We start from the raw sequence: 64,672 nt of genomic DNA, 5'->3' as shown, positions 1-64,672 counted from the left end.
GGACATGGAAAACAACAGCCCGGCCATAAGTATTAACTATTAAAATCAACAAACCAGATGTAAGAAAAACATGAACATCAACAAATCAGCCGTAATACAAAAACATTAAAACCATAAACTAAGCCGTAATACAAAAATATGAAAATCCCTTTAACACTTGCTTACATCGGACAAGTTTTCGCATTATGATCTAAGAAAAATAGGTTGAAATCTGCTTTAGAAGTTGCACTATCAACTTCTAAAGCAGATTTCATCCTGTTTCATATTATTAATTCAAAATAACTCAGCCGTTAAAAAGGTAACTCAGCCTTAGTAAACAATAACTCAGCCCAGGTTAAAATAACTCAGCCGTTACGCATATTAGAGTCGTAGATATGCTTTCCAAAGGACATGAAAAACAACATCCCCGCCATAAGTGTTAACTATTAAAATCAACAACCCAGTCGTAAGAAAAACATGAAAATCAACAAATCAGCCGTAATACAAAAACATTAAAACCATAAACTAAGCCGTAATACAAAAACATGAAAATCCCTACAACACTTGCCTACATCGGACAAGTTTTCGCATTATGACCACTCTGTCTACATCGAGAACATGCGTGCTCTTTCCTAGGACGTTTGTTTGATAGTGCAACTTCTAAAGCATATTTCATCCTATTTTTCTTCGGTCTGCCTGGTGGTTGACGTACAGTCGAGGGCAAGCAGGGTTTGTTAGCCACGATTTCTGGAACAGGTTGCGCTGAATCAACCGGCATGACCGATTCAGCGTATGCGCTAACCAAATAATTGCTGGTATAGTAAGGACTGCACAGGGATATACGAGAAACATTCCTGTACTCCGCCGCTGCGATTGCGTGTACGCATGGTAATTTCTCGAGTTCGAAATGACGACATATGCAATTTCGCTCTACCAAATTAACAACATGCAAAGACTCGCCGGAAGATCCATATTTAACTTCAGTGTGATGATCATCAATCCTCTGTACCGTCAAATCTCTGGTGGCAGTTACACGACCCTATTAAAAAATATATAATTAATGTGAAACGACTAACTTAGTACATATAAAGGGCTGACTTAAGATCTGTAAAGACTGACTTATGAATTTAAAGGCTGACTAATTCTTTTAAAGGCTTACTTACATGTAGTAGTTTCTCCACACCACGCGTAAGCGTGGTTCGCTGCGATCTGGCATCCTCTCTCCGTTCAGCAAACCATCTGGTCATCATAACCCGTATCGATTCTAATATTCGAATAATGTTAAGACCTCTAGCATTCGACAATGCTCTGCTCATTGATTTCGCTATGTTCGTAGTCATCAAATTGTACCTCTCGCCCGGGAAATGAACACGCATCCACAGTCGGACATCAGCCCTTTGGAAGTAGCCGTGGAGTGCTGGATTAATCGCTTCAATCTCCTCGAAAATCTGAGTAAACTCAGACATCCTAAAACATCTCGCCGCTTTCTTCACCAGACGAAATGCATCTTTTCCTTTGTACCGTCCCAGTATATTCTTATATAGATGGTACGTGCAAATTCCACGAAAAGCAAGCAGATACACATTTGTAATTGCTTTCCCAATCGAGTTATGCCTATCCGAGATTATCGCAAGACCCTCGTCGTCAGGAATCAAAAGTTTTAGTTGCGTAAAAAACCAATGCCAGGAATCATCATTTTCAGTGTCAACCACTGTGAAGGCTATTGGAAAAATCTGAAAGTTACCATCCTGAGCCAGTGCCGTGAGAAGCGTCCTTTTGTATCTACCATTAAGAAACGTACCGTCGACAACCACAACTTTGCGCATGAAATGAAACCCATTTACGCTCGCACCAAATGCAAGAAACACATACATGAATTTTCCATTCTCATCGATTTGAAGACGCGCAACTGTACTCGGATTTTCCCTTATTAGGATGTTTAAGTAAGAAGGCAAGCGTTCAAACCACTCTCAGGTGTTCTCTGATCGATTTCCCTTGCAAATTTCAGCGTCCGGTAGGATTTCCAATACTCCATCTGTTCACATGAAAAACGATACACATAACTCAGCCACATCATACAATTAAGTCAGTCACAACGTAAAACTAATTCAACACTATTTTAATATAACTCGGCCGCGTTGTGTAAATATATCATCCGCTACGAAACACATATTACTCAGCTGTTTCGTAAACATAACTCAGTTACACCAAAGTAATTACCTTTACACCAAACTGCTTAGTGATAGCTATTCCAACACTCGTAGGGTGAACGGCCGGACCAACGTCGCCGAGAAAGCTCTTGTACAACTCTCCTAGAATATTTGGTGTTGCATGTCGACATCGATTATAATGCTCAGTTGTAGAGCATGTATGTTTCTACTCGTAAATACAAACATAGAACGCCAAGGATTCCCTTTTGGTAGAAGCACGAACCCTCCAGATACATCCATCAATCCAACACTTAACAATGAATAATGTTCGGGTTGATATGTCTACATCATAATCAAATTGATCCTTCACTGTAAGAAGTTTCAGTCGTCTCTCCAAATCGTCTTTACTATCGTATCGTTGCCCTACCGCAAGATTTAGCGACGACATCTCCAACCTTAGAAGAACCTCCTCACTCTCTTTAAACCCGCTCATCGAGAATTTATGATATATCTTCTTGGGAGGTAGCGTTGGTGACTCTTGGTCTTCTGAAGGAGACTCACCGTATGAGCTGAAGTTATCATCTTCAGATGACGCACCGTCCGAGTCGTCGAACATATCAAATCGACTATCAAATTCATCATCTTCTTTGTTTTCTTTGCCTGTTTCATCTTCTCCACCTACATTCTGATTTTCTCCTTCCACAATACCTAGAGCAATCAATCTCATTGTCCTCTTCTTCCTTCTCCGAACTGCAACCATCGTAACTCCCACTGTAATTATCGTCTCTGGACTCAACTTCTGACGCTTCTACTTCTCAGCTAAAACTGAAGTTTGTTTTAGTCTTCTCTCTTGCTCTATCATCCTTGTTCTCCGTAATCTCAACACAAAGACGTAGTTGTTCGGTTTTTTTTAAGGTTACAAAACCCTTCAACTGGCGAGTATTGGACACGTACACTGGTGGAGTGTCGTGCGCCATTGTTTTCAATGATTTATTCGAGAACATGTAGCTTAGCTGAATATGATCACTCATTTCCAATCTGTAATCATCGAGAACAGACTTTGCAAAAACTTCATATGTAGAGTCCTCATCTAAATGGAGAACTCTACACCCTCTACTATCAGCATTGAATACATATTTGTTTTTCTTATCCCAGTTACCGGAAACAATAATAACCAGATCCATAACCAACTGAGAGAGATGAAGAAGATAAATAACGGGTATGAAAGGGGAGGAATATGAACAGGCTGATTAAAACCTGGTTTTGAAGTTCTTTCGTTACTGATGACATGGCAAATCCGAATTGATGACATGGCAGCTGACATGGAAAATTGGTTTTTCAGCCACTAAAAGAATATATAACTCAAACACCCTAAGTCAGTCCTCATGTACTGAGTAAGTCTGCCGAAACGTTGATACTAGTTCAGTAATTAATCTTTTTCGATAACCCAGCTGTAAATAGGATGAAATACAATAAGCCAACCGTATCGTTTAACAATTCAGCCGTAAAACAATGTTATTCTAGTAATTAATCTTTCGCTAATAACTCAGCCGTAATAAAACTGAGTTTCCTGTTAAACCATCCAGTTTCGGCTGATTTATATAACTCAGCCGTCAAATATCCCATAACCCAGCCATTCGGTGTTCATTAACTCATCTGTGTCTTTACTACGATTCAACCAAATTTTCCAGAAATCAACCTATCGATGTTTAAGTCAGCCATAACTTCTGTACGTAAGTCAGCCGTCGTCCAATAACTCAACCAGATTCATATAACTCAACCCTTACGCATGGTTTACTTATCGTCTTAAATCAACCTTTTTTACTAAGTCAACCATTTTCTATAATTCAGCCGTAACTTATACGTATACCAGCCGTAACGGAAGACGTATTCTTTTACGACTGACTTAATGAAAACACAGACGCGTATTCCTACGTGTCGCCGGATTTTTGCTTACGTGACGTTAAAAAGTAATAGCATTCTCGTAAATACGTTTTTTCTCATAACGTGGAGAAAGGGCACGCTTGGCATTTAAAAAATGCTAGTAATAAAAAAAAATTGTATGGTTCTGGTCATAAATCCTAAAATATATAATATCTGAGCAAACTTTCCTTCTTCAAACTATATGAAAAAAAAAAGAAGCTCATGTTTCTGTTTTCGTTTTTGTATGCCTATGCAAACAATTGATTGATAAATATAAAGAACACATCTAAAAAGAATTACATCTTGTTAGTTCAAACGGTTCTAGTACGAAGAAAAAAAATAGCAACTACAAAGTATACATGAGATGAGAATAACGATTCATTATCCTAGTCTATTAAGGAAATAAATTGTTAAGGAAATAAAACATAAAAACTTTTGAGCTATTCAACTAGGAATTTAAAATGATTTGTATTAAAATGACAAATCTACTATTATTCAAATGTAGATTTTAAAAAATATTTTTAAATCCAGTGTTATTGAATTTGTCATTTCATAAAACACTCTGAAATCTACTGTTATTGAACAAAAGTTAGAAATTTAAGAGTACTTTAATTATTTTAAAAATGTTTAAGGGGAATTCCTTAGTTATAAAAATAAAAATTTAAATTCCACTGTTTTATATGAGATTCTAAATTGTTTTAACAAAAATTACACCAAATACTCAAATTTTCCTGCAATCATTACAAACTCATTAAAAATCAAATCACATCAAATTTCAGATTGAATACACCCTCTTATACTGTTTTCTATTTTCTTAATTGAAGATTCCAAAATTAGTTTTTAACGCTTACAGATAGGAATCAGGGTTCCATGCAACGTAGGAAAGTGACAAAAAGGTCAAAAGAATTTTGACGTTCGTTTGAAGCCAATGCGCAAAATTTACATAACAAAGCATGTTTTTACCACCAATTACAGTGACACCTTTTCATTTCTTACGTAGGTCTATTTTTTTATTTTATTTTTACTTTTTAAGAGAAATCATGTTCTTTAAATGACTAAAAACTTCTGCAGCTATTCTTCCAGCTTCTGCAGCTATTTACCACCAATTACAGTGACACATTTTCATCCAATTTCTTCTCAGATTCAAGCTCTGGAATCCTGAACATAGCTTTTATTCATGAAAGATGCGTAATGTTCTGAAATGGGTTTAATATATAGTGCAAACAGAACCGTTACAGGTAAGTTCGTAAAGTAGACAACAGTACAATAATAATAAATCAGTTTAAGAAACAAAAACAATGTTCCTCTCGAAGGATATATGATGCATGCCCCCATGCATTCCAAAGAGATTAATGTCTATACATATAGCTTAAAATCATGAAATGAATTATCAAAAATGATATGATAATATGGGATATATCATGCTAGGGACTGATCATGACCGGCAAATCTTGCTTCAGTACTTTCCTGGAAAGTTTCAGAAAACAAATGGTGTTGTAATTGTATCAAACGCAAGTTTCCTTCCTTGGGTTAGTGAAAGTCATTGTTCATAATGATTAAAAAAGGAAAAAAAAAACATTACCGTGGTGAAGGTTGTGCTTTATGATACTGCAAAGTCGCCTCCAACATGGACTCTGCCATTACTGCCCTCTCCTCCATCTCACCAAGCCCAGCAACAGCTTCCTCATATTTTTCCTAAACACCATTGTTTTCGTTACCAGACTGACTTGAGCCCAAAAAAAAAAAAATGGAATAGTAGTAGTAGTCAAAGCAAACCGTTCATTTTACCTGAAGCACTTCGGCAGCACGTCTCTGCGCTGCTGCATCCTGCTCAGCCGCTCTCCGTGCATCTTCCGTTACCTTATGTTCTTGCTCCATCCGCATCAAGACCTTTCATAAACTCTGAAATGATCTGAATTTGCGCTAGAAAGAGAGCCAACATATTAAAATCTGAAATGCCAACCTGTATCATAGCAGCTTCTTGATCCTTCTTATCAGACACAAGCTTTCGAAGCTCTGTCACCCCTTGCTCTAACTGCTCAATCTACCCCCCAAAACAAAACAAAAAATATATATTCATGTTTGTCAAGTAGCATAGGACCAAGCATTGTCCTTATACACCTAATTAGGAAGCATAGTTTTAAAAAAAAAAATATATATATATATATATAAAGAAAATTAATACCTTAGCATTCAGGTGACGCCGATTGTCTTGTTTGACCATCTCCATGAGAGCAACCTCCAGCTCTTCAGCTCTACAATTACATATGAAGTGATCAGAGGAGATAATATAAAAAGTTCAGGCATGATTTTGAATCTCCAAAGTCATTATACTAATTAGCTAAGAGATTAACCTTAGTAAAGCAGATCGTTTCTCCTCAACCAAATTGCAGAGTTCACCCTTCAACCGAAGAACCTGGAGAAGTTGTTGAAACTCTTTTTTTTTTTTTAAGTGAAGAAAACATTATCATTATAAGTTTAACACATAAAAAGAATGACACAAAGTTACCTGTCCTTGAAGGTCTTGACAACAATCTATCTCTCCACCATCCCCATTCAGAGTCAGACTAATCAAGACATCGTCTGCGTTACTGGATCCTGACTCAGAACGAGGCAAGCTCCCATTCGACGACAGCGAGGCTTTGCTGAAATTTAACAGAACTGATTTTGGGTCTTTTGAGTCCCTCCAAGCTTGAAGCCCTTTTAGTCTTTCCTCAAGTGCAGCCATTACAGCTGGCCTGTGCTTGCTTCTTAGCTCCTGCAGTCTACTCTCGTTTACATCTTGGTAACCCATGCAAGCAGTGAAAACCAGCTGGCTGCTATCGAACGTTGAACCAGTCATTGACTGTAGCAAAGTGATCGCATCTCCAGCGTCCTTGGTTGTAATTAGTGTAGGACCTGACCATGGTAAGTGTTAATGAGAGTATATTATCATATGGACACAACACTTGGGTTTTTTAACAGAGTAGTACCATAAAACTCCATCAATGCAAGCGCTGTTCTGAAAAGCATTACACGGTTTCCTTCAAACAGAAGCACATCCCACACTCTGAGAACTGTTAGTTATATAACAAACAAATATCTCTTTCAGAATAATAATATTTATAAAAAAAAAAACAGTTTTGGAACCTGACCACTTTCCCATGGAAGCATATTGATGAAGATTGAAAGAAACCATGGCGCTGTAACACAAGCCACATGCACTCCAAGATAATCTAGATGTTGAACTGCAATAAATCAATCACAAAGAGCTTTTAGCAACCAACCTGCGACGATTCTTTTGGTAAAAGATGAAAGAAACTAAACCCAATTTAGGAAATCTCTCTCGAACCAACTCCTCCAGAACTCGTTGGTCAACCTAAAAAATAAGAATCCATGAACAATGAGAAAAATAAAAAAACATTCAGCTAGTATTTCTTACCTGGGACTCGATCATCTCTTCAGAGTAATAATCATTGAAGTAGTCATCAATGATTCCTATCAGCGACCTCAAAAAATCAAACGTAAATGCTTAGTTTAGCTTACACTTCACACATGAGTAGTTTCTGAAACATATACCAAAAAGCATTCTCTTCTGGCATCAGAAGTAATAAAAGTCCAGCGAAGAAATTCATAGCCTGCACATGTTTTAATAGGTAGATGATCATTTGTTAAGCATATGTCACCAAACTTTAGAATAAACAGCAGGAAGTACCTGACAGTATCCAACAGAGGGATTATGCCTAGCATAAGCAGTTAGCAATCGCCTCAGAGCGTTTCTGCCATCATCATCTAAGGCAGGATGACCTGGAAACGTCCGGGGTAAATCCTGGACTTGAAACAAGCAAACGACTTGAGTATTAAAGAACCAAAAACACCACAGAGCACTGGCAACAAGAGGATAATAATCTAATTAGTTGCTGACCTTCTCTATCTGTCCTTTCCATTTTTCCACAGCAGCGAGTGGGTCTCCACTTAGACCTTTCTCATCTGCAGGCTGCATCTCTGTGTCCTTTCCTAGACCATCAGCAGCTAGCAGATTTTGGTAATAATTCTCCACCCGGCGTTTCTTAACCCCCGCAAATGCTTGCCAGAGCTGAAGATTAAATGATTATTAACGAGAAAACTAAACAACATGACAAGAATGCACAAGGCAAAAGGTTGTATTACCTCACCCCTCAGAGCCATAGGTGCACCACCTCGAACAAGCACTTCAAGTTCTTCTTTCCAAGGGCATGCAGACATGCATGTACCATCTGAAGATTCATCATCCTGAACTGGATTCGATCTCTCCACATCGTAGAACTCGTCTTCAGAATCATTCTCACATCCTCCTCTCTTGGAAGATTCCAGTTTCACACGAGCACTCATCAAGTCCTCGATTGCTCGAAGAGATGGTCTGATCTCAGTCCATATCTGATGAAATCTGAGCACTTTCTTTTCTTCAGATGATCCATTCACAGGAGACGCGGCAGAGTGTGCATGATCTTCAAGGAAACTGTTCCACCTGTCCGACCTCTCCCCTTCCTCCTCCTGCGTTTTATCAGAAAGGAGCAGACCGTCATAGATTTAAGGTGAAACAACATCAAGGGAAGCTAATGACAAACAACTGCTTCCAGCATTTGAAAACCAACAACGACATTATATAATGAGCCTTTGGATATATATCTAAAGCTTAAAAATATCTCAATTTACTCCACTTCTGATATCTTACACAACTTGTAATATGAAAATCACCACCAAAATTTAAGACAAGGCAAAGCCTTCTGTCTGAACTAAAAACATGTGTAATAAGATATCCAGAGTAGGGAAAAAAAAAAAAAGACCTGGTAGATTTTAACATATTCTCGGTATCTTTGCACATGATGAGGCCTCACAGAAAATCCATAAGCATCCCTGTTAACAACCATCAAATCAAACTACATCAGTCACTGAAAAATATTCAAATATCATCCATAAAAAAAATCAGACAAGATCTCCCAAGTGTTTTTTTTGTAGATTATTATTATTATTAACAACAATCCATTGAGACAAAAAAAAAAAATCTGTCTCTCTCTCTGACAAGCTAAAAAGTTGATGACTTTACAAGACCCTCTTCACTAATAATAAGGATTTTACATCACATAGATTGCAAATAATCAACGACAATCGTGTTCGTTCCAGTAACTAATCAAAGATCAATATATACCATCAATGTTCCGGGATAGGCAATGTAGTAGTGGCTAGCTTACGAAGAAGAAGATAGGAAAGGCGATACCTTTTGTGGTCGGATGCGAAGAGAGGGCTGGAGGAAACGGCGTCGGTGATCATCGTTAGTTACTGAGGTCGAAACGACGAGATCTCTCTCCGATGAGAGTTGGAAAAAAAAAACAGGCGGTAAGATCCGGTGGAGTAGTGACCTAGGAGGCTACTAATTACTTTTGATCATCGTCATTACGCGATTGAAAAAAGTTTTGAGGATCAAAGATACAGTGTGAAGAAGACTCAAAGAGAGAGAGAGAGAGAGAGGCGAGATTTTTTAATTGTTTTAAAATTCAGTTAAAAATAAATAATAAAATTAGTTGTGTCTTTTTTTTTTTTTTTGAAACACTTCTTTTTTTTCAAAACAAACTTAATTCCATATCCCTCATTGTATAAAAATCCATTTTTATTTATCAATAAATAATGGTTAATTATATATTTTTTCTAAATTATATATTTTATTGATTTAAAATTGCAAAGAAAATAGTCACAGAAAAATTATAGATTTATAATTGAAGTTTAAAACTCCCTGTGTTCCATATTATTTGATATTTTACTTCAATGCACAAATATTAAAAAAAAATTATTAAATATATTACTAAATTATAATTTAAAACTAATTTATTTTATTATAAATATAAATATTTAAAAATTTAGTTGGTTTCATAGATTTAGATAAAATTAAAGTTACACATCTGTGCAAATATCATCATCTATTATGAAACAATAAAAAAATTTAAAATTTCATATATGTTAAAACGGAGGAATTATATTTTTTTAATATGTGTGAAATTCTTTTTCCAACGACATTTTGAAAGAATATTTTATTTAAATGAGATTTTATCGATTTTAAACTTTATTTCAACTTCCAGTCTTCCTTCGATTTAAACCCCTTTCCAGAATTCTTCAACCAATTTCCAAATCAAATTAAAAAAAAAAAAAAAAGACTCCTTCATTCATCAGCCATGCTCAGATCCACCTTTGCTTCCTTAATCGTCGACGTCAATTTGCGGCGCACGTTACGTCTCTCTTACCCTGCGGCGCATCTTAGCCGTTCCTCACGCTTCACAGCCACTTCCCCTTGCTCCTCCTCCCATAAAGCTCCAACCTTTGTGATACCCACCACCTTCTCTTCCTCTTATTCCTCTTCGTCGGAGAAACACCCACCATCATCGCCGCCCCTTACCCGATCAGCAGCCCTCGTGGGACAAGACGACGCACCCATCAGCCACGACAACTCTTCTTCCAAAGTTCTTACATTGCCCACCATCTTAACCCTTGGTCGCGTCGCTGCCGTTCCCCTTCTCGTCTCCAGTACGCTTTTCTCATTTAAGTTCTAAAGTTGTTGTCTTTCTTTGAGATTGTGTGTTTTAACATGTTGAAAGTCTTCACCTTTTGCTTCTCTTTAGTTCTAAGCTCTTTTTTGGGATTGTGTTTTTTTTTTGTTCATGTTAAAGTGTTCACCTTATTGTTGTTGTTATTGCTTGTAAGCCTTCTACGTTGATGGATGGTGGGGAACAACTGCGACCACAAGCATCTTCGTTGCAGCTGCTGTTACAGACTGGCTTGACGGCTATCTTGCACGCAAGGTACTTTCTTTCTTTTTTTCTTTTTCTCATCAGTCTCTGTGTTTAAAGTTGCAATCTTGACTTGACGGTGAGAGATCATGTACGTTTACAGATGAAGTTAGGTTCTGCGTTTGGAGCGTTTTTAGATCCGGTTGCAGATAAGGTTTTGTGCCAGATTTTTTGTCTTTTTTTTTTCTAATCTTAAGCTTTCTATGTGTTTCTTAATTTTTTATGTCTTGTGTCTTCAGCTTATGGTCGCAGCTACATTGATCTTACTCTGTACAAAGCCTATCGACGTTGCTGTGTTAGGACCTGTTCCGTGGTTACTAACGGTACCGTCTATTGCAATCATTGGTAGAGAGGTAAGATCTGTAGAAAGATTGATTGTATACTCCTTAGTTTCCTTTACTTGTAGAGTAAGTGACGTGTCCTTAACTGTATGATGCATTTGTCTTTATGTAGATTACCATGTCTGCGGTTAGAGAATGGGCTGCATCTCAAAATGGAAAGCTATTAGAGGTAAGTTAGTTAGTTAGATCACCGAACATCTACCTTTCTCCTGGTATTGTAGTGTGTAAGAGCTTTTGTTGTTTTGTTTTCTGCTCACAGGCTGTCGCGGTAAACAACTTGGGCAAGTGGAAAACCGCCACGCAGATGACAGCACTAACCATACTTCTCGCGAGCCGGGACAGCAGTGTCGGATGGCTCGCAGCGTCTGGCGCTGGATTGCTTTATGTGTCTGCAGGACTATCGGTTTGGTCTTTAGCCGTTTATATGAGGAAGATTTGGAAAGTACTGCTGAAGTAGGTGGTAGTTTTTTTATCTATATCAGATTTGTTTTGCTTTTAACATCCATTTTGGATATGGAGTGTGTCTCGGTCATCGCCTGTACAGGGAGCACAAAACTATGTAGATGGTTTTGCTTTGTTCTGCTCTGCTCTGTTTCTTTATTTGTTGTCCTAACACAATTTAAAGGATAGGAATGGTCTGGCTTAAAAGCCTAATCATGGTGTGTATGAAAGGAACAATCATAACAGAAAATAAAGATAATACATACCAATATCTTATAAAAAAAAATTATTCATAAAAATAAAAACAGATACCAATCTCTTATTATTATTTTTTGCTAAAATTTGGTACCAATCTCTTATTGAAAGTCTTTTTATATTCATAAAGGATAACAGACGCAGACACACCAATCTCTTATTGAAATTTTTTGATTCAGAGCAAGTTTTTTGTCTACTAGATGCGCCTGGACATGGGGCTGATATCGTAAATAACCTCGGTAGCTCGTCCAGAGAAGCCTGTGATCTTGTGGTCTTTCTCCTCAAACGAGTACTTCTCACCAGAATCCAATCCATACATAGGTGTCTCCCTTTTGTTTGTCTTGAACTTAATAGACACAATCTTTCCAAATGGTGCACCGGGTATAGGTCTATAGTAGCCTTCTATGCCTTTTAGATATTCACCATCCTCAAGAACAATCTGCAAAGGCTCAAATATAAACAAAGATAAGTAAAAATGTTAAAAGTATGGTTTTAGAAAAAAAATTACCTCTTCAGCTCCGAGTGAAGTTATCTTCCCATGGTCATCACCAGTTACTAGGCCATTGCCTTTAATGTACACAAATTTGAGAAAGGCTACACCTTCTTCGTATAGTCCTATTGTTATCTTCTTGACACCATCGTAGATACCGTAATCACCCCATGGATCTCCTATCACTGGAGTGGGAGTGGGAACAGGAGTGTGTTCAAAATAAGCTCCAAGAGCATCAATAGCTTCACCTTCTTTTCCATGGAATCCGAGAAGCCTACCCTCATTTTGCCCCAGCACAAACTTCTTACCCACTTCGTATCCAAAGACTGATGTTCTGCCCTTTGATGTTTCAAACTTAAGTGAAGTTATGACGGTATTGCGGAAAAACTTTGGATTATCATAGGTTGCTTCCATCGATGTGATGTGTTCATTCATAAAATTAACCACAAACTGCAACAAGAAGTAAAATTCAAAAAAAAAATTATAGTAAAAAAATCCAAACACACAGGTCTAACTATAATATATTCCAACATTTTAAAAAAAATAATCAATGCTAGTTTTTATACTTATTAATAAAATATATTAAATTTTGATTGAAATTATATTATTTTTTATGATTAACTATTTCTTACGAATTTTAGTCAACTGAAATTTAATAGACAACTTATTTTTCAAAATTTACAAGCTATCACTATAATTTGATATAAAAATACATTGTAAACTAAAAATGTTTATCTTTTTGAAATTTTTTATTGATAAGTGAATTATCCCAATAATAGAAATGGCTTTTGAGGTATGAGGGAGATACTTCATACTCACTAATAATATTATATCAATCATCATTTCCAAAACTAACAACCATGTGAATTTTCAGAACTACTAGATCACCAACTATTTGGTACTAAACTTTTGGTTGGTTAACTTGTTATACTATTTCACATATAAACCAAATTTACATCTAACATGACCTATATATTCTTCTTCTTTTGAAAATTATTAGGCCAATCATGTATATAAGACCTAGTAGAAAATACCTCAGATTGGGTTTCTCCTTTCACCCCATGGTGTCGTGTCTCAAACCTCGCACCTTTCACGTACTCAAACTCCAAATAAGTGATACGACAATCATCTTGACCAACACGCACCGTCCTAACACCGTCGAAACAACCATCGTCCCAAACACTCCCCTCTTTACCACCTTGGGCTTCTAGCTTGTAAATAGGGAAAGGCGTGGTCAGAGATTCCAGTTCAAGATAAACTCCAAGAGCGTCGACAGCTTTATCCGACCGTCCATGGAAACCTACGATCTTCTTTCCCTGGTCCTCGAACTTGAACTTTGTACCATTGACAACTCCGAACAAGTTTGGACCAAACGTTGGAGACGTTCTACCCTTTGATGTCTTGAAAACGAGGGACGTGATCACTTCCGTGGCTATCAGAGCCACTTTGTTGTGGCTTCCCTCCACCGCTGTGATGTGTTCATCAGGATATTCAATTACAAACTGCACTTGAAAATGTTATTTGTTCACTCAAGAAATTAAAATACACTAATAAAAAACTAAAAATGTGAAAAAATGGAGAGTAAATGCAGAGGAGAAGTGGAGAACCTCTCTAGGGTCTTGAGTTATTGTCCCATATTCACGTGTTACAATTTCGCCGTCTTCCTTCACGTATTCGAATTTGATGTAAGTGATACGTGAGAGATCTTGCCCAACATACACTTTCTTTACACCCTCGTATACACCGTCGTCCCATTCACTCCCACCTTCACCACCGCAAAGTGCCAGCTTCTGGTACATCCTCGCCATTTCGAATCTTTAAATCCTGTAACAAAATGAGGAATATAGATTATTATATTGATTTAATGTTTTATAAATATGTTAATTTTGATTTAAATAATAATCCAAAATTCATTTAAAAACCCTCTACTAATGCTACCAATTTAAACATACACAAATGAAATCATACATACTGAGAAAAAACGGTGATAAAAAGTAAAGTAGTACAGTAATATCATGATACATAGCAAGAACACCAAAACGGTCCAAGAATCACATATAGAGTAATCAACTGATGAGTAGTATTTATATGTAGTGTGATTTTATAAGCTTAATAACCATGAAATTGAAAATATTATCAAGCAAAAGCCCCCACATAGCTGACTGAAAACGCATATTCACAGTTAGATAAACACCAATATCCCAACAGCTAAACACATAAATCTATCTTCTTCACTCAAAAAAGAAAACGCATTCGCAGACTTCTCACTCTTTGTTGAGATATCCTGCACTAAACACGCCTCCCACTTCTCTTAAAATTTTCTTCGAAACGATCTCAAGATATTTAGTGATATTCTTGTAACTTTTTACACAGGTAAGGTTATGTGTAGTTATTTATTAGTCGAAGATAAGATTAATGGTATTTGATGTTAATGGTAATCATAAGCGGGCTACCAAAAATGGAAATAAAAAAATAGAGAGAATGTAGTAGCTACATGAAGAACAAAAACGGATGAGAGAGAGAGAGATCACCAGTAAATTCTTGAGATCAGATTGAGAATGAAGGCGATGAACCTTATGGCAGGTTGGTGACATGTGTGTATTTATTGACGTTTCTAATGAAGTGCAACCAACACATGTTCCACGACTCACCAAGGACTGTCAACAATAGCAATAATTGTTTTTAATAGGAGTCCATAACAAGCCCAGTGTATTGAAGTGTGTGTAAGTGTGTAAATTCTTGAGATCTCACTGAGAATGAAAGGCAATGAACCATGAACCTTATGTATATTCAAATGTATGCATTTGTTGACTATTCTCGTGAATTGCAACACCACATGGTTCACGATTACGAAGGACCGTCACGATTACAATAATTGATAGGAGATTTTTTTTTTTGAAAAGGGGCTTTTGATAGGAGATATTGCAAAGGTAATAAATAAAATTTATTATATAAATATAAATAAGAACAAAAAGTTCGTGTCCGAGAAAAATGTTAAAAAATACAAAGAAAGAGATAAGATAAAAAAATATATTTTTGCAATTGTGTTATGAAAAGTAAATTGCTATATGTGCTAGTGATAAAGGGTTTATAACTATTCACTTGCTCTGTTAAAAAAAAAATAAACCGGAGTTTTTACCTCTAGTGGTAAAGGGTTCATAACAAGCCCAGTGTATTGAAGTGTGTGTAAATTCTTGAGATCTCACTGAGAATGAAAGGCAATGAACCATGAACCTTATGTATATTCAAATGTATGCATTTGTTGACTATTCTCGTGAATTGCAACACCACATGGTTCACGATTGCGAAGGACCGTCACGATTACAATAATTGACAGGAGATTTTTTTTTTTTTTGAAAAGGGACTTTTGATAGGAGATACATTATAAGAAAACAACACTTTGGCGAGGAAAATTAACGAGGATATAAAATCCTCGTAAAATTACGTCGACTTTACGAGGAAATTACAAAGAAAGAACAAAACGTCGTTATTTCCTCGTAAAGTAACGAAGAAAACATTTCCTCGTTAAAACAACGTAAAGTTACGTGGTTTTAACGAGGAAATTCTCTTTCCTCGCTAAAACCACGTAAAGCTTGCATCATTTTTACGAGGAAATGAGGAAATAGAGTTTCCTCGTAAACACAACGTAAATTCGCGTCTTCTTTACGAGGAAATGTTTTACGTGATTTTAACGAGGAATACTAAAGCACATTTTTTTTTGCTACCTATCTATTCCTCGAAAATTCCTCGCAAAACTTCAACTACCAGATTCGAAAATTTTCTATAAATATGGAAGTTTCAACATCATTTTAAACACACCAATATTGAGGTTTGAGGTTTGGAATGAAGAGTAGAAGATAAGAAAGATGATGTTTGTGGTTTGGAATTTTAGATTTTAGGCGTTTAGAAAGCATACCTCGTTAATTCCTCGTAGTTAACGAGAAAATAACAACGAAAAAAAAAAATGCGAGCCTCATTAATTCCACGTAAGACGAAATCGTCGTAAAGGCCTCGTAAGCTTACGTGGAATTACCGAGGCCCGTCGTTTATTTCCTCGTAATTTCCTCGTGGGTTTACAAGGTTTTAATGAGATATTTTGTCTAAACCCCTAAACCCTAAACCCCAAACCCCATATTTCTTCTATTTTGTCTAAATCCCAAACTCCAAACCCTATTAATAATTTTATAATTTTCAAAAGATTATATTTTCAAATCTTCAAAAGATTGTATTTTTGTTGCAAAATAAATAATTTGATTTTGTATAAGTTTATATTAGAAAGAAGAGATTGATATTAGAAGTTAAAGAATTGTGGTTTTAAATTTTGAGTTTTGAAATTTGGAATGAAGAGTAGAAGATAAGAAAGATGGTGTTTGTGGTTTGGGATTTTAGATTTTAGGCGTTTAGAAAGCATACCTCGTTAATTCCTCGTAGTTAACGAGGAAATAACGACGAAAAAAAAATGCGAGCCTCGTTAATTCCACGTAAGACAAAATCGTCGTAAAGGCCTCGTAAGCTTACGTGGAATTACCGAGACCCGTCTTTTATTTCCTCGTAATTTCCTCGTAGGTTTACGAGGTTTTAACGAGATATTTTGTCTAAACCCCTAAACCCTAAACCCCAAACCCCATCTTTCTTCTATTTTGTCTAAATCCCAAACTCCAAACCCCATTAATAATTTTATAATTTTCAAAAGATTATATTTTCAAATCTTCAAAAGATTGTATTTTTGTTGCAAAATAAATAATTTGTTTTGTATAAGTTTATATTAGAAAAAAGAGATTGATATTAGAAGTTAAAGAATTGTGGTTTTAAATTTTGAGTTTTGAAATTTGGAATGAAGAGTAGAAGATAAGAAAGATGGTGTTTGTGGTTTGGGGTTTTAGATTTTAGGCGTTTAGAAAGCATACCTCGTTAATTCCTCGTAGTTAATGAGGAAATAACGACAAAAAAAATGCGAGCCTCGTTAATTCCACGTAAGACGAAATCGTCGTAAAGGCCTCGTAAGCTTACTTGGAATTACCGAGACCCGTCTTTTATTTCCTCGTAATTTCCTCGTAGGTTTACGAGGTTTTAACGAGATATTTTGTCTAAACCCCTAAACCCTAAACCCCAAACTCCATCTTTCTTCTATTTTGTCTAAATCTCAAACTCCAAACCCCATTAATAATTTTATAATTTTCAAAAGATTATATTTTCAAATCTTCAAAAGATTATATTTTTGTTGCAAAATAAATAATTTGATTTTGTATAAGTTTATATTAGAAAGAAGAGATTGATATTAGAAGTTAAAGAATTGTGGTTTTAAATTTTGAGTTTTGAAATTTGGAATGAAGAGTAGAAGATAAGAAAGATGGTGTTTGTGGTTTGGGGTTTTAGATTTTAGGCGTTTAGAAAGCATACCTCGTTAATTCCTCGTAGTTAACGAGGAAATAACGACCAAAAAAAAAAGAAAAATGCGAGCCTCGTTAATTCCACGTAAGACGAAATCGTCGTAAATGCCTCGTAAGCTTACGTGGAATTACCGAGGCCCGTCTTTTATTTCCTCGTAATTTCCTCGTGGGTTTACGAGGTTTTAACGAGATATTTTGTCTAAACCCCTAAACCATAAACCCCATCTTTCTTCTATTTTGTCTAAATCCCAAACTCCAAACCCCATTAATAATTTTATAATTTTCAAAAGATTATATTTTCAAATCTTCAAAAGATTATATTTTTGTTGCAAAATAAATAATTTGATTTTGTATAAGTTTATATTAGAAAGAAGAGATTGATATTAGAAGTTAAAGAATTGTGGTTTTAAAATTTGAGTTTTGAAATGTTAAGAAGATTATATTTTCAAATCTTCAAAAGATTATATTTTTGTTGCAAAATAGAAAATTTAAATAAATAATTTGATTTTGTATAAGTTTATATTAGAAAGAAGAGATTGATATTAGAAGTTAAAGAATTGTTGTTTTAAATTTTGAGTTTTGAAATGTTAAGAAGATATTGAGGTTAAAAGGAAGATATGTTTGTAATATATGAAGTAGAATATAAGAAAGATGGGGTTTAGGGTTTGGGGTTTGAGGTTTCTGATTTTAGAGGTTTAGAAAATTTACCTCGTTAAAAACTCGTAATTTACGAGGCATTTAAGAGGACCAGAAAGACGGGCCTCGCTTATTCGTCGTTGGATTTGGGACGGGCCTCGCAATTTCCTCGTAAGTTTACGAGGATTTTACGAGGAAATAAAAGACGGGCCTCATTAATTCCTCGTAAAGCTACAAGGAAATTGCGACGCCTTCGTAAGTTATATATACAACCCAAACCTCACACTCTCCATTCGTCCCAACTTCCTCTCCAATTCCTCCCCATTTCCTCTCCAACTCCTCTCCCATTCCTCTCTCTTTCGAAATGGTAATTTCCTCGATCCCCATAATTAGTTTAGTATATTAGGTGGTTAGTTTAGGGAATTTAGATAGGTTTATGGAATTTATGTTCGTTAGATAGATTTTTTAATTATTGATGATAGATTTTTTATTATTGATGATCATAAACTCAAAAAATATATTTTTGCAGGTTCGCAAGAACATGCTTACTGCTCACTACAGAGACATGTTCGGTGAGCCTGGTAGTCAGTTAGACCCTCCAGGTTCTTCTTCAGGTGCCGGCGGTTCCGTGTGAGTGGACTCGAGGCCTTCATCAACGTTATAGCGGCCACAAATCCGGAATGGGAAACTTTGTTGAGGAACATGAAACAACAAAATCCCATTCCAGGCGAGTCATCGGGCACACATGACGAGGAGGATGTTACGAAGAGGAGCAAGGAATTCTACGAGGCGATGAACGGGCCTTAGTTTTTTTTCAGTTTATGTATTATAAAATCCAAAACTTATTTATATATCAAAAATTTTGTTGCATTTGAATTTTATTTAAAATTTATTTATAAACCACAAATATATAAATATTTTTACTAAATTAAATTAATAATTATTAAATTTATCAATATTATTTATTAATTCGAAAATTCGCATTATACGAGTTATTTACGTCGAAAGCTAACCGAGGAATTTACGAGGAATATTTTACGAGGTATTTACGAGGAAAGCTTTTCAAGGAATCTACGTGGAGTTTACGAGGAATATATTTCAAGGAAGTTACATCAAATTTACGAGGATTTCTTTTCAAGGAAATTACGTGTAAGTAACGACGAATGCATCGCGTGGTTTCTACGAGGAAAGCTCGCGAGGATTTTACGAGGAAATGCGGCGAAGAACTTACGACGAAATCTTTACTTCGTTTTTACGAGGAAATGGTTGACTCGCTACTTTACGAGGAAATGGCGACGAAATGTGTGTTACGACGGACGATAAACGACGAAACCCATTTCCTCGTTACTTCCTCGTAAACTTTCTTTTACGAGGAATTAACGAGGAAATTGGCCTTCGTTAAATATTTGTTTTCTTGTAGTGATATTGCAAAGGTAATAAATAAAATTTATTATATAAATATAAATAAGAACAAAAAGTTTGTGTCCGAGAAAAATGTTAAAAAATACAAAGAAAGAGATAAGATAAAAAAAATATATTTTGCAATTGTGTTATGAAAAGTAAATTGCTATATGTGCTAGTGATAAAGGGTTTATAACTATTCACTTGCTCTGTTAAAAAATAAAATAAACCGGAGTTTTTACCTCTAGTGGTAAAGGGTTCACAACTGTGAATTTCGCCACTTAGGTTCGAATCCAGGCCACTGAAAAATTAACATTTCGGTATTGTCATGGACCAATGATCGACACGTGGCAACAAGTAACTAATTTGGATCATTTCTGTGGGATCATAATATCTCTGTATAATTCAAAACAAAAATAAAAAAATTAAAAAAAATTCTAAAATAAATCCAGTGAAAAATTATAGTCATAAAAAGAGTACAACCGCACAATTTCTCTTTTCCAGTGATAATGATGTATCTTTTAGATCTTGTAAATAACAAATTTAATGTTACAGACATGTATATCTTATATAATAAAGTTGGGTTTTTTTCTCCCTTGGGGTTTTAATGCCATGTGGCACACTCATTTTAATAATTTTTTTTCTTAATTTATATCTAATAGGTTTTAATGTTAGTTATGAAAGACATTGGATTTTTAAAATTTTCCTCATAAAAACCAAGCATTTATAACAGTGTTTTGAACCCGAACCAGAGCCACTGTTGAATCGGTAAACTCTCCGACCCAATAGAAATCAGATTTGAGTTTTGTGAAAAAGCCAAAATATAAAACCCCAATTAAAACCTCTAAAAATTCACTGAAACCCAAAACCCGATACCGGTTGCACCACTGGTTAAACCAATAGATAATTTTTATTTTTTAGTTTTAATTATATTTTAAATTCTGTTCTATATTCTAAATTTTCAATTATCTATTCTATTAATTCTCCTGTATGACCAACTGATATTAGTGTGATCCAATACATTTTTGATAATATAAACTACTTTATTTCCTTAATTATCGAGACCCACTTTTATAAGAATCGTTAGATATAGCGGCAGTTATGCTTTTTAAGAAAATCACTACACATATTAATCATGTTTGATTCAACGATGTGCCATTTTACCTGAATTATCGGACGTAGACTCACCTAAATTATCAGACCTATAAAAGAATTTATGATTATATATAATTTAAACATACAAAATATATCCACATACCTGAATTATCAAAACAACTAAAGAATTTAATGATTATATATTTTATATACAGAAAATATATCCAATTTTTGGAAGGACGGATCAGAATCTAATCTATTTTTTTATATCAAACGGTTATTTTATTACTCAAATTAGAGGGAGCCTGGGTAACTAGACGAGAATAGAACAATCCATTCTATTAAAATAACATCATAACATCATAAGAAAAATATTATACAAAGATAAACATAAATATAACTAAAAATACAAATATAAAAAAAATTTGGTTTTCGGTGTAGATTGGATTTGATATTGGGTTTTGGATATCACACTTTAAGAACCATTCAAGTATATATGTCATGTCTAATAAAGTATGAGACTTTGATTTTCGAGTCGATTCTGAATCACTATTTTTGGTGACGAATATTATTGACTAATAATGTTAGGTAACTAATAAAAAAATATAATATGTTGCAAACTTCAAGAATAAAGTTTAAAAATAATTTTAAAATGCATACGGTACAAGTGTATAATTACGTAATTTGACATATTTAATATAGTTACCAAAAATTAAATTAAACTAAATTAATATTAAACACAAATATGATTACAAAAAAATAAAAATATAGAAATTAAATTTCTAAGAAAATTAAAACAAAAAATACACCCGCCTTTTGAAAGAGCAGGTCAAAATCTAAATGTAGCCTAACTATTTTAATAGAATAAATTAAAATATCTTATTAGTCATTTAAGAAAAATATTATACAAAGAAAAACAAATATATGACTAAAAATTAGGGGTGGGCGTTTGGGTATCCATTTAAAGATTTCAGGTCTATTCGGGTTCGGTTCGGGTCTATTCGGGTTTCCGGTTTTCGGGTTCAAAGATTTCATCCTCATTCGGGTATTTCTAAATTTCGGTTCGGATCTTTGGGGGTTCGATTCGGGTTCGGATAACCCATTTAAATTATTTTTAAAACTTTAAAATTCATTATATGCTTCAAATTTCTCAAAATCTATAAACAAAACAATATAATGCATTTAGATTTAAATAGTATATGTCAAAATACCTAAACATAACATATAAATTGGTTCGATTTGAATATTTGGGTAAAGAAACAATAGATATGTTAATATTTTTGATGTTTTGAGCATACTTTAGCTATTTTAGACATTTACTTTTGACTAATTGTATATATTTCAAGTATTTTGGACAACTTAAAAGTATCTTATATATATTTTAGATGTTTTTAGTATACATTAAATCCAAAATTGATTAATATATTTAGCTATATAAATCTATTTAGGATACATTCGGGTATCCGAAATACTTCGGTTCGGATCGGGTTTGGTTTCGGTTCTCTAAATACCAAAATTTTGAACTTATTAAGATATTTAATTAATTTCGGTTTGGGTTCGGTACTACTTTTTTGGATCGGGTTCGGTTCGGTTCTTTGGGTTCAGATTTTTTGTCCAACCCTACTAAAAATCATAAATATAGAAATTATTTTTTTTTTAAATGTAAAACAAAAAATATACCCGCCCTTTTAAGGGAGGGTCAAAATCTAGTCTTATATAATAAAGTTGAGTTTTTTTTTCCTCCCTAGAAAGAAACCCAGTGTCATTTGGCACACTCTTTTTAATAATTAAAATCTTTTCTTAAAGTATATTTAATAGGTTTTAATGTTAATTATGAAAGATATTGGGTTTTTAAACTTTTCCTCAATTATAATAAAGTTGGCTTATTTTTTTCCTTGGGGGTTTTAATGCCATGTGGCACACTCCTTTTAATAATTATTTTTTTTTCTTAATTTATAAGTATTTAATAGGTTTTAATGTTAGTTATGAAAGACATTGGGTTTTTAAAATTTTCCTCATAAAAACCCAAGCATTTATAACAGTGTTTTGAACCCGAACCAGAGCCACTGTTGAATGGGTAAACTCTCCGACCCAATAGAAGTCAGATTTGAGTTTTGTGAAAAAACCAAAATATAAAATCCCAATTAAAACCTCTAAAAATTCACTGAAACCCAAAACCCGATACCGGTTGCACCATTGGTTAAACCAATAGATAATTTTTATTTTTTTAGTTTTTATTATATTTTAAATTCTGTTCTATATTCTAAATTTCTAATTATCTTATATAATAAAGTTGAGTTTTTTTCTCCCTAGGAAGAAACCCAGTGTCATTTGGCACACTCCTTTTAATAATTAAAATCTTTTCTTAAATTATATCTAACAGGTTTTAATGTTAATTATGAAAGATATTGGGTTTTTAAACTTTTCCTCGCCCAAGCAATTATAACAGTGTTTTGAACCCGAACCGGAACCACTGTTGAACTGGTAAACGCCGTGACCCAATATAAACCTTGTTTGAGTTTTGTGAAAAAAATCCAAAATTTAAAACCCCAATTTAAAACCTAAAAAAAACTCACTAAAACCCGAAATCCAATACCGGTTACACCGCTGGTTGAATCAATAGATAATTTTTATTTTTTTAGTTTTTAGTTATGTTTTAAATTATGTTTTATATTATAAATTTCCAATTATAAATTTAGATTTTTTTCAGTTTTATTACCGTCTTCCTATTCTTCTACACTACAATTTACGTTTACAAGGAAGGTGAGTAAGCGTGATTTTGCTCGACCCGCACATCCGTAAAACAAACTCAAGGAAGATCAAGCTTATTATTCCTCTACATTACAATTTACGTTTGCAAGAAAAGTGAATAAGTTGTTTTTTTATTTAACTTAGTTTATAACAAGTTATTACATTTTTAATTTACAGATCAAAAAGAATAAGATCATATGATCATGTGGATTACAAAACATGTTTTGAATTGTTGAAGAACAAGAACTTGGCGAGCTGTTGGTAAGTTTTAAAATTTAGAGAAAATCAAAATTAGTTGATGTGATTTGTGTTAATTTATTTTTATTATTGACAATTTACTGATATGATGTTTTAATTTTGGTTTATTTTGCATTGGAAGTTTAATTTATTATTCATATTCGACATAAATATTTGTGAATGGTATGTCTTGATTTTTTTAGATGTCATAACTCTTATGTTACAAATTGTTTAAATAGTCTAAACTATTTCTTAATATTTTGTATGTCAAATGAAGATAAAAATATAGAAACCAATGTTAAGTATTTTCTAAATTTTTAAGCATAAAATAGATAAATATCCAAACTATTCTTTTATGTTTAGAAAACATTTCAAAATATTAACTATTATATAAAATTTTCATAGCTAATATATTATTATATAATAAAATTAATTATTTATTAACATGCGGTTCATCAACGATTGGTCCAATAATTCACTGATCCGGTCAATTCAGTGACCCGGGCAATCGTCAGATTTAGTGTATGGGTAGGGTTTCAAAATCACGGTTTATAGGTTTTCTTTATATTTGATGTTGACTATGGAGAATAGAGCATCTATGATTCTCTATAGTCAACAATATGTATCACTTTCGTAAATTCGACCCACATGATCCGTATGACCAAAAATCTTAAACCCGCATCCGCCCCTCCAAAACCCGTGGATAAACCGTCTTACCCGCGGGTAATAATAATTATATTAAAAACTAATTATTTTAATTATATATTATTATATTAATTATTTTCATTATATATTAATTATTAAAAACAATATTAAAATAATACATTATAACTAAAATTATAAAAATATTTTATATGTTTATATATTTTTACGAAAAAGAAAAAAAAACTTTTTTTTTTGAATTTGTGGATCGGCAGGTACCCACGACTCATATTCGGCTGACCCGCACCCGCCCCACTTAAACTAATCTTAACCCACACGCGCACTCGCAGTTCGAAAATTTAAACCGATCGACCCGCACCCGCTCCGCGGCGGGTCAAACGGGGCGGAGCCCCCGGGATTGGAATTAAATTCCCAGCTCTTTTAACCACTATCAAAAAGATTAGAAAATATCATTTTTAATTTTTTATACATATTTTCATTTCATATTTTTAGAATATTTTATTTACTAAGATCAAATAATAAATTATAAATTCATGTAAAAATACAACATATGAACCCGGCGCGTAGCGCCGGAATACCACTAGTTAAACATAACAATAGGTAATCTATACTATTAAATCAGAATCCCTCAGAGGATTCTACCCTTATTTTTTGGAGTTATTTACAATGAAATGCCATTATTTTTTATATCTTATAAAAATAAATTTCTAACCATATTTTCAACCAATCACAAGTCAAGTAATTTGCTAACCAATTACATTTAAAGTTTTAAACAGTCTTTAATAAATTAGATTTATATTTAATGTACTTAGATTTTGTCTAATTACTGTTTATACTTAACTAGTACTAGATTCCTTTTCCGCGCTACGCGCGGAAAAGTGTGTTGATAGTTGATTTTCTGATCATATGTTTCAATGTTTGTGTTTGGAATGAGAGTGTTGTATTTCTCAAAGCAATGAAAAAGTCGGTGAATTATTTATGGGTGTTCAATCCGGTAAAAACAAACTAATTATAATCGAACCTAGCCGATATTTAAAATGATTTTAATTTGGTAATCCATAATATACCGAATATATGTGATTTTTAAGAAATTGCGCTATCCAGAATATTCTGAATAAACGTGGTTTACTCGGTTTTTTATAATGATTATTTAAATATTTTGTTCCCCCAAAGCCTGAATCATCTGCTTTTGTTAAATGGAACACACTTATTTACATAGTTAGATGTTTATATACTTTGGCCGAAGATATTTTCAAACCCCTAAAATTTTTTTCCTGATGTATCATTCGACATAGGAATATCCTTCGTGCAGGTGCCTGGACCAGGATACGAACTCTCCCTCCAACATATTTTTAATTTTCGGCCATCTTTCTTTTTTGGCAGATTTAAACTTTGAACTTTGGTTTTATTAAATTTACGATTTTTTAAACATATAGTTTCATTTTCATAAATCATTAATTTATATACATACTATTCATATAAGTAGAAATAAAACATTGTTTTATTTGTTTTATATTGAAAATGTAATACATCAATGTTTTTTCAACACTTCTATAAATTTTGATAATATTTAATAATAGTAAATTAAATTAAAATTACATCAATAAAATTTAATTAATGTATAAAAGGTAAAAACAATTTTTTCTTACTTTATACGATAAAATAGAAAATCATAAATGAAACTTATACATATGATAATAGATGTGACTAAAACAATGATCATCCAAATAATTCGTACACTGAATCTCTATCTCTTGAATAATCTAGGAATATTTGTTTTGGCTTGAAACATACAATAAAAATAACTCCACAAAACTCCTAGTCCTTTTGCTTAAACCAAAAAATAACCAAATAAGTCTACCTCTCGTTAGAAACCAGAATCTACTAATGAGTTAAAACCTCAAACACCACGTACTCTTTAGTATATTTGTATCATATGGCTATTTTGATAAATATTTTGAACTTGGTCCTGTAACCAGATTATGAACATTGTAAGACCATTATAAATCTTTAGTATATTGATACATTGTACTTGCATACTGAACACTAACTTTAACTTATGTGAACACTACAGCAAACATCACCTGGTTAAATAAATTCCTACCATCCATCCCCGTTTATGTTACAACAGATGCAACAATCCCCCGTTCCAAAATAAAATTCAGAAAATCCAGAAAATCCTATTTTGTATAAATTATTTTTGGGCCATTGTCAATTTTGTTTATTAAATTATAAAAAATATTGTGTGAAAATATGATTTTTTAAAAAAAACTGGACCTTTAACTATGAATATAGGTTGAACCTGAAATGGTCGCACATGATTGAACCCGGAACGGTCGCACCGCCTGCCCCTTTAATTACTCGGCTCTGTTGTGATGATTTTTTTTTGTCATCAACATAAACAAACACTCTCATCTGGACTCGGAAAACCAAGCCGGTAATTCTGCATCTATGTGAACGACAAAAAACGGTTGTATTCTGACACTTCGTGCAAGTCTGTCCACCTGCATATTCTGTGTTTGTGGTACATGAATAATCTCTGAGTTGATGAAGACGTCTTTAAGAGTCTTTATATCTTCTAAATAACTTGTAAAAAACTGTCTTTCCATGAACCATCGGTGAAACACCATCTTCCTGGTTTTGACACTGGGTTGATACCGTCGACCTGTCGTACCTGAATCTGTGTATTCACATTTTGTGCATTAATCTATAGTGCTGATTCTGTCTCTGCCAATTTCAACGTATCTCTCAGCTCTGTTGTGATGATATTATACTGTCATTGATGTCTTTTAGTGAACTTTTAGAAAAACATCAAAAGTGAACATTTTAGTAACTAAACTAAATACGTATTTAACTAAATGGCAAATAAAATTGTTTAATTATTTTGGTACAATGTTAAATTTTTTAATATTTTTGTTTGTAAACTATGTTCTTCAATTTTAGAAGATTTAAACCTTCTTTTCTTGAATGGTTTTCATTTTGGCTTTAGTTGTAACACATAAGGGAGTAACATACAATTTTTTGGTGAAAGAGTAACATAAGTTGACCATGAGTGAAGACCAGTTTTGTCAGATATTGGAGAATTTCTTTAAAGTTTTGTGCTTGGTTTTTTTTGTCCATGCGTGGATGTGAACCAAAAAAAATCTAAAAATATGAACAGAAACATTGTCAAAAAAAAAATATGAACAGAAACATTATAAATTGATAACTTACTTCAATTTTCAATTAATTTTGAATATTGATAAAAGCTTTTATAAATTTATAATTTTGTTTATAGGAATATAGCTAAGATGTTATGGTTCCATATACTTATGTATCTTTATGAAAAATATTTAGATTTATTATATATAAGTAAATCATGCATTTGATTTGTACTTAGAACTAATTTTTTATGAAAATACTTATACATCTTTTCATCAAATTAGTTACATACTTAACTATTTTTTTATAAAAATACTTATACGTTCTTTTATAAATCTCATTAATGATACCATATATTTTATGAATTTTCAACATTTTTCTATTCTTTTTGTAAAAGATTCGGGATTATTTGATAAGATGTTCATTACTCGGTTCATTTTAGCTCAGATCACTTAGTATATATCACCATTTATCGACAGAGTTTTGTTGCTAAAATCCTCATGAATTTTCTTTTTTTTTTTTGCTTTCTTTGTGATTTTGTAGTTGTTTACGTATTATCCTATACTATATTGATTTAATCTTGGAGGCATTTGTAAGAAAAAAAAGGTTTCAAGCACCAAAAATGTTTTAAAACAATTTTGAAGACTAAGCTATAAAACAATAGGTCTTCTCAGTAAGTTACATATTTTTATATTAGTTAAACATCTACCTCCAGGATGCTTCTCCTCATCTGATTTCTCTCAAGTTTTAAAAAGAAAGAAATCCCAGTTTACCTAAAATAGAGAGAAGAATAACAGTTGGAAAAGTGTACATTTTATATTTGTATCTGTAAAAGGAGTTGGATGTATTAAAACAATTAGGGATAATAGCTAAATTTTATTAGATCAGAGTGTATACAATATTTCTACTACTTTCAAATTATATTTTGGTACTTGAAAAAGATAGTACCATTTAGCTTAGATTTCAGAGTAATTTTCCTTCTCGTCCTCTTTTGTACTCCTAACGACTCTCCCGTTTGTAACATTATCATTCTCTACTCCGAAAGGCACACCCAAAACCACCCGAGAAAGTAAATTGTCTGTCAAAAGGACAAATGATTTATTTGTTCATGGTTTGTGTCACGTCCTCATCCGTCCTCTGGAATATATCACTGGAAAACTTGCTCATATATACCTGCATGTCCATCTAGCTTTTCATCCCTTATGCTGTACTCAAAAACGATAGTTAGAAACAGTATAAAGTAAAGCAAAGCAAAGCAAAATCTCGAGCTAAAAGAGGAACATGTTTCTTCACTTCAGCTTTCAGCTTGTCCCCGTCTTTTCCCGGCCTAGAAGATGGATATACTGGCCTCTACTAAACCGCTACATGGAAACATAAATACAAATGAGAAGGGACAGTCTTGGGTTCGATTTGTTAACGTAGATATGACTAATAAGAAAAAGAGGGAAATAGAAAATAATTGTACTCGTGACCAGAAAGCATATGTGCATATCTCCCAACAGCACACCTGCCATTCGCTGAGACAGTCATTACATGAAAAAAGGTTTCCAAACGAAAATAATCTTTCTAGTTACATGTTTAAATAATCTAGTGCTAAAAGTTGGTTCATATGGTTGTTAAAAGTTGTGAGTGCTAAAATCTGTACTCAAATGTAAGTTGTCGTTTTTTAAACTTCTCGAAACAAAGCTTAAAATTTAATGAAGATTCTAGGAAGAATACCATGATTTTGGAGATATACGGTTATCTGAAATCAGCTTGTCTATCATCATCATCATCATCATCATCATCATCATCATCATCATCATCATCATCATCATCATCATCATCATCATCATCATCATCATCATCATCATCATCATCATCATCATCATCATCATCATCATCATCATCATCATCATCATCATCATCATCATCATCATCATCATCATCATCATCATCATCATCATCATCATCATCATCATCATCATCATCGTCGTCGTCGTCGTCGTCGTCTCAACGACGACAGTTTAGTTGGGTTCTTGGTCGTGATAACGTTAAACGCAGTGCACCATTCTCGTCTCAACGAATCTTGAACCTTGTCATCCCTAACAAAAGGTGTCCAAGCTTCCTCTCCTGCTTTTGCCGCAGACCAGCTTACCTTCTCAGGCGGATTCTAAAAAATCAAACTTCAATGGCGGCGATGGTGGCCGCGGCGGAGGAGGAGGAGGCTACTCTTTAGATTTTCTGCTGGAAACATTGCTTCCTTGCCCTTCTAAATGCTGCAAAACACAAGATTCCCATTTTATATCACGAGTTTGAACAAAAAAAAACGACGGTGGAAAGGTTCAAACTTGAACTCACGTCTGAATTGGAATCAGCTTTGTCTGGTTTCTTGCTTCCTTTCTTAGAAATCCCATGTTCCAAGTAGTAGAGCACTTCGGTCCTGGATCGAAACTTACATCCTGTGATTGGTTCATAATAGTACTGCAATAACGAAAACACAGGATCAAATAAAAACCCAGGTTATTTTTCATAATAGTCAATAATAAAAACTCATATACCAATCGATTCTCTTCCTTCTAAACATATCTAAAGGCAACATCTTTCTTAACTACGAAACACTGTAGCAGTAAAGAGATGAGATTGTTAAAGACCTTATCAACGGAACCAGCAGTAGCACCGGAGGTTCGAACTTTGTCTTCAACTCTCCAACCAGGAGGCAACCAATTGTTGTCTTCCGGCGCCTCACGCTTCCGCGACTGATCCGTACCGTTCGACATCTCCGATTCGTACGCTCTCTCCCCCTCAATCAATTTGCTCCCCTGAAGTAGGGAGTCGTTGGACAATTGATTACTCTACAGATCGGTTATAGTGGAGATGGAGAGATAAAACGTCGTTTGATCGACGAAAAATCTAGAAGAAAGGAAAACGAAAAGTAAAGGGAGACGAAATAATTCAGAGCCCAAATAGAGTGAGTGACATGGCAAAATAACAATCTCTCATTGGTTGATTTATTGATCCTATGTGGACAGGTTTAGAGTGGAGGATATTTTCCTTTTAGTATAGTATAGATTATGGTCCATGCTCTGCATGGACAAAATTATTGTAAAAAGTATATACCAATTTGAACAAAGAAAATAGTTATACCCGAAAAAACGAATGTTCAAAGCGTACAGTTATAACTAAATTTATGAGGATAAAACATGTATTTTGATTTTCGAAGAAAAAAACAGTATATAACAAACTAAAGACTAAAAATAGTTCAATTAATTATAAATCTATATAGAAGAACAAATATATTAGAAAACTTGCTTATTTAATGTCCAAGGAAAAAAAATTGCAGGAGAACATGTACATTTGTAAATTGTACAATATGTGATTCCTTCCACTTTCGAAACGGTAAATTCGAGTTGAAAGAAATACTATTTTGATGAATTATATAAAAAGACTGAAAAACTGTACCTTTTTATGGTATGCGATTAGAACATTATTTTTTTGTCATGATGGTCGTTAAGAGTTAGATATTGAATACAATTGTCTGCCATTTTTCCTAAAATAACAAAAAGATAAGAATATTTCCAACTGATAAAAATTGAAAACATTCTTGAAAACATGTTGTAAAGAAAAATAAATGGAAGAAATGATTACCTTGTATCCTCTTAGCATTGACCAAATACTACGATTGAAAACATTTGGCTGAACATTAGATAAAAGAAATGTTGGCATTTGATCGCCATAAATGGTAGACCTTAAGGCATCAGCATCTTCTTGTTAACATTTTTATCCAGAGATTGTTTATGGATCGAGTTAGCAGTTTAATATGTAGAAGCAAAAGAAGTTGAGATCGTGGAGATCAAGATGAGGAAAGTGGGGTTAGTTTTGCAAAAAAAAACAAAACTGAAAGACAGATTTTTAACTAACTTTATTACTAAAACGAAAATAAAATAATAATTTTATTTGAAAATTGTAAAAGACACATGTCACTTAGAAAATTGCTCCGACTGGTGACATGTTGTATTAGAATTGATTTACAATAAAAGTTATAATCTGATGTAACTCGCAGTAAAAATTATGTGGTAGAAACTGTACATTTATGTGGTGAGTTCGATGTAAGAATATAAGTTATTAATTTCTTTAAATAGCTGACTGGTAACATTTTCGATGTATAAATTGTAGTGTCTTTATTTCAAATAATAAAATTTATAAATAAAATAGTCTGAAAATACAAAATCTATAATCAAATTAAAGAGATATAATTATGTAATTTTGTATATAATTTTTTTAGTTATCAAACCTAGTTAATATAAAATATATAGCGAAGGTCTTTACGTATTTATATATTTACGTAAACATATAATCAAAAATTATAGCAAATATATTTTTATATTAACGTATTTTTGTATATAAATTTTTATTTATCGAACATAGTTAATAGTTAAAACTAAAGAAACATTTTTTAAATAATAATTAAAATCTAATAAGAAAATTTATAAAAATGTTTGACTAATTAGTAAATAATTACGTGATTTTTTTTTCGAAAATAGTTTAGTGAGTGAAGGAAAGTAAATATGAGAAATGATTATCATGCAATTAAAATATTAAATTGTTAAAAAAAAACTAAAAGTAAACGTAAGATAATCAATAGAAAACAAAATAACTACCACTTCAACTTCTAATACATACGAAATGGCTTGATGTTAGATTAATTATTTGAGTTACCAATTTTACAAAGGGGATAATTCAAAATGGTACCTCAATGATAACACACTATAACTCAATGTAAACTCAAAAAATAAAAAATAAATCATGATTGGTAACATTTTTGAGTTATGGTCATAAATCAAACTAAATCATTGATAAGTCATGTAAATTGACTTCTGATTTATATTATAAAAGATGTACTAGCCATTCATTTAATGTTTTACCCGTTTCAGAAAATGGTGATATCTCTACTTTGATACTATACATTTTGTAGATTTTTACTGTTAAGTTGTATATTTTTTTTGACCAAAAATTAAATTGTATATTCATCCCGCTATTGCACCTCCTCAACTTGAATCCTGGATAGCATTAAAAATCATATATATAATGGGACACTTTCCTCTCTTTTGAGAGTGTCCACATCAGCATTTATTTAATGATTGTGGGACCCACTCGGTTTGGTTAGTACATTGTGTTCTCGGGTTTTTCTTAATTTTGCGGTATGATTTCGGTTGGAAAATAAAATATTCGATTATGTTATTAACTCAGCTTTTTGTGTTCCGTATCATTAGTCGACTCTTTAGATTTTTGTTACTTATTGTTTCTTCTACATACTCTTAATCTTCCCTGTCGTACAACGAATTTCTCTTGATTTAGCAATTGATAGCATTCTCATTTAACTCAAAGTCTATGTCGACCTCTCAGTTTCCTTCACGTCAAATGTATAGATTGGAGAGGGTAGAGAGTTGGATGAATAGTTGCATTACTTATAGCTTCCTTCTTCGTAATCTTCATTACCATGCTCTGTTAATCTCCTTTCTCAAGCGTCAGTCAATAGATTCTAGATTCTTTGAATCTTCTTCCACAGTTCAACCTTGTCGTTTACACTTTTCTTAATCTGCAAATATCTCCTCTCATCTCTTTACCTTCCCTATCTATTGTTCAACGTATTTCTATCGTTCAAAGTATTTTTTTAATTCGCCAATAACTGTTATTCACATTAAATCCAGTAACTATTGTTGGGCCCAAATATGGCCCGATAGCTAATGATGGATAACAGAAAAAGATAACGGGCCGCGATAAGCCCATCGCAAGTTCAATCTTCAAAAGCAGCTAAGCTAGAGCCGGAGGCTGTGAGCTAAGGATGTTCACTAAAGAGGTCACGGAAAGGAGGCAGCTCGTGGACGTGTAAGTAGGCGCAGGACCCGGTCAAAGGGAAGCTGTTACAAATCCCTCAAATCACGGAGAGGATCTCGGGAACCAGTTGGTGACGATCAAATGAAGTCTGAGGCTATTTAAAGAAGAAGTCAATTAAGAAAAGGGGATTCATTTAACCCTTATTCACTTTTACGATCATTCACATAATCTCTAAAACATTTTGTTATCTTTGTAATCATCAAGAGAAACATCTTTTTGTAACCATTCTTTTACCAAGTTATCAATACAAAATCATCATCCATTCTACAAGTTATTACGGGATTCAGCCCACGTTATCTTTTTCTAATCTTTCCTTAATCTTAACCTGATCTAAAATCTAGGAGGTGAGTTTAATCCCTCACAATTGGCGCCGTCTGTGGGGAAGAAACAATTGAATCCCTTACTTCAACTTGAGGATGAATCCTACCGATCAGACAACGAATCCGTCTGACTCTAACCTCCCGATTCAGACTGATGGCTCACCGAACGATGGAGGCTCTAGTCTCCTAACCATGGAGCCTCGACGATCTGGGCAACAGCCTTTGGCTAGCGCTCGAACGAGCCAGACTGCCACTAGAGTAACCAACCAAAGATCATCAGGTGGAACCGCCTCCGGGATTCCAGTCACCGAGAATCCTCAGCAGCAAACTGCTCCGAATCAAACGGAGGCTCAACTTTCTTAGATTCGCCAGATGATGATGCAGTTAGTAGACAAAGCTCAAGAGAATGAGCGTATAATGCATCAGCTAGCTGTTCGGCAGCAACGATTCGAAGAGGCAACTAGATCTCTAAACGCTACAACCCAACCACCGCAACGTCAAGGTCCGGGGGTCACCTTCCGAGATCGATTGACCGATCCCTCGTTCCCTCGAGGACGTTTAGATTTTTCTCCTGATAGCACTGTTCCGGAAGGACGGGGATCTGTTTTCCAGACACTTCATGCTGGGACAGCTCCCGCGTTTAACCACCCATCACTAGTGCTATGGGAAGTAACGTAGCGACAACCAGCTCCACGCCCAGCCAGATTGCTGACCGGAGCACTAGGTCCGGAGCAGGAGTATCCCTCCCATCTGGGGCAGAACATCAGCTTCGGTTTATCAAACCAGAAGCTCAACCCCGAATACAGACGGATATCAAAGGGCAAATACCGATAACCCAAGAGCCGGTGAGCGACTTAGCCCACCAGCTTCATGGGAAGATGACCGAACACGATTCCATCAGGAACCTGCCCGACAGATACCTAATAATGACCCAAATGTCCTTCCTCTAGAGGGACCTGACGCCATTCGCAGATATATGGAGCGAACTCACGCAGCTCTCCAAAAGTTGAATGCTCAAGTTCATAAGGCAACAAGCTCAGCTCCCGAAATCGAGAGCTTGATCGAAGAAACCCGTGGGACTCCATTCACTGACAGAATTGCCAGCTCTTACATAAGAGACACTCGAAAAATTAGAATTCCCGAGTATGATGGGACCTCCGACCCAAAGGCCTATTTGAGAGCCTTCCGATTAGCTATCGTGAAAGCCCATTTTACGCAGGAAGAATGTGAAGCAGGTTACTGCAGGACATTCGCCGAAAACCTTGTTGGAACAGCCCTCGAGTGGTTTTCTGGTCTTGAACCAGCCTCGATAGACAGTTTCGATCAGTTAACTAATGCCTTCATGAAGCAGTACTCGACCCATATCCTTAAGCAAGCCTCTGAGGCTGACCTCTGGAAGGTCAGACAAGGAATGGGGGACTCGCTATGAGTCTACATCGAGAAATTCAGAGCAGTAAGAACTAAGCTCTCGAACCCCAACGACCAAGTCACCATCGAGGCCCTTAGAAGAGGTTTGTGGTATAAATCAGATTTCTGGTCGGAACTAACACTCAATACTCCTCCAACTATCGATGATGCTGTTCATAAAGCCACCAGATATATTACTTTGGAGGAAGAGAAAGCTGCACTGGATAAACTCCACAAGAAACCTCAGAATCACTCGAAAGGTGAATCTTCAAAGGAAAAGGGACCTCATAAAAAGGGGAACTTCCGAAACAATCAGACTCAGGGAGAACATTCCTATGCAATCGAGGAGGATAAGGAAGAAAAACCTGTCGCTGCAGCAAACAAAACTCCCTGGCCAAAAGGATATGATAAAAACAAACATTGCTCCTATCACGATCGAGAAGGGCACTCAACTGAGGAATGTTGGGACCTCCAACGACAGCTGGCAGCTAAATTCGCAGCCGGAGAAATAAAGGGCGTAGACCTTAAAAAGCCACCGCCCTATTAGAAAAGAGGTCCCAGAGATACCTCTCCAAAGCGCGAAAGGTCACCTGAGAAGGAGACATATTCGCCACCTCCAGCTCCCAAGAAAAGAGTCGATATGATTCTTGAAAAATTCTCCCAAGGAAAAAGCCTACAAATCGAGTCTCTCTTGAGCAAACCGTCACCTCAATCGAGCCCCGACTCGAGGGTGGACTGTATCCTTGGAGGATCCGATATATGTCAAGACTCCGTTAATTCTATTAAAAATCACGTACGGAAGGCTGTGTCTAACACTGGACCTAAGTCTCCCAACCTCGAGTCCAATACTAAGATTTCTTTCTGGGAAAGTGAGACGTCAAACCTCGACAGACCTCACGATGATGTCCTGATCGTCACCCTGAACATCGCAGGATACGAGGTGCCTAAACTTATGATAGACACAGGAAGCTCTGTTGACCTTATTTTCTACAACACCCTGAAAGGGATGGAAATAGACGACTACGAAATTATTGGCCAAAAAGCTAATCTCGTAGGCTTTTCCGGAGAAACAGCTACATCCTTGGGAACTATCAAACTCCCAATCATAGCTGGCGGAATAATGAAAATGACTAATTTAGTAGTCATCGACAGACCTTCCCCGTTCCATGCGATCCTAGGAAGACCCTGGATTCACAAGATGAAAGCAGTAGTCTCGACTTATCATCAATGTGTGAAATTCCCAACACCTGAAGGAATAACTACCATACATGGTAGCCAGAAGATATCCAGGATCTGTTACCTGGGAGGATTCGAAATCCTCAAAAAATCCCCCCAATAGAAATTACAGATCCAGGAGGGTCGTGAGATGCAACAAAATATTCAAGGTCCCCCTAGGAACCTCACCGAAAAAGTTTGCATCGACGACTCAAATCCTGAAAGACAGGTAAGCATCGGATCTGAGCTACCTCTTGAGACCAAAAAGGAGCTCATTGCCTTCTTAAAAAGCAATATCAAAACCTTTGCATGGACCACCAGTGACATGAAAGGTATAGATCCGAACGTCACCACCCATAAACTGAGAGTAGACCCCACTTTCAACCGATCAAACAAAAGCGTCGCAAGCTGGGCCTCGAAAAGGCTCAAGCTGTTAACGACGAAGTTGAACGACTTACAAAAGCTGGGTCAATTCGAGAGGTGCACTACCCTGACTGGTTAGCTAACCCGGTAGTTGTGAAAAAGAAAAACAGGAAATGGAGAATCTCTGTAGATTTCACTGACCTAAACAAGGCTTGTCCTAAAGACAGCTTCCCGTTACCTCACATCGATCGCCTGGTTGAAGCAACAGCTGGCCATCGACTCATGTCCTTCATGGATGCCTTCTTAGCGTACAACCAAATCATGATGGACCCTGAGGATCAAGAAAAAACTGCATTCATAACCGAACGAGGAACCTATTGTTACAAGGTTATGCCATTCAGGTTAAAGAATGCAGGAGCTACCTATCAGAGGCTAGTAAATAAGATGTTCGTTGGGCAACTCGGAAAAACCATGGAGGTCTATATTGACGATATGCTAGTCAAATCCTCAGCTAGAGAAGACCATATCTCCCACTTAAGGGAATGCTTCGATATCCTCAACAAGTATGATATGAAGCTCAATCCCACTAAATGTATTTTCGGGGTACCCTCAGGCGAGTTCCTCGGCTACCTCGTAACCGAAAGAGGCATTGAAGCCAACCCGCAGCAGATAGCAACCTTCCTGGAAATGCCGTCACCTAAGACAACCAGAGAGGTACAGAGATTGACTGGACGAATCGCAGCATTAAATTGATTCATATCCAGATCCACCGATAAGTGCCTCCCATTCTACAAATTTCTAAAAAATAATAAGAAGTTCTTATGGGACGAGAAATGTGAGTAAGCCTTTATGGGAAGGCTGTTCCTGAAATATTGAGATTAGCTCCGGGTTGGGAGACTTAGGTCCAGTCTTATGGGACCTGAGTCTAACACGTACGGAAGGATGTTCCTGAAATATTGAGATTAGCTCCGGGTTTTTAGGAACCTGAGCTACCCTGAAGACCTTAGGAGGGGGTTTATGGGAACCTGAATTCGTGTGTGGGATTTTAAGACCCATTGAAGTTTGCTTAGGATTTTAAGACCTTTTGAGATTTGATAAGGATTTTAAGACCTTTTGAGATTTGATAAGGATTTTAAGACCTTTTGGGATTTGATAAGGATTTTAAGACCTTTAGTGGTTTCTAAGGATTTTTAAGACCTTAGATTTAGGTTTGTCGAAGTTTGGTTTCGCCTGAAGGATTTTAAGACCTTCGAGGTTACTAAGGATTTTAAGACCTTAGGTCCAGGTTCGTGGAGACCTGAGTTTGTTGGAAGGATTTTAAGACCTTCGAGATTACTGAGGATTTTAAGCCCTTAGGTTCAGGTTGACGGAGACCTGAATTTGTTCGAAGGGTTTTAAGATCTTAGGTTCAGGTTCACGGAGACCTGAATTTATTCGAAGGGTTTTAAGACCTTAGGTTCAGGTTCACGGAGACCTGAATTTATTCGAAGGGTTTTAAGATCTTAGGTTCAGGTTCACGGAGACCTGAATTTGTTTGAAGGGTTTTAAGACCTTAGGTTCAGGTTCACGGAGACCTGAATTTGTTCGATGGGTTTTAAGACCTTAGGTTCAGGTTCACGGAGACCTGAATTTATTCGAAGGGTTTTAAGACCTTAGGTTCAGGTTCACGGAGACCTGAATTTATTCGAAAGGTTTTAAGACCTTAGGTTCAGGTTTACGGAGACCTGAATTTGTTCGAAGGGTTTTAAGACCTTAGGTTCAGGTTCATTGAGACCTGAATTTGTTCGAAGGGTTTTAAGACCTTAGGTTCAGGTTCATTGAGACCTGAATTTGTTCGAAGGATTTTAAGACCTTAGGTTCAGGTTCGTAGAGACCTGAATTTGTTCGAAGGATTTTAAGACATTAGGTTCAGGTTCGTAGAGACCTGAATTTGTTCAAAGGGTTTTAAGACCTTGGGTTCAGGTTCGTAGAGACTTGAATTTGTTCGAAGGATTTTAAGACCTTGGGTTCAGGTTCGTAGAGACCTGAATTTGTTCGAAGGTCAAGTTATCGAAGATAATTGCTTTATTGATAATAGGATACATGGTAACACAATAATCATACAATCGCTGTTTGGGCTATATGTTCTCAAACATATGCCCCCTTTCGTCATGGTGGAAAGAGTGTTAAAATGATATTGGGGTTGCACTCATAACACAATTGCCTACGTACCCAGTCAAGGGGTCAAGCCTAACGTAATTCGAGGAATTTAAGTACCTAATGATAGTATTTCTTCAGATTTGTGGCATTCCACGATCTGATTTCAGGTACTCCGGTTCGCACCTTCAGGAGCTTATAGACGCCAGGTCGTACCACGTGGATAATCCGGTAGGGACCTTCCCAATTGGTTCCTAACTTCCCAGCATATGGTTCCTTGGTTCTTTCGAAAACCTTCCTAAGTACCAGGTCACCTACAACAAATTGTCGAGGCCTGACTTTGGAATTATAATGTCGAGCCATTGCCTGCTGATAGTTTTGAATCCGAAGCAAAACTTGGTCTTGTCGTTCCTCGATTAAATCGAAGCTGTCTGATAAGAGCTGGTCGTTAGCTTCGGGATCAGACGTACAGAGCTCTCGACGGAGGCTCCCAGTGGAGGTTTCCGCCGGAACGACAGCTTCCATTTCGTAGGCTAAAGAGAAAGGGGTTTCCTCTGTAGCCTTTCTCGGGGTGGTTCGCCATGCCCAAAGTACTTCATGTATCTTTTCAGACCAGGTTTTCTTGTTGGTTCCGAAGCGTTTCTTGAGGTTTGCTAATATTGACTTATTAGCAGCCTCCGCCTGACCGTTACCTTGAGGTCGTCGAGGTGTTGAGAAGGTAAGGCGGATATTCCACTTGTCGCAAAATGCTTTGAAGTCGCGAGAAATGAACTGTCCTCCATTGTTGGTTACGATCTCATACTGGACGCCATAGCGGCAGACAATGTCTTTCCACACAAATCCTTTGACTTCGAATCTAGTTATCTGTTGGAAAGCTTCAGCCTCTATCCACTTCGTGAAGTAGTCTGTCAAGACCAAGAGGAAGCGTAGCTTCTGCCTTCCTCTTCCTGACGTTATGAGTGTTTCTACGATGTCCATGGACCACCTCATGAACGGGTACTGAGCGGATATTGAGGATAATTTTTCCGCATGCTGATGTATAATCGGTGCATGTCTTTGGCATTTATCACATGAGGAGGAGTAAACCTCACAGTCAGCAATAATGGTGGGCCAGAAATAGCCTTGTCTTTTGATTCGGATAGCTAGAGCTCTGCCCCCAGAGTGGTTTCCTCAGGAGCATGCGTGCATTTCTTTCATAAGATTGATAGCATCGAGGCCATGGACGCATTTTAGGTAAGGTCCGGAAATGCTTCGTTTATGGAGGGCTGACTCGATTATGCAGTATCTTGCGCTTAATGCTTTGAGTTTTCGGGCCTCCCACTTATTGAGGGGGAATCTTACCCTACAAGATGTACTGCATGATCGGTATTCTCCAATCCTCTCTCCCAATGATTTTGTCATGAAGAGATGAGGGCGGGTCTTGTTCAGGTCCCTGAGTGTCGTGACCTGATGTGTCTTGTTCAGGTCCCTGAGTGTCGTGACCTGATGTCTTATTGCCCCCGGAGATATTGGTCGGATTAGGCTCGAATGAGTCTAAATTATGAGGAATATCTCCAGTTCTGGTGTTGTTCTCCGGAGTCTGGGTCGTTTCTTCGGATGTGCTTTCAAAAGCAGAACGACTCTTGATCCTGGCTGCGTGGACAGGTGAATCCGAGGTCTGGATCTTGCCCCCGGAGGTCTGCTTTTTAAAGCTACGAATTCTGGTTTTTGGGAACCAGTACGTTGTAAGAACTTGGGTTGCTACCGTCTGGGGGTAGCTACCTTCCGTTGGCTCTTTCGGCTTGCTATCGACCTCAGCTTTGGTAGCTATGTCGATACTTGGCTTTTCGATTCCCTGTACGGGTATGATCCGTTTTACGAGGGGGTCTGATGTTGACGCTAAAGCAGCCAGCGCGTCTGCTGAGGAGTTCTCTCCTCGTGGGATCCTCGTTAGTTCAAATCTGTTGAACTGCTTAGTGAAGTTCCGGACAACTTCTAGGTATGCCCCCATTCTTTCGTCCCTTGTTTCATACTCGCCGTGGAACTGGCTAGCTACTAGCTGTGAATCACTATAAGCGTTCAGCTCTCGAATTCCGAGGCTTAGGGCGAGTTTTAATCCTGCAATTAATGCTTCGTATTCAGCCTCGTTATTAGAAGTGCTGAATCCGAGTCTGTATGATTGTTGGATGGTTTCTCCAGCTGAGGAGGTCAGCCTTAGACCGATGCCGGAACCTTGTCTTGGTGAGGCTCGTCAATGTACAGACTCCACTTCAGAGCTTCCATTTCCAAATCTAGTTGTTCGGAAGCTAGCTCGATTATGAAATCGGCAAGGACCTGAGCTTTTGCTGTTGCTCGAGGTCTATACTCGATATCGTATTCACTGAGCTCTATTGCCCATTTAGCAAATCGTCATGATTGGCTAGGGCTGTGCAAAATTGTTCGCAATGGTTGTGAAGTCATTACGACGATTGAGTGCGATTGGAAATAAGGTCGCAATTTTCTGGCAGCTGTTACGACAACTAGAGCTAGTTTTTCCATAGTAGGGTATCTAGTTTCGGCGTCTATCAGACTATTGCTGGTATAATAGACAGGTCTTTACTCGTTTTGCTCTTCTCGTACCAGCACACCACTAACTGCAGCGGTTGACACAGCGAGGTACAGATACAGTGGTTCTCCCATTACTTGTTTGGCCAAGATGAGAGGTTCGGAGAGGTAAGCTTTCAATTGCTTGAAGGCTTCCTCGCACTTCTCGTCCCATAAGAACTTCTTATTATTTTTTAGAAGTTTGTAGAATGGGAGGCACTTATCGGTGGACCTGGATATGAATCGATTTAATGATGCGATTCGTCCAGTCAATCTCTGTACCTCTCTGGTTGTTTAGGTGACGGTATTTTCAGAAAGGTAGCTATCTGTTTCGGGTTGGCTTCGATGCCTCTTTCGGTTACGAGGTAGCCGAGGAACTCGCTTGAAGGTACCCCGAAGATGCACTTAGCAGGGTTGAGCTTCATATCGTATTTGTTGAGGATATCGAAGCATTCCCTTAGGTGGGAAATGTGGTTTTCTCCAATTGAGGATTTAACTAGCATATCATCAATATAGACCTCCATGGTTTTCCCGAGCTGGCCAGCAAACATTTTATTCACTAGCGTTTGATAGGTAGCTCCTGCATTTTTTAAACCGAATGGCATGACCTTATAGCAATAGGTCCCTCATTCAGTTATGAATGCAGTTTTCTCTTGATCGTCGGGATCCATCATGATTTGATTGTACCCTGAAAAGGGATCCATGAAGGACAGGAGCTGGTGGCCAGCAGTGGCCTCGACCAAACGATCGATGTGAGGTAACGGGAAGCTATCTTTTGGACAAGCTTTATTTAGGTCGGTGAAATCTACGCAGACTCCATTTCCCGTTCTTCTTTTCTACAACTACTGGATTAGCTAGCCAGTCTGGGTAATGTACCTCACGAATGGACCCAGCTTTCGTAAGTCGGTCAACATCGTCGTTAACAGCTTGAGCCTTTTCTAGGCCTAGCTTGCGACGCTTTTGTTTGATCGGTTTGAAAGTGGGGTCTACCTTAAGCTTGTGAGTACTTACGTCGGCGTTTATACCCTTCATGTCACTGGGGTCCATGCAAAAGTTCCGACGTTGCTTTTTAGAAAGTTTATGAGCTCCTTCTTAGTCTCGAGAGGTAGCTCGGATCCGATACTCATTTGCTTTTCAGGATTTGAGTCGTCGATACTAACTTGCTCGGTGAGGTTCTTAGGGGGACCTCGAATATTCTGTTGTATCTCACGACCCTCCTGGATCTGTAATTGCTATTGGGGTGATTCTTTGAGAATTTTGAATCCTCCCAGGTAACAGATCCTGGAGATCTTTTGGTTACCATGCACGGTAGATATCCCTTCAGGTGTCGGGAATTTCACACATTGGTGATAAGTTGAAGCTACTGCTTTCATCTTATGGATCCAAGGTCTTCCTAGGATCGCGTGAAACGGGGAAGGTCTGTCGATGACTATGAAATTCATCATTTTCATGATTCCGCCAGCTATAATTGGGAGCTTAATAGTTCCCAATGAGGTAGCTGTTTCTCCGGAAAAGCCTACGAGATTAGCTTTTTGGCCAATAATTTCGTAGTCGTCTATTTCCATCCCTTTTAGGGTGTTGTAGAAAATAAGGTCAAAAGAGCTTCCTGTGTCTATCATGAGTTTAGGGACCTCATATCCTGCGATGTTCAGGGTGACGATCAGCGCGTCATCGTGAGGTCTGTCAAGGTTTGAGGTATCGCTTTCCCAGAAAGAAATCTTAGTATTGGACTCGGTGTTAGGAGGCTTAGGTCTAGTGTTAGACACAACCTTCCATACGTGATTCTTAATGGAGTTGACGGAGTCTTGACATATATCTGATCCTCCAAGGATACAGTTCACCCTCGAGTCGGGGCTCGATTGAGGGGACGGTTTGCTCAAGAGAGCTTCGACTTGTAAACTTTTTCCTTGGGGGAATTTTCCAAGAATCATATCGACTCTTTTCTTGGGAGCTGGAGGTGGCGAATCGGTCTCCTTCTCAGGTGACCTATCGCGCTTTGGAGAGGTGTCTCTGGGACCTCTTTTCTGATAAGGTGGTGGCTTTTTAAGGTCCACTCCCTTTATTTCTCCGGCTGCGAATTTAGCTGCCAGTTGTCGTTGGAGGTCCTAACATTCCTCAGTTGAGTGCCCTTTCCGATCGTGATAAGAGCAGTGTTTGTTCTCATCATATCCTTTTGACCAGGGGGTTTTGTTTGCTGCGGCGATAGGTTTTTCTTCCTTATCTTCCTCGATTGCATAGGAATGTTCTCCCTGGGTCTGATTGTTTCGAGAGTTCCCCTTTTTATGAGGTTCTTTTGCTTCTGAGGCTTCACCTTTCGGGTGATTCTGGGGTTTCTTGTGGAGCTTATCCAGTGCAGTTGTTTCCTCTTCCAAGGTGACGTATCTAGACGCTTTATGAAGAGCATCGTCGATAGTTGGGGGAGGATTGAGCGTTAGCTCCGACCAAAGTTCCGATTTATACCAGAGACCTCTTCTGAGAGCCTCGATGGCGACCTGGTAAAACGGATTTTTCGATGTAGGCTCGTAGTGAGTCTCCCACTCCCTGTCTGTTTTTCCAGAGGTCAGCCTCGGATGCTTGCTTTAGGATATGAGTCGAGTATTGCTTCATGAAAGCGTTGCTTAACTGGTCGAAGCTATCTATCGAATTTGGTTCGAGACCAGAGAACCATTCGAGGGCTGTTCCGACTAGATTTTCGGCGAATGTCCTGCAGTAACCTGCTTCGCATTCTTCTTTTGTAAAGTGAGTTTTCACGATAGCTAACCGGAAGGCTCTCAGGTAAGCCTTTGGGTCTGAGGTCCCGTCGTATTCGGGGATCCTAATTTTTCGGGTGTCTCTTATGTAAGAGTTGGCAATTCTGTCAGTGAATAGAGTTCCACAGGTCTCTTCGATCAAGCTCTCGATTTCGGGAGCTGAGCTCGTTGCCTTGTGGAGTTGAGCACCCAGCTTTTGGAGAGCTGCGTGAGTCCGCTCCATATATCTACGAATAGCCTCAGATCCCTCCTACGTAGCATGGAATCGTTGGTGACCATGCGTTTCGTGCTTCCGAAGCGGAAACGGAACCGGAATCACTCGGAAGCGCTCGGAATCGACATGGAATCACGATTCTGATTTTTAGGCGTTTGGAACCGCCATGGAAGCACACGATTCAGAACTGGAAGCGTCGATGATGGTGATGTTGGAAGCGTAGAAAATTAAACAAGTTTTTTAGACAACTGTAAATTATTTTGGGCTTTTTAATTTGATTTGTTTTGTGAATATGTAAGTTAAAATAACCCGTTTAGCCCATTATAATAACAAAACCCTAGTTAACAAATAAAATAAAAAATTAACAGTTTTTAGAATTCACATACCGTAAGAATCTTAAAAAGAACTAAGGAGCATGCAGTTTCTGATACTTTTCAATTTCAACCTTTATCCAGAGAAGAGAAGACAAGGTACGTAACTCATAGACTTGATAAATAATCAATTATCATATTTTGTTTGATGTGTTGTCACTTGTTTGTCTTTTATGCATGTGGTTTGTAAAACTTGTTCGTGAATCGTGAGTCCCTGTAACATGTGTGCTGTACTTTTCGAGTTTCAATTTAAGTCCAAAAAATATTTTAAGTATAGTATTATATTAATTTCTGTGTACGTAGATCTTAATAATCGTTGATATAAATTTCATATTTATATTATACTTGGTAGATTAAGATATTGCTATTCATAGAAAACTATATTTTTTTACAGGACTGATGTCTCAAGAACCTTTAAATATTGATGAGTCCTTGGAAGTGGATGACAAAGCACCCTTGTGGATCTACGTGAAGAAAATTGAGAAGTTACCTGGAGGAGGATCATGGAAGTTTGAATGCAAATTCTGCAGAAATTCATACGTTGGTTCTCATAGTAGAGTTTTGACTCATCTTCTGAAAGAGGGAAAAGGAATCAAAGGATGCTTGAAAGTTACTCCTCAGCAAAGAGTTAACCTGAAAAAATTAGTTGATGATTGCAAGGAGAGGATAGAACGTGCAGCTACTAAACCAGTTCCACTTCCTTCATCATCAAGGAACATGTCTAGTTCTTCTCTTGATTATGATATGAGCTACAAAGTTCCTAATGCAACTGAGTCTGATCCAAAGAAGAGAAAGGGTCCTTTGGAAAAAGCATTTAATAATGAAGCTAGGGAGCAGTGCGATGGTGAAGTATCTAGGATGTTCTACACTGGTGGTTTGTCTTTTAACCTTGCAAGAAATCCTCATTACCGCAATTCATATGTGCGAGCTTCCCAAATTCCAGGATATGTTCCACCAGGGTATAATGCATTGAGAACTACACTTCTTCAGAAGGAAAGAAAGAATATTGAGATGCATTTACAACCTTTGAAGAACACTTGGAAACAAAAAGGAGTGAGTATATGCAGTGATGGTTGGTCAGATCCACAACGAAGACCAATATTTAACTTGATTGCTGCAAATGAGAGTGGTCCATTGATGTTAAGGGCGATCAATACTCATGGTGAGATAAAAACCGGTGAGATGATTGCAGAGCTGATCATAGGAGGCATAAAAGAGGCAGGGCATGAAAATGTGGTCCAGGTTGTCACTGACAATGCTTCAAATTGTGTAAAAGCCGGTGCACTTATTTCAGCAAAGTTTCCTACTATTTTCTGGACACTGTGTGTGGTTCATACTTTGAACCTTGCTCTGAAGAATATATGTTCACCACTACTGAGCACAAGAAATAATGAAGAGGTGTATGATGCTTGTTACTGGATAAAATCTCTCAGTGAAGATGTGAATTGGATCAAAAATTATATTATGAATCATGCAATGAGGCTTGTAATGTTCACTGAGCATTGTGATCTTAAACTCCTCACAATTGCTTCTACAAGGTTAGTTTTCTATATTTTTATTTTTAATTGAGAACTTACTTATATTCTTAAGTTTTAAATAAATGATCTTATTTTTATTTTTACAGGTTTGCGTCCACCGTTGTGATGCTAAAGAGATTCAAAAAAATAAAGACCGGGTTACAGCAAATGGTGATCAGTCCTAAATGGGATGATTATAAAGAAGACGGTGTAGAGAGAGCATCTGCTGTGAAGAAAAAGATATTAGATGAGATGTTTTGGGAGGAGCTTGAATATGCTTTATCTTTCACTTTGCCCATCTATAGCGTAATTAGAGCTGCTGATACTGATAAACCTTCTCTTCATTTGGTTTTTGAATGGTGGGAAAATATGATTCAGAATGTCAAGAAAGCTATCTTCAAAAAAGAAAGGAAACAACTTAATGAAGATTCAGTCTTTTGGAATGCGGTGCATTCGGTTTTGACTTCTCGCTGGAGTAAGAGTAACACTCCTCTTCACTGTATGGCACATTCTCTTAACCCCAAGTAAGATTATAAATTTGTTTTATTCTGTTTTCCTATCAACTTATAAAATGGTAATATTGGTTTTTGATAATTGTTATATATCTTTGTTCGATGCAGATATTATAGTTCGGAGTGGCTTGCAGAAGAAGACAGTAGAAAAGTTCCACATCAAGATTTGGATGTTACCAGAGAGAGAAAAAATTGTATCATGAAGTATTTTCCAAATCAAGATGAAAGGAGAGAGGTTAACGTTGAATACTCTAATTTCTCTTTATGCATAGAGGATTTTGGTAGTGTTGATGTGATCCATGATAGGTTTATCTTGGAACCTTTGACATGGTGGGCCGGCTATGGATCTTCGGCACCAAAACTCCAAATCTTAGCATTCAAGTTACTTGGACAGCCATCTTCATCTTCCTGTTGCGAAAGGAATTGGAGTACATACAAGTTCATTCATTCTGCAATAAGAAACAAGATTGTTCCCCAAAGAGCTGAAGATTTGGTATTTGTGCACACTAACCTCCGCCTTCTATCAAGAAGGAGCTCTGCTTACAAGGAAGGTCCTAGCAGTATGTGGGATGTTGGAGGTGATCAATTTGATTCACTGGATGAGATTAATCTCGGAAGACTTGAGTTTGAGGATCTTTCTCTTGATGAACCAGAGTTGGAAGCTGTTTTGTTTGGTGGAGATGCTGAAAATGAGATCGACGATGAGCTTGATATTTGAGTTTGAAGTTTAAACTTTATTTTTTCTGAGTTTTTCTTTGTTAACTTTCATGTTGAACTTTAGTATTTAAGTTTTATGTGTTGGATTTTCATTATTAAGATTTTTTTATTTTATCTAATGTTTCAATATATATATATATATATATATATACGCTTCCAACACGTCCCCGCTTCCTAAATATTTTAAAATTTTCGCTTCCACGCTTCCTTACGTCCCCGCTTCCGCGTCCCCGCTTCCGTTTCCATGCAGCATAGATTGAAAGCTTACCTCTCCGAACCTCCGATCATGTCCAAACCTATAGTAGGAGAGCCACTGTATTTGTACCTCGCCGTATCAACTGCTGCAGTTAGCGGCGTGCTGGTACGAGAGGAACAAAACGAACAAAGACCTGTCTATTACACTAGCAAATGTCTGATAGACGCCGAAACAAGGTACCCTGCCATGGAAAAATTAGCGCTAGCGGTCGTAACAGCTGCCAGGAAATTACGACCTTACTTCCAATCGCACTCGATCATCGTAATGAATTCGCAACCATTACGAACGATATTGCACAGCCCCAGCCAGTCAGGGCGATTGGCTAAATGGGCGATAGAGCTCAGTGAATACGACATCGAGTACAGACCTCGAGCAGCAGCAAAGGCTCAGGTCCTTGCCGATTTTATCATTGAGCTAGCATCCGAGAAATTAGTCTCGGAAATGGAAGCTCCAAAGTGGAGCCTGTATGTCGACGGAGCCTCATCAAAACAAGGCTCCGGTGTCGGGCTAAGGCTGACTTCTTCAGCTGGAGAAACCATCGAGCAGTCCTATAGACTCGGATTCAGCGCCTCAAACAACGAGGATGAATATGAAGCACTAATCGCAAAGTTGAAACTCGTCCTAAGCCTCAGAATTCGAGAGCTAAACGCTTATAGTGATTCATAACTAGTAGCTAGCCAGTTTCACGGAGAATATGAAACAAGGGACGAAAGAATGGGGGCATATATCGAAGTCATCCAGAACTTCACTAGGCAGTTCAACAAGTTCGAGCTAACAAGGATCCCACGAGGAGAGAACTCCTCAGCAGATGCGCTGGCTGCTTTAGCCTCCACATCAGACTCCCTCGTAAGACAGATCATACCCGTGGAAGGAATCGAAAAGCCAAGTATCGACATAGCTACTAAAGCTGAGATAGACAGCAAGCCAAAAGAGCAAACCGAAGGTAACTACCCTGAAACGGTAGCTACCCAAGTTCTCACAACTTTCTGGTTCCCAAAAGCCAAAATACGTAGCTTCAAAAAGCATACCTCCGTGAACACGATCCAAAACACGGAGAACAACGACAAAAATAAAGGTATTCCCCGAAATTCAGACTCCAGGAGATAAATCCTACAAATACCTCCGGGGGCACCATCCAGACCTCGGACCCACTCGTCTGCAGAGTCAAGACTAGAAGTCGCTCAGCTCTCAAAAATTCATCTGGGGGCACCATCCAGACCCCGGAGAATAATGAGGGAATTGGAGATATTCCTCAGAATTCAGACTCCCTGAAGCCTAATCCTACGAATATCTCCGGGGGCACCACGACTCCAGGTCCCGAACAGGAACCTCACTCGACTCTTCATAACAAAGTTGTAGGGAGAGAGGACTGGAGAATACCAATCATGCAACACATCCTGGAGGGAAAGACTCCACCCAATAAATGGGAGGCTCGAAAACTCAAAGCATTAAGCGCGAGATATTGCATAATCAATTCCGTCCTCCACAAACGAAGCGTTTCTGGACCTTACCTAAAATACGTCCATGGCCTTGTTGCTATGAAACTCATGAAGGAAATGCACGACGGCTCCTGCGGGAACCACTATGGAGGCAGAGCTCTAGCTATCCGAATCAAAAGAAAGGGCTATTTTTGGCCTACCATTATTTGCAGACTGTGAGGTCTACTCTTCCTCATGCGACAAATGCCAGAGGCATGCACCGATTATACACCAACCTGCGGAAATTCTATCCAACATATCCGCCCCTTACCCGTTTATGAGGTGGTCCATGGACATCGTAGAACCACTAGTAGCGTCAGGAAGTGGAAAGAAGAAGCTACGCTTCCTCTTAGTCCTAACAGACTACTTCACGAAATGGATTGAGGCTGAAGCTTTCCAACATGTAACCAGATTCGAGGTCGAACGATTTGTGTGGAAAGATATCGTGTGTAGACACGGCGTCCCATACGAAATCGTGACTGACAATGGAGGGCAATTCATATCTCACGACTTCAAAATATTTTGTGACAAATGGAATATCCGCCTGACCTTCTCAACACCTCGACGCCCTCAAGGAAACGGCCAGGCGGAGGCTGCTAATAAATCAGTATTAGCAAACCTCAAGAAACGCCTCGGAACCCAGAAAGAACTCTGGTCAGAAAAGTTACCTGGAGTAGTATGGGCATGTCCAACCACCCCACGAAAGGCTACAGAGGAAACCCCTTTCTCCTTAGCCTACGGGATGGAAGCGTCGTCCCAGCCGAAACCATTGCTGGTAGCCTCCGCCGAGAACTCTGTACGTCCGATCCTGCAGCTAATGACCAGCTCCTAACAGACAGCCTCGATCTAATCGAGGAAAGACGGGACCGAGCTCTACTTCGCATTCAAAACTATCAGCAAGCAATGGCACGACAGTACAACTCCAAAGTCAGGCCCCGACAGTTCGCTGTAGGGGACCTAGTACTTAGGAAAGTTTTCGAAGGAACCAAGGAGCCAGAAGCTGGGAAGTTAGGAACCAATTGGGAAGGTCCTTACCGGATTATCCATGTGGTACGACCTGGCGTCTACAAACTCCAGAAGGTGCGAACCGGGGTACCTGAAATCAGATCGTGGAATGCCACGAATCTCAAAAGATACTATCATTAGGTACCTAAATTTCTCGAACAACGTTAGGCTTGATCCCTTGACTGGGTACGTAGGCAACTCCGTCATGAGTGCAGCCCCGACCTCATTTCAACACTCTGTTCACCATGACTAAAGGGGGCATATGTCTGATTAGAATCACATAGCCCAAACAGGCGATTGTATGATTATTACGATTCCATGTATTCCATTATCAATAAAACAATTATCTTTGATACCTCGACTCGTTAAAAATTCAGGTCCCTACAAACACGAACCTAAGGTCTTAAAATCCTTAATAATCTCGAAGGTCTTAAAATCCTTCAAACGAAACCAAATTTGATAAACCTAAACCTAAGGTCTTAAAATCCTTAGAAACCACCAAGGTCTTAAAATCCTTCAAATAAAGTCAGGTCTCCACGGACCTGAACCTAAGGTCTTGAAATCCTTAACAAAATACAAAGGTCTTAAAATCCTTATCAAATCTCGAAAGGTCTTAAAATCCTTATCAAATCTCGAAAGGTCTTAAAATCCTAAGAAAATTTCAATGGGTCTTAAAATCCCACAAACGAATTCAGGTTCCTATGAACCCCCACCTAAGGTCTCCAAACCAAACTCAGGTTTCTAAAAACCTTGAGCTAATCTCGATATTTCAAGAACTCCTATTAAGGAACCAAATACAATCCAAGTCTTCCAGACTTATCATAAAACCCGAGATCTAATTCCGAGGATTCACTAAACCTCTTAGTTAGTGACGCAATACATTTCCTGTCGAAACCCTTAACGAAGTTCAAATTCATTTGAAAACGACTAGAACAAGTAAAGGACTTGGAACGAAAATAAAAACCAAGTTTAAAATAAAAAGGGTTTAAAAGCCTCTCCAGGCTACCAAGGGTTCCGAAGACCCTAAAACAAGTCAAGATTTAAAAGCCTCCTCATGCTAAAGATCTGATACATAAACGAAATAAATGCCCATCGGGCAGAAATCCTAAAACACATGAAAGAGCCTCAGCTCTTAAACTTCCTTATCACCTGAGCTCTTCTCAGCTCCATTATCGACTGGATCATCTTCATTGTCAGGAACTTCTTCCTCCATTTCCTTGTCATCATCTCCCGGGGTGGCTTCAACTGGGGCTGAGCAAGAACCCACCAATCCTAAGTTAGAACCGTACTCTCCAGAAAAGGAGAGATTAAACATATTAACCTCGAAAGTACCTGAGCTCTCAGAGAGTTGAGGAAGAGGGAGCTTGCTGATCGAGAAGTCCGAGACTTGAGCCTTTTCGTATGCAACAACTGCCTCCGGCATCATAGCCACAAAGCGACTGTACTCATCTTCAGCACTCTTGATTTCGTTGTCCAGCATGTCCTTCAGGAGCTCAGTATTAGCCTGAAGCTCTTGAGCATAAACCAGAAGATCGACTTCATCCTTCTTCTTGGAGAACTTCTCCTTGACAGAAACCAAGATCTTGTTGTAGGCATCAGCTACCTCCCTCTTTCCTCTCCGGATGGCTAGCTTGACCTCAGCTTCCTTGTTCTTCTGGTTGTCTTGGGATGAAGCAATCAGCTCTTTGACCTGGTACTCGGCTATCTTCCGAGCAGAATCCAACTCCCCGATCTTCCTATTCTTCACTTGGATATCAATCGATTGACTCTCGATCGTCCCTTGCTGAATACCAGCCTTGGAGCCGAGTCTCTTGACCTCAGCTTGAAGTTCAGAGACCTGTATCCGAGCCTGGTCAAGCTCCGTCTTGGTAGCCTTCACTAGCTCAGTAACTTGAGCTAATTCTTCAGTGTTGGGGGCATTGTGCACAGTGTCCTAAAATTTGAACTGAGCCCTGTTGATAGCTCCAGCCAGCTACAAAAAACGAAAACAATGACTTAATAAACATCTTCTGAAGAGGATCAAGTTAAAAGATTAAAAACCATACATGACCCATGTAATGGGCAATATCGACATACTCATCTTTATTCGTGAGATTGGCGATCGAGGGGAGGGAGCATCCGGTTCTCTTCATGTGCCTCATCAGTGTAGCCAAACCCCACGAGTCATACAAGACTGACCCAGGCTTCGAGTGAGAAAAGTTCCAGCCGACGGTTCCTCCTCTAGAAGAAGAGGAGGAAGACCTCGAAGGTCTATCAACCTGGTCGGTCCTGGACCTCTTGCTCCTCGGAGGCTCCAACTCATGGGTATCCTTCACCATTTGAGGATCAGCTTCCGTCTCCGGGACCTCGGAGTGAGGGACAACTTCCTGAACTTTGGGCTCGGAGTGACCGGCATCTTTAGCAGGAGCAGAGCCTCCATCGTCAAGGGCTTCCTTCACAGAGCTGAGGAAGGATCCTCCTTGATTCTTGCTACTTCCTCGAGAGGAGCTGGCAGCTTTGGTTGATCTACCCCTGGAACGGAACGAGGGCTGGATAGGCATCTTCTGTGACTGAGTCTTTTCTGAGGTACTGGCTCCTGACGAGACTGAGAATATCGATTCACCTTCGGAAACTGAATCAAAAGGAAAAATCCTCAATCTCAAAAGACAAATTCAAGCATTAAGGATTTGAAATCAACGAAAGAAGGCTACCTTCTAAACCAGCAACCGTAACTGAATCAGGGAAGGAAGCCTTGTACCGATCAGGGAACCTAGCTGATCCAACTCTCGTGGTAGTGTAAGCTACCAAGGTATTAGGGCTATGCTACAGATTCCTATAGAGAGCTCTGGTGAGTTTACCGGATAACTTGACAGGGTCCTTAATCTCTGCAAGAAGAATCAAAGGGGTTAGCAAATCACGATAAACAAAAATTGATACGCAAACACATCCCTAAAATCCTAACCAGAAATATCAGACCAAGAGGTCCTGAGGTCTCGGCCTACAGGAACCGTCGAAGGGTCAATCTTGACATAAAAATACTTCTTCCGCCAGTCATCATCACTGGCCGTAAACTTGAAGATGCCTAGCCCTGGACGACAGGGGAGATAGTAGGTCCCGCTTCCGCCATCCTTGGTAGTGCTCTCCTTTATCAAGAAAAGACTCATCAGCTCGGTCAACCCTACAATAACTCCTTCTTCCTTAACCCTGGTGATGAACCCGTTTATCACTCGGATAACCGAGGGACAAAGTTGGGAAAGGGCCAGTTGATAATGATCTAGGGGATCTAGCAAGAGGGTGGGGAGAGGGAACCTAAGATGACACTTAGAGATATACTTCTCGTGAACACAGAACCAACCCTCCGGAACGGTTTCGGGGTTTCATCATTAGTACAAGCTCTGGCTTAATCACTCTTGCCGTGAGCTTGGACAACGAGGTTGACAACGTCCTGACTCTTCAACAGCGAAGGAAAATGAGGTCCAGAGGAGGCGCTCTTGCCATCTTTCTTCTTCATCCTCTTGACTCTCGCTCCGATTGAGTCTTTAGCCTTCTTCTTCTTGGCATCCTTCTTCATCTTCTCACCGGCTTCTTGCTTAACCTTCATAATACGAACACCGGAAGCAGAGATTTGAACCTCACCGGAACCTTCCTTTTGACTCATGACAGTAAAGGGAAAGGAGAAAAAGAAAGCAAAAGAGGAGAATCGAGCTAAGTCGAGCAAGAATGAAATCTCTAAAAGAGGTTGAGGGTGAAGAACTAGTTCGATCAAGAAGCAGATATAAAAAAACGCAGTAAAATAAAGGAGAGAAGGGAAGTTACCTTGGAAACCGTAGAGAGGCGTGGAGAAAGTGGAGAGATAAGCAGTTAATACTCGCAGCTTTATATCCCATCACGTCTCAAAAATCGGAAACCACATTTCAAACTTCCTTTAATCTGAACCGTCGATCTCATTGAAAATAACTACAGCCGTCTGATTAAGCAAAGAATATCTATGGTTGAGATAACGGATAATCATTATGTCAACAAGAAGATCTAGGTTGGACGGCTAGGTTTAGCTCCCGAGATGACAAATCGTCTCTCGAAAGCTGGGGGCAACTGTTGGGCCCAAATATGGTCCGATAGCTAATGATGGATAACATAAAAAGATAACGGGCCGCGATAAGCCCATCGCAAGTTCAATCTTGAAAAGCAGCTAAGCTAGAGCCGGAGGCTGTGAGCTAAAGATGTTCACTAAAGAGGTCACAGAAAGGAGGCAGCTCGTGGACGTGTAAGTAGGCGCATGACCCGGTCAAAGGGAAGCTGTTACAAATCCCTCAAATCACGGAGGGGATCTCGGGAACCAGTTGGTGACGATCAAATGAAGCCTGAGGCTATTTAAAGAAGAAGTAAATTAAGAAAGGGGGATTCATTTAACCCTTATTCACTTTTACGATCATTCACATAATCTCTCAAACATTTTGTTATCTTTGTAATCATCAAGAGAAAATCTTTTTGTAACCATTCTTTTACCAAGTTATCAATACAAAATCATCATCCATTCTACAAGTTATTACGGGATTCAGCCCACGTTATCTTTCCCTAATCTTTCCTTAATCTTAACCTGATCTAAAATCTAGGAGGTGAGTTTAATCCTTCACAACTATGTCTATAAGAGGGTTGAGAGTAGGGTGGATCTTCAGAACCACTCCGCAGGTTCCGTACCCAACCTCTAACCCTCTCTTTCCCAGTTCTTCCGGCGTCTCGATGCCGTTCCGGAGTCCACAGCTCTGTTTCGACCAGCGAGACCACAAAACGATCCGTGGAGATGTCCCTGACATATCATGGGCCTGCGAGATAGATTCAGTCGAGAACGCCACTTCTCTACAAAGATGGATCTCCGATTCAGGTCTCTAGCCGCAGAAAAGGTCTATCGACAGAGTCGACATCGGAGAGAGAGAGAGAGGAGTCGCGTCTCAGAGCCTAAGAAAAGAGAGAAGTTTCTCTTCGTTAGTGCTGTTCCGTAAGTTCGAAAGCGTTGAACTTTTATCTAAACTTGCAATAAAGTCATGAACTTTAGATTTATCTACTGGCAGCTTGTCTTGTCAGGAGCACAAGGGCGCGATACTGAGAGAACAATCTCTACCAACAGTATAAAAGAGACCAAAATTGTCAGAGCAGCTGACTGTATAAAACCAGAAATGTCTTGCTTCTGATCAGCAGTCACCCCAATTAGAAGAAGTGCAAGAACCATCATCTTCCAAGCCTCCTGATACAAAAGTGGAGTGAGAGGCACAATAGATGAAACCTAGAACTTCAAGTAGCTGTAGATCCTGCAAAGGTTTATGCTGGGCTCTTACCGACAACCCCGTACAGGTACAAATTCTGGTTTGTATGGAGTCAGGGTCTTCACTCAATGTGGCATTAAAAATTATTAAGTGGGCTATCTATAGATTTTGCTGAGATGATGTATAACTCAAAACTGGATTGCTCTAACCAAAGTAAATTATAAATTCTACAGATTGAGTTTGTAGATTTGCTTGAAGGCAGAGGATGATAAATGGGGAAAGAATGTGGATAAATAGATTGATGATGGTCCTTTTAACATCCTTTGATCACAATAGAAAAAGGTATATCGTTTGTAAATTACCACTGTGTCATATAGAGGTCAATTTCTTCTTCTGGTTCTTCTTTTTCTCATGAAAAAGTATAGAAGTCTGCTTTTCCACCAACTTCTGTTTTTGCTTCCTCATCTTGGAGCATATATATTATGTACCCTTTTTTCTGTTTGTATCTTTATAATTTCTACTCTTGTGGGTTTAGGTTAGTTAAATTTGAATATATTATTGTTTTGACCAAAAGAAAAAAATTTTATTATTATTTTTCTCATTGTGGTTATAACCACCAAAAGACCATATGCTTTCCAGTCCCAACACAAAATATTATGATATTGATTCTAGATTAGCGAACAATTGCCTCTTTTCTTTTGTTAAATAACCAACATTCACACTTTTTTAGTGAAAATGTTTACAAGCTTTGTTAGATTTACAAATGCCATTCATAATTAAAAAAACTCATGACATTAGATTACATGGTTAACTATGACATCTCTGAAATGAAAAAGATGTAGTGGACGAAGAATAACATCAATGTCATCATCTTTTTCACTTTTTTGGTTAACCTCTCATGAAAAAGGTTAAAAAGAACCACAGGCAGTGTTAAGAAACTGTGCTTGAGGACTCTGAATCAATTTAGGGCGTTTGTTCTCCCTCTCCTTATGCAGCTTTACTGTCTCTTCGGCAAACTTCCATCTTCTTTTTTCCTCCATAACCATCACTTTCTCAGCAAAAGACATACTAAACAAAACACTTAGACTCCACCTCATTTACAGCGAAAGTAGATATTAAAAACTAAAACCATTTAACTTGTCTCTCTTCTTTTACGGATCCATCGCAGATACGGATAAGGACCCTCCGGAATATTCATCACGATCCATTCTGCGTAATTATTTCAAAAGTCGGTGCAATTTCACTCATATCTTACTGCAATACCATCATTGCATGCACAGACTTTACTTGACGTATAAGGAACCATTTGTCTATGAAGATGAACCTCTCACCGATTGTTAGGAAATCACATGTATCATCGTCAACAACTCCGCGCTTGCGCGGGGCTCTGGCCCTAATATATACATATACAGCAAATCTTAAGGTCAAAAAGTCTCCTATATTCATCATCTTTTACTTGCTACACAGATTATGTGGCTTTTACAAAAAGTGAAACATTGATGACAAAAAGTAGAATATTAAGTCTGTTGCAAATGTATTATTTACGAGAATACAAATACACAATTTAATTATACACTATCATTAACATTTTTAAATATATCCATATTGTATGCTGATAGGTTCAAAGTTAGTAAGAACACATATTTCGTTTTAAGCAAATTTTACAATATTATAACCACTCTTATAATAAAAAGTAAAATTATTAAATTTTATATATCAATACCAAATAGCCTAATTTCTAAATAAATTAAATTATGATGTATGTATATGAAATTTATTTTCATTATTAAATAAACTTCAATATAGATAGGTTTATAAAGGATAAAAACTATTTCTATGTAAGATAAGGATTTTCCTAATTTCCTGATAGAAATCAATCACCCAATATTATTAAAAATAATTAAATTTCTCTGGTATTTTTATAAAAAATTTCAAAAAGTGATTTTTAATCGATATTCTAAAGTATCTGAAAAACATGAATCGAATCAGTCGGATTGAACACAAGTTTTCAATTTCAAGTTCCTAACATTGTTATGTAGATCAAACCGGAAATAAAAATGATCAAACGAAATCAAACAAACATTCATGAATAACTGATCCGTTTCTATAAGTCTTGAACCAAAAAATTTAAAAGCCACAACCGTACCAAAATCAAAAACCAAAAAAAAAATGAAACCGAACCAAAAATTGAATGCACATATCTGAATATATTAGTGAACAAACAAGCAGATTTAATAAATTGTTAACAAATAAAACCCCGCGCTTTGAAAGCGCGGATCAAAATCGAGTGATTTTATAAAATAATAGGTTGCATACGCAGTATCACTTTTGATATCCTTTCTTAATTTGAAAAACACATACATGATACAACGTATCAAATTAGTTTTTTCTAAAAAAGAAAAACACATACAAGTATACAACGTTGTCTTTTATATAAAATAATTTCTCCGTTTGATCTTATCGATTGATCGGATCGGCTGTGTCAGATTACTAACCTCAGATATATCGATATATTTTTATTTATTTTCTACTGTGCAATAAATCAGTGTTGATTTGAACTTTGAAGATGTGGCCACAAAAATCAGATATTGACCAGTACTGAATAATGGTTGCTCACTATTTGCTCAACTAATGCAATATTTTTTGACTGATTGATTTTCCCCAGAAGATCGATTGTAATATCTTCTTAAGGATTAAATAATGAGAAATTGCGTTCTATATGGCAAATTCTCCTTTAAATAATCTTATAATGAATAGTACAGAGAGCGAATGGATCAACCACGTGGTGGGAGGACCGAGGGAGTTGCAATATGTCCCCAAACACTGTGCTCTTTACTATACCTCCCTATACATATGAGATAATCAACATAAATAAATAAATATGAAATAATAAACATAAATAGACCATAAATATTTTAAATAAGTTTAAGATAACCAAGTCAAATTAAATCTTTTTATATCGGAATTTTAGAAGATGCATTATAGCTTAAATTAGATATGTTTCAATTTTTATTTATCTATAAATATACTTCTTTGTTTTTGTAATTTTAAAACACCTTTAGTTCATTATCGAAGATGAAAAATGCTTTTCAAGCTTCGCTTATTGGTTTTATTATGGTCGTAGTTCTTCTGTTCGGTTTGTATTTATATTTACAATTTTATTATTATATTCAATTCTTAAAGTATGAACATTCTTATTATTTTGTTTACTTATAAAATTTTTATATCGAATTCTATAATGTTGAATTTATCAATTTTTTATCCTAGCAATTTTATCACTCAAATATTTTAAGAATGGTTTATTTTATCCTAGCAATTTTTTTATCCTATCACTCAAATATTTTAAGAATGGTTTATTTTATCCTAGCAATTTTTTTTCCTAGAAAAAACTATCATTTGTTATTCAAAAATAATCTATTAATCAATAAAATAGCTGTTTAACCGTAAGTTACTGTAAAGAATAAAAAATACAAAAAAATGTTAAAATATTAGTAATAGAAAAACCTTCATTTCTCTTTCTAAATTCTCTCTCGAACCTTTTGCGTTCGTTTTTACTCTCTCATGATGGCTGTTGGCTTCTTGTCTCTCTGATCACTGCTAGTCTCGTTCTCCGTTTGGTCTGTTCGCCTCTACCTTTTGTTATTCTTTCTTTATCTCTCCTCCTAGCTCGATGTGTATGAATCTGATTGGATCTCCTAAGCAAAATCTATCTGAAATTGAAGGGTCTTCACTATCTTCAGACCATTGGCAAGGTGAAATAGGTCGGGAATAGCTCTCGAACCTTGGATCTACCTTCTTTTCTATGAAGACAAATTAATGTTCTAGAAAGACAATTGCTAACTAGGTGAATTTGTATATGAAATTTCTTTCCAAGAAAGAAAACCAATTGCCCGTTAAGATCTTTTACCAAAAAATCATGCAATAACCCGCTTATTTTTCATTGTCATTGAGGTGAGTTTGGGCTATAGTGAGTCTAAAATCCCAAACATGAGCATTCGGATCCAATCTCTTTGAAAGTTCTGGAGAATTTAATGTTTCCAGTATCTCGAAGATGTGTGTTGGTTATCCAATTTGTAAATAAAGTTTGACACGTCTTTCCATTATTTGATTTACAACAGGTGCTGAACTAATGGTCATATGGACCCTTTAGTTCATCTGCATTAGATTAGGTTGGTTTTCTTGACATATCTTTGGAAAGATTGAAGTCGATCGATCCATGTTCATTTTCGCGGGTCAAACTCTCGAGAGGGGTTTTGTCGCCAAACATGTGAGTTCGTTCGATGTGAATTATAGTTCTCTGACCCATTTTCGTCTTGTAGGCTTGCATATCGTTGGTGGGGGTCTCATTACAGCAATTGATGACTCAAAACACCATGATGGTACGATGTGGAGTTACAAATGGTGGGAGATCTGCATCGTCTAGCTGTGCTTGGACGTGATCCCACGTCAGCTGTAATGACACTACTTCCCGGTTATGGTATCAGGGAAGAGAAGTCAAATTTTTGTTAAAATATTGATTAAGGTCGGATAACCGATTAGTTCCATCGGACTGTCCCACTTTAGTTGTGCCTCATCTTGCAAGGTGTCTAAAAGAAATTCATGTCCTCGATGCGAGCCTCAAGGGTTTGAGAAGTTGTTTTTGTCCAATGTGCTCGATCCACGAGTGTGATGAGTATTCTTCGGATATTTGTTAGTTCGTTCATCATTGGCGGGAGTGGAGAGGTCGGTCGCTGATTTGGTATAGCTCTGGCAGTAGACAAACTATTTTTTGGTTCCATACCCATGAGCTGGATCGGTCGGTGGGAACACTTGCCGGAGAAACCACATGGAGAGTTGTGTCATTCGGGAACAGAGAGTTCTCAATCTCTGAAGCCGATGTTTAGGATCTGTCATTGATGGGGATGTAGCATGGTTCCATGGTGCTGATGGTGCTCTGTGGGATTAGAATGACCTCATCGGTTTGAATCGGTCGGGTCATTGCTGTTGGATTTAGTGATTTTGGGATCCAAACCTTTATTATACATGGAATATATGTTTGACAATTTTGAATTACATTTAAAGTACTAATCTTTTTAACAATTTTTTTTTGTGCTTAGTTTGATCATTGTAAATTTCTTAATTAACAAACAAACCACAAATACATGAAAATAATATTCACCGATATATACTTAAACAAATAAATCTTTAAATTTTTTTATGTTGCATTATACAAAAAAAACTATATATATAATGGTGTTTTCTCTCTTGTGAGAGCGCCACGTAAGCGCAAGGTCAAAAAGTCAATTGTTGTAGTTTGAAAACGCATCATTTCATTTATTTATTTCGGGTGTGCGTTTGGGCTTCTTGTTTGGGGATTTGTTATTGTGTTTAGGTTGTGAAAGTGATGGCTATGCTTGATATTAGGCCCTTAACCTGAAGAAAGTAAACCATGAGCTTCTCGCGATTGTCTCCTTCTTCGTTCTATGGGACTTCTCATCTTCATCTGTATCATCTCTACCACTGAAACACTTCCGATTATTTCTTCTTCGTGTTTAATCTCTATTAATTCAATCAACCATGATGTAGCCTTGAATGCGCGTACTTTGATTCGGAATCAGTGTATCTGCGAGTAGAAATAGGTCAGCAGTCTTCCTCTTACAATCATCTTATTAATAACAAAACACATTTACTTTCTGAGATATAGCTAACTCTCAAGCTTTCCTTTTCGATTTGAAGTCTTCTACCAGTTGAAGTTAGATTGATGCAATTTTGGGAGGCAAGAAATGTTAGACGCGGTGGTGAACTCATGTCGTCGGTCAATATGCTCTTGCTTGATTCAAAGGTGAATATATTCTTATGCGGTAGTGATGTCAATTTCCCGGTGATCTACCATGAACATTGTGTATCTGTTCTATAAGTATTTTCATCAACCGTGTATGATCCGTTTTGCTATTATGATACCTTTTCAATAATGTTTCAGACGACTCTCATCTCTTAGTTATCATCTGTTGTATCGTATCATCCTCTCTTGATGTTTTTGATGCTGCAAAAGCCAGCCTTCTTACTTCCATTGATAATGAGATAACTAATTTCTTATAATATGCAGATTCAGATCAAATATTTTTGGTTGTTTTGTTAAAACTCTATAATGATGTATGTGTCAAGATCAACTCCATTATCATCCCATGTTGTAAAGGCTTGATAAGGCTCAAAAGTGATCACAGTGAATACTTGATGAGTATCACAGTTAAGATTTCTTGTGTACTGCACGAGAAATAATCTGCACGAGTCGCAAACCGACCCTAATATATCATATTTAAACAATTTTGTAGTGTTTATATACAGAATTTAGATTATTAAAAAAATATTTTAAAAATATTATTAAACATTGTTAGACCCATATTATTTATTTTATTCTACCATTAATTACTGTAACCATATAATCATTTAAATATTTTAGATGAATCCGATTTTTATCCTCATTTCATGTAATGCACTTCTTTAAACGGTTTTTATCACCCAAGGCTACCATTGTTAGACCATCTCCAATGTATTTTCCTATTTTTTCCTCTATAATAGATGAACTCTATAATAGATATGAGTTCTTCTCCAATGTATTCCTCTATTTCTTCCTCTAAAAAAAAATATTCTTAAAATATTCTTTTAGTATTTTACAACTAATACCTTCTACTTATACATGTTGAAAATTCACCCAATGATTGTAATTTTTTATTTTTTCATAAAATTACAATATTATTTAAAATAAAAAATTTATTACAAAAACTATCATATATAATAAAATAAAATAAAATAAAATAGACATTATCTAACCATCAATATTACTATATTTTAACATAAATGATTTGTTAATGCATTTCGAAATGCAAAATAAGTATTGAATAATATTTAGGTTGAGCTTAAATATTTTTATTAATATGTTAAAGCTATGTAAAATTTTAATAGTTAAATTTTAGTTTTAGTTTTAGTTGAATATAAAACATTAAATATCATTTGTTAATTTTTTATTTTTTAAAAATTTTGAACAAATTTATTGTATTTTTTATTTATGATTATTTATAATTGTGAAAATTTAAAACTATTATGTAAACAAAAACTGTGATATTATATGTAAAAAGTATTATATTTGTCCATAGACATGTATTTTAATATAATCACAAAAAGTTAAAGGACCATTTTGCAAATAAAAAAGTATACGTTTATTATAGAGGAATGCTATTTTTTTCTCTAAATATATAGGTAAAAATAGCAAATCTCTATTTTAGGGGAAGAAATAGAGATGAGTTGGAGTAAATTTTACTCTATTATAAAGTATAGAGGCAAATATAGCATAAGGTTGGAGATGCTCTTACTAATAACATTATACACCATTATTTTATACTCTAATAGACACTAGAGTTTAACCCGCACATTTGTGCAGATATATTTTTCTTATTTTATAAATGTTTAACTTTGATATTATCATAAAATTTAATGCTATGATTTTTTTGTGCAACAAATATATGATTTATATCTTAGTATTATGTATTATATACCTATTTAATCTTATTGTTTAGGTTTCTTATTACTTTATTAATACAAAAAAGAATTATACATTTTATCTTTTTATTAATTGCTATTATATTTTTGAGTTTTCATAATTTGAAATAATCAAATAAAAATCATTCTTCGATATATGATTTTTGAAATTATACAGCTGTAGAAATAAAATGTTAACATATATGTTAATAACTTTACTTGTATAAAAATATGTCATGGTTAACAAATTTGAACCTGTTTTAATGGTACATAATAATTTATTTAAATGAAACCATTAAAAAAAATAATAGGTTAATTTACCAATTTAATATAATTATATCATATTTTATTTATATAATACTTATATTTTAATATAATATAGACTATAATTATAAATTTATAAAAATAGAAATATTTTTTTTATTTTTTGTTTGTAATAAAATTTAATTAATATAAATTTATACTAATATTATATTACTTAATGACGAAATTAATTAGTGAATTATTTAATAAAAAAATATTTAAAAAGTTTAGTAGGATTTTGTTAGATATTTTCTCAATAGATTTTTTTCTAACTAAAAATAAAATTCAAATTTATAGATAAAATTGATTTATTATTAATATTGATTATTATATCATATTATGTAATTAGTGAAATGGACCTATTAAGACTTTTTAATGTAGATAAAAATAGCACTTCTCTTTTAATAGAGAAGATACCGACAACAATCAGACATCAAATTTTAAAATGAAGTAGCATATAGTATACAACATATGATATCATGTCATCTAACATTAAATAGTTTCAAATATTTTCAAAAACAAATTTGATAAAAATACCTTGGCAAATCATCTGTTAAAACAAAACTACAAATATTTGTGATAAAACTTTGTTATTTAAAAAGAAAACTATTAAAACTATATTAATTTAATAATATTAAATTAGCTAATAATATTCCAAATAAATATTAAGTCTCACTGATTTAATAAATGTAACTCTTATAAAATGCACATAAATATATTGAGAAAGAGTAGGCATAGGAATTTGAGTCTTATGGTTTGGTATAGATCAGTTTCTTTCGGGTGTCGGTTCTTTGAGTCCTAAACATTTGGACTAGGGATGGACGTTATGATACTCATTTGGGTTCGGTAGTCTATTTCGGTTTTGGGTTTACGGAGTCAAAAATTTCAGGCCAATTCGGATATTCATAAATTTTGGTTCGGGTTAGGTTCAGATCTTTGCAGATTTGGTTCGGATTCAGATAACCCATTTAAATTATTTTCAAAATTTTAAAATTCATTATATCCTTTAAATTTCTTAAAATCTATAAAAATAATATATAACATATAAATTTTAATAACATATGTCAGAATACCTAAACTTAACATATAAATTGGTTTGGCTTGAATATTTGGATAGAAAATCAATAAAAATTTAAGTATTTTGGTGTTTTGAGTATACATTAACTATTTTAGACATTTGCTTTTGATTATTTATATACATTTTCAAGTATTTTGGACAACTTT

At 36.5% G+C, this 64,672-nt stretch overlaps 5 protein-coding genes, 1 long non-coding RNA gene and 1 pseudogene across 10 annotated transcripts; 3 read left to right on the top strand and 4 right to left on the bottom strand.

Annotated features, from left to right (window-relative positions):
- Positions 1-344: 344 nt before the first annotated feature.
- Positions 345-2,889, bottom strand: LOC108828982 (uncharacterized). The gene is made up of 6 exons (XM_057008165.1): positions 2,476-2,889; positions 2,200-2,355; positions 1,945-2,014; positions 1,143-1,888; positions 692-1,018; positions 345-422 (listed from the first exon to the last, which is right to left on the bottom strand). The coding sequence occupies exons 1-6, from the start codon at positions 2,887-2,889 to the stop codon at positions 345-347; spliced, it is 1,791 nt and encodes a 596-aa protein (XP_056864145.1).
- Positions 2,890-5,244: 2,355 nt separating this feature from the next.
- Positions 5,245-9,551, bottom strand: LOC108829000 (uncharacterized). 3 transcript variants are annotated; one of them, XM_018602642.2, is made up of 17 exons: positions 9,289-9,550; positions 8,858-8,927; positions 8,202-8,564; positions 7,957-8,127; positions 7,747-7,860; positions 7,611-7,669; positions 7,474-7,540; positions 7,359-7,410; positions 7,187-7,279; positions 7,025-7,108; positions 6,562-6,950; positions 6,407-6,468; positions 6,238-6,307; positions 6,016-6,096; positions 5,841-5,942; positions 5,635-5,747; positions 5,245-5,519 (listed from the first exon to the last, which is right to left on the bottom strand). In XM_018602642.2, exons 1-17 carry the CDS (start codon positions 9,339-9,341, stop codon positions 5,477-5,479), a joined length of 1,986 nt encoding a protein of 661 aa, XP_018458144.1. In that variant the 5' UTR covers positions 9,342-9,550; the 3' UTR covers positions 5,245-5,476. The 3 variants fall into 3 exon arrangements, with proteins under 3 accessions (XP_018458144.1, XP_018458147.1, XP_018458148.1); XM_018602645.2 differs by having other exon boundaries at positions 7,025-7,075; XM_018602646.2 differs by lacking the exons at positions 5,245-5,519; positions 5,635-5,747 and having other exon boundaries at positions 5,835-5,954; positions 9,289-9,551.
- Positions 9,552-10,152: 601 nt separating this feature from the next.
- LOC108829002 (CDP-diacylglycerol--glycerol-3-phosphate 3-phosphatidyltransferase 2) lies at positions 10,153-11,789 on the top strand. Its single transcript, XM_018602648.2, has 6 exons — positions 10,153-10,586; positions 10,764-10,861; positions 10,953-11,003; positions 11,089-11,202; positions 11,303-11,359; positions 11,450-11,789. Exons 1-6 carry the CDS (start codon positions 10,238-10,240, stop codon positions 11,645-11,647), a joined length of 867 nt encoding a protein of 288 aa, XP_018458150.1. The 5' UTR covers positions 10,153-10,237; the 3' UTR covers positions 11,648-11,789.
- Positions 11,790-11,902: 113 nt separating this feature from the next.
- LOC108829001 (jacalin-related lectin 22) lies at positions 11,903-15,115 on the bottom strand. 3 transcript variants are annotated; one of them, XM_018602647.2, is made up of 5 exons: positions 14,908-15,115; positions 13,984-14,200; positions 13,411-13,878; positions 12,395-12,826; positions 11,903-12,325 (listed from the first exon to the last, which is right to left on the bottom strand). In XM_018602647.2, the coding sequence occupies exons 2-5, from the start codon at positions 14,182-14,184 to the stop codon at positions 12,083-12,085; spliced, it is 1,344 nt and encodes a 447-aa protein (XP_018458149.1). In that variant the 5' UTR covers positions 14,185-14,200; positions 14,908-15,115; the 3' UTR covers positions 11,903-12,082. The 3 variants fall into 3 exon arrangements, with proteins under 3 accessions (XP_018458149.1, XP_056862796.1, XP_056862797.1); XM_057006816.1 differs by lacking the exon at positions 14,908-15,115 and adding an exon at positions 14,871-14,894; XM_057006817.1 differs by lacking the exon at positions 14,908-15,115 and adding an exon at positions 14,645-14,810.
- A 3,359-nt stretch (positions 15,116-18,474) lies between these two features.
- Positions 18,475-19,402, top strand: LOC130510697 (uncharacterized). The gene is made up of 2 exons (XR_008944420.1): positions 18,475-18,769; positions 18,932-19,402. It is a non-coding gene; the product is annotated as an uncharacterized LOC130510697 (long non-coding RNA).
- A 9,154-nt stretch (positions 19,403-28,556) lies between these two features.
- Positions 28,557-30,591, bottom strand: LOC130510457 (methyl-CpG-binding domain-containing protein 6-like; annotated as a pseudogene).
- A 14,699-nt stretch (positions 30,592-45,290) lies between these two features.
- On the top strand, positions 45,291-47,750 carry LOC108828981 (uncharacterized). Its single transcript, XM_057007441.1, has 3 exons — positions 45,291-46,443; positions 46,530-46,946; positions 47,043-47,750. The coding sequence occupies exons 1-3, from the start codon at positions 45,305-45,307 to the stop codon at positions 47,650-47,652; spliced, it is 2,166 nt and encodes a 721-aa protein (XP_056863421.1). The 5' UTR covers positions 45,291-45,304; the 3' UTR covers positions 47,653-47,750.
- The last annotated feature ends 16,922 nt before the right edge of the window (positions 47,751-64,672 follow it).

This window comes from Raphanus sativus, chromosome 4 (assembly GCF_000801105.2).
Source record: "Raphanus sativus cultivar WK10039 chromosome 4, ASM80110v3, whole genome shotgun sequence".
NCBI classification, from domain to species: Eukaryota; Viridiplantae; Streptophyta; class Magnoliopsida; order Brassicales; family Brassicaceae; genus Raphanus; species Raphanus sativus.
This window is presented reverse-complemented; position numbering and strand designations above follow the sequence as displayed.

What these genes read in the sequence shown, in the direction of transcription:
- LOC108828982 (XM_057008165.1), bottom strand. Translation starts at nt 2,889, where the DNA reads ATGGTTGCAGTTCGGAGAAGGAAGAAGAGGACAATGAGATTGATTGCT. An exon ending in TCAGAGAACACCTGAGAGTG is followed by an intron (nt 1,889 to 1,944) that starts GTTTGAACGCTT and finishes ATCCGAGTACAG; the next exon opens with TTGCGCGTCTTCAAATCGAT. An exon ending in GTGTGGAGAAACTACTACAT is followed by an intron (nt 1,019 to 1,142) that starts GTAAGTAAGCCT and finishes ATTTTTTAATAG; the next exon opens with GGTCGTGTAACTGCCACCAG.
- LOC108829000 (XM_018602642.2), bottom strand. Translation starts at nt 9,341, where the DNA reads ATGATCACCGACGCCGTTTCCTCCAGCCCTCTCTTCGCATCCGACCAC. An exon ending in TGCATTGATGGAGTTTTATG is followed by an intron (nt 6,951 to 7,024) that starts GTACTACTCTGT and finishes TACCATGGTCAG; the next exon opens with GTCCTACACTAATTACAACC. An exon ending in GTGCTGCCGAAGTGCTTCAG is followed by an intron (nt 5,748 to 5,840) that starts GTAAAATGAACG and finishes AATGGTGTTTAG; the next exon opens with GAAAAATATGAGGAAGCTGT.
- LOC108829002 (XM_018602648.2), top strand. Translation starts at nt 10,238, where the DNA reads ATGCTCAGATCCACCTTTGCTTCCTTAATCGTCGACGTCAATTTGCGG. An exon ending in TAGATCCGGTTGCAGATAAG is followed by an intron (nt 11,004 to 11,088) that starts GTTTTGTGCCAG and finishes TTGTGTCTTCAG; the next exon opens with CTTATGGTCGCAGCTACATT. An exon ending in AAAATGGAAAGCTATTAGAG is followed by an intron (nt 11,360 to 11,449) that starts GTAAGTTAGTTA and finishes TTCTGCTCACAG; the next exon opens with GCTGTCGCGGTAAACAACTT.
- LOC108829001 (XM_018602647.2), bottom strand. Translation starts at nt 14,184, where the DNA reads ATGGCGAGGATGTACCAGAAGCTGGCACTTTGCGGTGGTGAAGGTGGG. An exon ending in TAACTCAAGACCCTAGAGAG is followed by an intron (nt 13,879 to 13,983) that starts GTTCTCCACTTC and finishes TTTCAAGTGCAG; the next exon opens with TTTGTAATTGAATATCCTGA. An exon ending in AAGGAGAAACCCAATCTGAG is followed by an intron (nt 12,827 to 13,410) that starts GTATTTTCTACT and finishes TTCTTGTTGCAG; the next exon opens with TTTGTGGTTAATTTTATGAA.
- LOC108828981 (XM_057007441.1), top strand. Translation starts at nt 45,305, where the DNA reads ATGTCTCAAGAACCTTTAAATATTGATGAGTCCTTGGAAGTGGATGAC. An exon ending in CTCACAATTGCTTCTACAAG is followed by an intron (nt 46,444 to 46,529) that starts GTTAGTTTTCTA and finishes TTATTTTTACAG; the next exon opens with GTTTGCGTCCACCGTTGTGA. An exon ending in GCACATTCTCTTAACCCCAA is followed by an intron (nt 46,947 to 47,042) that starts GTAAGATTATAA and finishes TGTTCGATGCAG; the next exon opens with ATATTATAGTTCGGAGTGGC.